General features: G+C 34.4%; 5 protein-coding genes and 1 non-coding gene across 6 annotated transcripts in view; 2 read left to right on the top strand and 4 right to left on the bottom strand.

Annotated features, from left to right (window-relative positions):
• The first annotated feature begins 2,179 nt into the window (after positions 1-2,179).
• On the top strand, positions 2,180-9,520 carry LOC121245766 (probable methyltransferase TCM_000336). Its single transcript, XM_041143622.1, has 4 exons — positions 2,180-2,326; positions 2,431-2,841; positions 2,958-3,230; positions 9,079-9,520. The coding sequence occupies exons 1-4, from the start codon at positions 2,225-2,227 to the stop codon at positions 9,442-9,444; spliced, it is 1,152 nt and encodes a 383-aa protein (XP_040999556.1). The 5' UTR covers positions 2,180-2,224; the 3' UTR covers positions 9,445-9,520.
• Positions 9,521-14,451: 4,931 nt separating this feature from the next.
• On the bottom strand, positions 14,452-15,237 carry LOC121246538. Its single transcript, XM_041144714.1, has one exon. It carries the CDS (start codon positions 15,235-15,237, stop codon positions 14,452-14,454), a length of 786 nt encoding a protein of 261 aa, XP_041000648.1.
• A 13,924-nt stretch (positions 15,238-29,161) lies between these two features.
• On the bottom strand, positions 29,162-44,523 carry LOC121246091 (RNA-binding protein 42). The gene is made up of 7 exons (XM_041144087.1): positions 44,233-44,523; positions 43,811-44,039; positions 42,601-42,778; positions 41,571-41,668; positions 39,282-39,378; positions 29,573-29,658; positions 29,162-29,468 (listed from the first exon to the last, which is right to left on the bottom strand). The coding sequence occupies exons 2-7, from the start codon at positions 44,027-44,029 to the stop codon at positions 29,415-29,417; spliced, it is 732 nt and encodes a 243-aa protein (XP_041000021.1). The 5' UTR covers positions 44,030-44,039; positions 44,233-44,523; the 3' UTR covers positions 29,162-29,414.
• Positions 31,606-31,707, bottom strand: LOC121247944. Its single transcript, XR_005937345.1, has one exon. It is a non-coding gene; the product is annotated as a U6 spliceosomal RNA (small nuclear RNA).
• Positions 44,524-51,699: 7,176 nt separating the features above from the next.
• Positions 51,700-57,124, top strand: LOC121246090 (lipid phosphate phosphatase epsilon 1, chloroplastic). The gene is made up of 4 exons (XM_041144086.1): positions 51,700-52,241; positions 54,275-54,500; positions 55,259-55,332; positions 56,528-57,124. Exons 1-4 carry the CDS (start codon positions 51,906-51,908, stop codon positions 56,756-56,758), a joined length of 867 nt encoding a protein of 288 aa, XP_041000020.1. The 5' UTR covers positions 51,700-51,905; the 3' UTR covers positions 56,759-57,124.
• A 1,608-nt stretch (positions 57,125-58,732) lies between these two features.
• Positions 58,733-60,948, bottom strand: part of LOC121246089 (GTPase ERA-like, chloroplastic) — a 6,557-nt gene continuing 4,341 nt past the window's right edge. The window contains exons 6-9 of the mRNA XM_041144085.1: positions 60,013-60,111; positions 59,739-59,840; positions 59,180-59,260; positions 58,733-59,016 (exon numbers count right to left, since the gene is read on the bottom strand). Of these exons, the coding sequence (XP_041000019.1) occupies positions 58,930-59,016; positions 59,180-59,260; positions 59,739-59,840; positions 60,013-60,111 (369 nt within the window). The 3' untranslated portion in view covers positions 58,733-58,929. The remainder of the gene's footprint in view (positions 59,017-59,179; positions 59,261-59,738; positions 59,841-60,012; positions 60,112-60,948) is intronic.

Genomic DNA, 60,948 nt, shown 5'->3' with positions numbered 1-60,948 from the left:
CCAATCGACCGGTTTCGGCCGGTTTTTTCCTCTCATGACAGACGTCGGTTTGGCATCAAAACTGCGTCGATCCCATCGGTTTTTAGCCCTATGTTGGTCTATTAAGCTATATGAAAAAAATTAACAGTTTGGACTTGTTAATGCCTAAATTTTCATAACAGACCAAAACGAATGAAAGAATTATTCCCGGCCTATGATGGTGATTCGAGTTTCGATACGGTGCTCTTCACATTCATCCATAAAATAATAATAAATAAGCAAATAGAAATAAATAAATACTACCATAAATTTGATTTTTAGGAATGAAATTTATTTGGGATGAAATTTTTTTATTCCTAAAAGTGTTTTTCAGAGACGAAATTCAAATTTTGTCCAAAAAACAATCCAAGTTGTAAAAACTATTTGAACCATAATTTATTATTCGAATGATAACATTTAGGGATGAAATCAGTCGTCCCTAAAAGTGATTGTCTATTCGAACGGTTTATTATATCTATTCGAACAATGTCAATTCCGTTCAAATGGTATTAAACCCGTTTGAATGGTAACAAATTTGTTTGAAGAGTGACAAATGTGTTCGAACAATTACAAATACATTCGAACTATCTTAAATCCATCTAAACGGTATATATCCATTCCAACACAAATTTCAATCAAATATAATCCGGGAAGTAGTACAAGCCATTTTTTTTTTCAAATCACAAACTTCGTTCAAACAAGGATAGTTTTTGTTTGAATGCATTTACAATCTGTTCGAACCCATTAAGAAACTATTTCCCTCTTCTCCTTTTCTCCTCAAGTCCCCCCCTCCCCCCCCCAAAAAAAAAAACCCTAAAATAAATGTTTCCCTCTTCTCCTCCGGCGCCCCCGTCCCCCCCCCCCCCCCCACTTCTTTTTTTTCTAGATGCAACCCCAATTAAACAAGGTTACAAAGTATAAACCTTTTGGTAGTTTGATTATGCAAATTGTCAATTTTAATTGATTTGGTTGCAAAGTGTGTGTTTAAATATTTGAATATGCATGGATTATTAATTTAAGAGGCCAGATGGAGACAAATAAAGACGGATTATTCATAAAAAAAAAAAGGAGTATTACTTCAAAATATATTTACTATCTGTAGACCTTAGATTCGCCGGCAATGCTAATACCCCATAAAATTAAGATTCGTGCATTACGACTGATATGTATTGCATCAAGATATATAATTAATTATATACTCACATAATATTGGTATTTAATTTTAGGTAAATATATATTAAATTGGGAATTAATTAAGTGCGCATGCATGCACATATGACTTTTAGGTCATGATCTGAAAATGACATCTACTAAACAACATATATTGGACTCTTAAATCCAAATCCAAACATTAATTAACCAACCACCTGTCCTTAACACACATTAACTCTTACCCGTGCACTTAAACAGTAATCTTGGAATTAAGATAGCAGCATTAATAATATTGGCAGCTATATATATATATATATATATATATATATGCATGTATAGTGAAAATGGCCATTTCGATCGTGGCACCCACTAGGGCCAGGTCCTTCAACTGTCCGTCGAGCAGGCAACACGTGTCCTGCACCAGTGTCATTTTTATTTTTTGTTTTTGCTGGAAAGACGATATATAGATAAGAATCTCATGTGTCCGGCCAACTAAAGTAAAATTAACTGATTGGCCCAAAGAATAAGATGCCAATCATGAGATCAATATCGGAGTACCCTAAGCCCAAACATACCTAATTAATTAAGCTAGCTAGCTATTTCCATAATTAATGTCTATGACGTCCTGCTAGCTAGCTAGTGCAAGCAGCGCGCATCATAGACTATATATATATGAAAATGATAGTTGTGATCGTAAGTTCGTAAATAAGGTATAATTATTTTAAAAAAATAATAATAAATATAAAACTTAATTAAATGATATTAATTTATCATGGACGATATATATATATATATGTGTATAGATATTTATCAGTTTTAATCTTAGAATGGCATACCCTATTCTCAGCATTAATGCATAACAAGTAATTACGTTCAATCCCATAATCATTGATTACACATTAGATGCGCTTTCAACTACCGTGCGTGACAACTGAGATATATATATATATATATTTTTTAAGAACAGTAGAAGCCAAAAAGGTAAAGAGCTACATCATTAGAACTGCCTTTAAAATGAGACCAACCATAGAAAAAAGCACCATGTTCAAGGGCAATGGAAAAGCAAGAGCTTCAACCAAACATGGATCCGGAGAAAGTGTTCCACATGACTGGAGGGGTTGGTGTCACCAGCTATGCCAGAAATTCCTCACTTCAGGTCTACCCACATGATCTGATCATCATCTCTTGAAACTCTTAAATTTTCCAAGTTTCATGACTGTTTCCTTTCATTTCATTTGTCAATTTTGAATATGGTTACAGAAGAAGGCCTCTGATATGGTGAGACACATCACGACAGATACTATCCAAGAACTTTTCATCAAAACAACTCCAAAGAGCATAGGAGTAGCTGATTTGGGTTGCTCTTCTGGACCCAATACCTTAACCATCATTAAAGATATTGTCGAAGCTGTTGAAGGAAGTAGCCATAAAATATTGCATCCACCACCAGAATTTCGTGTTTACCTTAATGATCTTCCAACAAATGACTTCAACTCAATCTTCAAAGCCTTGCCAGAATTCTACAAGGAGCTTAGACAAGAAAAAAGCGGTGGATCATGTATTCCCTCTATTTTCATAGGAGGCTATGCTGGCTCCTTTTATGGAAGACTTTTCCCCAACAATTGCTTGCACTTTGTCTATTCATCCTACAGTTTGCACTGGCTCTCCAGGGTACTGAGACTACTGATCTTTTGATCTCTAGCTAGCTAGCTCTGTCCCTTTTTTTCAATCTTTGATCTCAAGTTTAATTTACCTAGTGCATGCTTATCATTCATTGGTTGATGCAGGTTCCTCCGGCTCTTTACGATGAGAAGGGTGGGTCAATAAACAAAGGCCACGTTTACATTTCTGAATCCAGCCCTCCACAGGTTTCTCAAGCGTACTACAAGCAATTCCAGGAGGACTTCACGTTGTTTCTCCGGTCACGGTCCGAGGAGCTCATTGTTGGAGGAAGAATGGTGCTAATATTCCTTGGAAGGAAAGGTCCAGATCATGTTGATAGAGGCAACTGTTTCTTCTGGGAACTTCTCTCACAGTCCTTTGCCGAATTGATCGCTAAGGTATACCGTACTACTCATGCGTGTGTTAGAGTAATCCAGAATATGATCAAAAGTCGCAGTAGCAGTTGAAGATACTATCACTTTAAATATATATATATATATATATATATATATATATATATTATTTTCAATAAATAAACGAAAAACAAAAATAAACAAAAATAAAAAATGTCGGGGTAGGGCAAGTACGTACGTGCTTTCAATTAGAAAGAACTAGGGTGTTTTCTTTTTCTTGATTAATTTAGGGTTTTCTCACTAACTTTAGGACCACTTTTTATACTTTTTCAGACGTTTTAGCGCAAGTAAAAAACTCTAGGATTTGATTTTGAGATTACCTTTATGATAGGATTGGATTTGTTTCCTCTTTAAAGCTTCTGCTTTATTTCTTTTCTGGAATTTTAATTATAAGTAGCATTCATAGAATTAGGGTTGTAGCCTTGTACGTACGTACGTCAAAGGTGCATGCGTATAAGGTTGTCGTACGTGGTGATTCTAATCATCTCATCATGGGATAATTGAAATTTTGGAGTACTGACGTTCGAATTAATGAAATTTTGGGTTTAGACAAACATTTAATTATCAGGTCCGTGACGATCGATAATTAATAATATTGTTTACCAAGTTTTGATGTTTATGGTATATATATATATATATATATATATATATATAGATCTTGATCATATATATAGATCAATTTGAGAGGTTGTTCATTGAATTGAATATATAATATCATGAGGATCCTGACTAATCCAAAAGTGAGTGTGATTGGACTATTATTATTATTATTATTTCTAATTAATGAATAGGGTACCCAAGACGTGATTGGATTAATATATGTAAATTAAATGGTAATTAGCTCTGCTGGTGAAGATAAATGCAAATATGAAAGACACGATATAAAAAGAAGATACAAGTGAGATGATCATGGATAAAGATGAAGCTAGCGTACATTAAAATCATGATATTCATCCATAGGTTGAGGATTATATATGAGTAGTACTGATCAGTATTGTACCAAAACGTCATCCTATTAATCATTATCCTTTCGTCATGAGTACTGCTACGTATTTAAGTACGTACGTACGTAGCATACATCTTAAAAATTCAGTTTTAATTTATATATAAATATATATATATATATATATATATATATATTCAGGGCGATAAATGCATATATAGAATGGAATCCATCATCGGTTGATCATCATGAAGACAATGATCCTGAAGATGATGAATTCATTAAAAAGATCAAGTTCATAGATTAGGAAAAACATCAACTCAAATTCTTGTCCTAACTTGAGATCAATCTCAAGTAGATCGAAGAGAGACATATGAAGTGGACCTATATATGCCTACAGCTAGCTAGCATACATTAATAAGCAATAAGTGTGGTAGAGCTCATGATTTCATGCATATATCATTAACATATCTCTTATGATATCCCACTTAAAAGGGATCACCTTACTTTGAGTAGGAAAAATGAGCAGGAATGCTTTTGTACGTTTTTGGTTTACCTAATAATTTTCAATCTCTCTCTCTCTCTCTCTCTTTTTTGTACAAAATAATAATTATCTTGGATTTGTTTTCCCGGCCAGTAGGATAGGTATTATATATATCTTCATCGTGTACTTTTTAGAGTTTTCTAGTAACTTTAATTTAGGAATATTACTTCTTCCTTTTTTTTTTTCCAATTATAATCTGCAATCTTAGCTAGGGTTATGGTATATATAAAGCCTAATCTGCACAAAATGGACATTGAATGTTAATCTGTAAAATTAAGGAATAATATTCATGAGACAGACTTATTATTCAGTTTCTGTATATATATATATATATATATACACATTATATCCTTGCTAGCTAGCTCTCTCTCTCTCTCTCTCTCTCTCTCTCTATCTATATATATATATATATATATATATTAGATGCATGCATGGTTAATTAAATCATTAATTAGATAATTCACTTCGATCTTCCCATTTGCTGATCATGTTTTCTGGATGGATATTGGTTTCTGATATAACAATATGCAGCATGCTGTAAATCTAACGAGGATTCGAGCCAAACAACTTGACATGTAGCATCAATATATGTGTGTATAAATATATATATGCTATAAATCATGTATTCAGATTATAAGCCTTCTGAATACATACATATATAATATATATATATATATATATATTTAATCATATAGCGCGCGATCCAACTCGATCAATTCAAGGTAAAAAAAACCTAGCTAGCTACCAAGTTTGCTTGAATTTCTTTCTTGTTAGCAAATTCCATTAATTAACTTCATTGTGCATGCCCTGCAATTAGTGAATTTCTTTGTTGCTGTATGATAAGGTTTCTTATACGGTTAAGTAGTCTTAAAACAGGGCTAGCTGATCACAGAATAGAAAATATCAAGGGTTATTGTAGTACTTGTAACATCCGGCTTTTCTCTTTAACTCTAATTAAGGTTAATCTTTCGTCCAGTTGCAGTTACTGTTCTATTGGCAAGACTAATTTTTTCCGGTAATTTGTGCGCAAACTCTCGATATTGTCATCTTGTGATCAGTTATATATTTAGGGTATCCGATGATCTATTGGATGGTCATGTAGCTAGCTGATCATGGGTATTTATGGTATCATTTGAAATTGAACATTGTGATATATATATATATATATATATGCATATATATTGATAACAGCAATTAAATCCATTCCTCCATTGAATTTCACTAAAATGGTACTAATAATCGAGATTTGAACAAGTTCTTCCGATCGATTCTGACCTTTTTCTTCCAAACTGATCAAGCTAGCTTACACCTTGAGTTTTCGGGGATATGTGTTAACATATATTAGTCTAGTCTTGTCTCACATCAGATATAAACCCTAGAACCCAACAATCCACCAACAGCACTTGCTAATTACAACATGATCATATATAAACCGCAATATATATATATATATATATAGATTATTTGATGAACACAACGTAGTAAATTAAGATCATGTAGCTAATTGATCTAGGCTTAATTTCTACTATATTATATGGTGAACATGATAAGCCTCTAGGATCAAACCGCTTATAAATTAAATTATTGTCCTGATCTCCTCATGAGTTTCTCTCCTCTCTTAATGTTTTCATATTTTATTATTTCTTCGATATTCTAAAGATCGAACTGGTTCTACTGATATTCTTTTTCAAAATTCACATTATTGTTGATCTAGACTTAACCACATTAGGAGTTTTATCTCTCGGGCATTATTTAGATTCATGCATGACTAGACTAGCTAGCCTTTTTCCCCCTCCAAATGAAACAAGTTAGGGATCAACTAGAGATACAGGATTTGTATTTGCTATTTTTTCACCCTAGGCTATATTTGTTGAGGTTATCTTAAATTATCTGTGAATAGTAATGAAAAAGTAATAAATAGTACTAAAAAAATAGTAAATAGTAGTGAGGTAGTCTGAGGTGATCTACCTCATGCACTAACCAAACATAGCTTAATCCTCTTCCTCTACAACTGTCATATTCTTTTAATTAGTTTCCTTATCGATCCTTATATTTATATATATATATATATATCAACGTTACTTATGGTCGATGCCCCTGATGATCTTTTTCCTTGTTCTACTGTGGAAGCTTCTTCTCATGTGAGATCGATGTAGATCGAGTTTAGATATTTGCAATGGTATCTAATTCATGCATATATAGCTCTTTAATTACTCCATTAATTGTATATCTTAGCACATCTTTGAAATGAAAATATGAAACAATTTCACTTCCATTGATTTCGTTTGAGCCTTGAAACCCTTCTTGGATAAATAAAGTAGTACTACTTTATTTAGTTATTTATTTATTTATTTTTTATCACTTGGTGGATTATCCTGGGGTAGGAGCATCTCTCTCAAATTCTTTTTTTACTCATCCAATTTATTTTTGTTTATGTCCATAATATCATGTAGATTCAGGACCGTTTGGATACTTAGAATATCTTAGTATATTTGTGAATAGTAATGAAATGGTTTGAGTAAATTATATGTTTTATTGGATTTTGGGAAAGGAAAAGAAAAAAATTGAATAAAAATATTATAAAGTTAAAAAATTATTTGAATATAATTTTTCATATAATTTTTGTTTTGAAATTTGAAAAGTAGTATTTTTTGTGTTTTGTTTAGGAGTTTGTGAAAAGAGGGCTGCTATACAGCAGCCTCTACACCACACTCTTGGTTTTTTTTTTTCCTTCTACCATTTCCCCATACACATCTCTCTCTCCTCGAAAGCTATCCACTTTTTGAATCTCTCTCTCTCTCCTCGATCTCTCTCACCGAACCCTCTCTCTCTCCTCGAGCCCTCTCTCTCTCTCTCATTGTGAATTATTTGCTGCTTTGAAATCAAGTTTTGGGTTGGTTCACTTTGACTAATTAATTTACTTTTTTTCATCAAGTTTTTTATATGTAAAGAGATAGGAACACGTGAACGAGAGGAGAGGAATTGGGGCCGGTTTGAGTATTTTTATATTTAATTCATGAACCCGGTTTGCCATGTTAGGTGTGTGGTGTAAAATATGTGATCCTGCTGATGAGAAGATTGTTGTGAAAATTATAATAATTAGATAAAAAAGTTAAAAATTTGAAATTGAAAAATATTTTGTATTTGAGTGATATTTAGAAAAGAAATATCTTAAAATAGTTGAGAACATTTGTGTTGTCAAATAGACCCTTAGTGACTGCATCATCATGTTGTGGTTTTTGGAAACCATCTTAGTTTTCGATCATGTCCTAGCTAGCTAGATCGATCATCAATTCTTTTCCTATCATTAGTAATAATTAATATCGATTTATACCGAGGATTGAAACCTAATCTGGGAAATACACACACACACAATATATATATATATATATATATATATATATATATATATATTAATGCAACTAGTAAGACCGATATTGTGCTATATATCCTAGATTTTGAGGTTGTGATAATATTTAAGCCTCGGATTAGATGGAAGGATTAATTGTGATGGTGTTAGCATTTACAAAGTTAATGTTAACTCGGTGAAATTGGACTATATATATAAATGATTTTAGAAAATTGCAGTTATACAAAATTATAATTTATCGTTTTGGACATATATAGTACTGCGCGCAGATGTGATTTGCACTTTGTGTACTACAACAAATTATATATTAGTGCCACACTTAGTGTTTACATAAGGTGAAGATCATATGGTTTTAACTTTTAAGGAGCATGATATATAGGTCATCAAAGTATGCAGGCAGACAATTAATATGTTTTTTTTTTTTCCCCAAACCTAGCTTCCTATATATAAGTTTTTTTTAGTGAAAAAATGGTAAGAGGAGAGAGATCACAACCAGAGGTGGCTTCCTTATCTGGGTGTGACCATAGTAGCACCCTACCTCGCAGACGAGAATTAGTCGCAAACGCTCCATTTAGTTAGATTTGAGCCATAGCTTAAAACTTCAATCCCACTAATAAATTCAATTAATCTTTAGGCAACTAATATTAATAGTTTAAGCTGAATTCATATTTAGATTCGAACTCAGGGCCTAGCTAAGTAGCTAGTACATACCAAACTACTTGGAAGTAATCCATGCAATGACCATCAAGCCATCACCCACCTTAGTGGTCTTCCTTTATATATGCGTTACTAATTATTAAGGGAAGATACTCTTTTTTAAACAAGCGAGAAAGAACTTATAAGAAACATGACAACATATTTATCATTTTTTTTTGGAACTCGTGCACATAGAGAAATTATATTTTTATACATAAATAATATTTTAATAATAGATCGATGTTTGTTTTTGTGTTATTTGTGTCTTCTGATGTAAAAGGGGGAAGTTGAGGAAGAGAAGCTCGACTCTTATGATGTGCATTTCTATGCACCATCGAAGAATGAAATAGAAGATGGAGTGAGAAAGGAAGGTTCTTTTGGGTTGGACCGTCTGGAGATGTTTCAAATAGAGAGCAATAATAATGAAGATCAAAAGGATGATCATGATCATGCAGGTAAGAACATCAGCTATGGAGCAGAAGTTGCAAGGACAGTGAGGGCTATCCAAGAATCCATGATTTGCCACCACTTTGGAGAGGGGATTTTAGACCATTTGTTTGAGCACTATGGAAGATTGGTGGATGAAGAAATGGGTATAGAAAAAATTGAGCCAATCACCTTTGTTATTGTTCTAAGAAAGTTATGAACCGAATTAAGCCATGCATGCATGCACGAACGTCATATCATGATCATTAATATTGGAATTATTAGGAACTGCATGGCTTAAAGGAAAATATTGGTAGAAACTACACTAGTTCTACTACTATCTGATCATCACTATTAATATCTTATTCTGCTAATTAATGTGATAATGCCTAGTTTTTCAAAGATCAATCATTAATATTACAAAATTGCTACTCTCACCGAAAATTGGGTCCCGACATTTTTTTTTTTTTTTTACTTAGTAATTAAGGAAGTGTTTTTTAATGATGTTGTGAATTTTTTTTATTAAATATTTAAGTGTGTAAAAAAAAATGAATGAAAAACAAAATTTGCACTTTCGGGACCCATGCAGTACATACAGCACTGCTCTTAATATTATATAAAGAAAATTATACAAACTGCATAAATTAGATTATCAAACAGTACTGTTATATTATGATGAGATCGTGGGATAATTTCTACTAAAATGAAAAACACACGGACATCTCTATATAGGGCATATTGCAAACGTCTGGCCTAGCCTGCATATAATTTGTATGTATCATGGCTCTAATTTCTAATCTTACTCTTTCCCAACTGGTAAATGTGTCTAATTTTCATTATAGTGGCAAACACAAAACCAAAATAAAATTAGGTTTTGGCTTCCCACAGAGGGTATGCACGTAAGACCATCGGTTTATTTGATGTTGGAAAGATATAGACAACTCATTATAAGAAAACTGTTTATTTGGTGTCAATTAGTTCTTATGAAAATGACTATTTTCTATCAAAATGAGTCTATTGTCATAAATAGTCATTTTCGTTACAAATAACTTGTCATAAATTCTCATTTTTTTGTAGTACTGGCCCCAATACTATATTTAATATTGGAATCCACGCTACACCTACGGTCAATATTTAGGTGTTGTTTAAATAGCGAGTTGAGATGAGATGAGTTGAGATAAAAGTTGAATAAAATATTGTTTGAATATTATTTTTTAATATTATTATTGTTTTGAGATTTGAAACAGTTAAATTTTTTATTATATTTTATGTAAAAATTTGATAAAGTTATAATGATGAGATGAGCTAGATGAGATGAAATATTTCTTATATCCAAACTGGGCATTAATTATGTACATGGAGGCTACAACTACAAAGTCTAGACTATGTTAATTTAGATTAAAAATTATCAAAGATCTCAATCCAAGTAATTAGCCGTTATACATATTGTTTGTATACAGGGACGAAGCTAGAAATCTAATTTAGGGAGCCAAGGCACAAGTAAAAACTTGTGTAAAAAATGACATAAGTCCATATATATATATATATATATATATATAATTTGAATGTTCTCTAAGTACAAATTTGAATGCATAAAAAAAGTAAAATATAATCAATTATGCTAATTGAACTCGTCACTCTTTCATTAAAGAAAATTCATCAATTATGGCATCCGTGCTAAATTTTTCAGAAACTCCCTTCTCAATATAGACTACTTAATAATCTCTAAGAAAATCATCCTTCATTTTGTTTCGAAGTCTTATCTTAATGATGTTCATAGTCGAGAAAATTAGCTTAGTAGTTGTCGTTGAAATTGGAAGTGTTAAAACAAGTCGAATCAATTTGTCAACTAGATATTAATCCTTGCCCTTTCCAGTAATCTTCAATACTCGACATAAATTAAAAATTGTGGAAATAAGTCTTGTAGATCTGGATGTAAGGCACATCATGCTTGTAATGTTATAACTAAAGTTTTAGTTGATTTTCTTCTTTTTTTTAGAAAACTATTTTGGATAGAACTTCTATACGAGACCACATATAATATTGTCAATGTTAAATAATTGATAAGTATTCTAGGATACTGAGAAGAACTAAGCCCAAACCGCAAAATACCATATGTATCCTTTTCAATCAAAGTGTAGGATAACAACATGATCATCAGCATTATCTCCTTAATTATATATTCGAATTGGAAAACGACATCAAATTAGCCTACTTGGAAAAGATCGATGTTGTGCATCACTATAAGAAAATTATTTATTTGTGGTTAGTTATTTTTTATTAAAATGATTATTTTTTTATCAAAATAAATATATTCTCATCATAAATAATCACTTTTATCGCAAATAATTTTTCATAAATAATATATTTTTGTAGTGCGCATTCGGTGCTTATAATTGAACTATTAATTTGCAATATAACAAGTTATCAGCCCTGATCTGTTCATATTATAATGCTCCTCGTTTTTCAGTCTGAAATGCTCACGTGATCACAGCTTGAAATTAAGTAGAGATATTTTTGTGAAATATAATATATATTTCTATATGCATGGCTCATATTACAGCATAAAGTTTCTTATAATTGATTTAATGTTTCCAGAAAATAGGTCCACCCTGAAAGTGGTCACATCTGACACAAATTCTGATAAAATATTTTGAGATTGGGAACACAATTTAGTTCTATTTTGTCTCTGTGATTTTTTGTTTTTTGAAATGATCGGAGGAGAGGGCCGGGTGGTCCTATCCATTGGGGCAAAAAAATATGGTAGGTGATTTAAATTATCACGATTTAGAAATGGTTGTTACAGTTATGAATACGTAAATATTATGTAAATATTTAAAAAAATAATAATAAATACATAATTTACATAAAAAAAATTAAATTTATAATAATAAATATTTTTTTTCAAAACAATTATACGGATCATAACATTTCTCTTCATTTTGTCATGTCTTTTTTTCATCCCAAAATCTCTGCCATCCAAACGAACTGTTAAAAAGGGAAAAGATGCCCCACTTTGGGGGCCTTTATTGTTCTGAAAAGCTGAAACATGGAGAACCACATATATACTAATCTATCAATTTATATATGTGTATATATATATATATATATATATATATATATATTTTCATGCGCTGGTGGATCAAGCTTTTAAAGTTCTTGCATATATAAGTTTCTTGGTCCTGCCATGCACATATAATGAGACATGCAATTTGTTTTATCAATCTGCAGTTCATAGAAGGAGTTGACATATATATGTATGTAGAGAGAGGGAGAGAGAGAGATCATCAATGTCCCCAGTGGGACCTTAGAAATAAAACAGGCATATTAAAATTAATTAGGAGTTGAAGGAGGATCATAGGAATAAGATGCTCAAGTCCTAGTCAAGATAGGTTCTCATTCCAACTTCCATTGGTATATGATCATTCCAACTTCCACAGTCTGTCTTCTTCAAATTCTCAGGCAGTACCCTTTAATCATCTTTTGTCAATTTGTTCTAATTCTAAGCTGTAAATCAAAGGGTTCCGATTCCTAATTAAAGAACCATGTATGTGAAGAAACATGCTGACCCAGTCCTATAAACATGCCAGGATCTTCCACGTACACAAGCTTATGCTGCTTAAGATATAAATCATTTAATGTACATGTGGTGATTTCACAATACTCCCTCCTCTAAATTTGAGTTCATGCATCAAAATCCAAGGTAAGATGAGAGAGAGAGAGAGTAATGCTTATGCAACAAATTGAAAAGTTGATGGATAATGATTAATGACACATCAACACAGTTAGATAGGGTAATAGAGAGACAATGATATAGCATATAATACTTTTTTATTTATTTATTTATAAACAATTATGATTACAAATTCTCTATATTTTTAAATAAATAGCTTGAAAGAAATAAAACAAATAATCAATGAAGAGAATGGCCTCTCATTAATTACTCAAATAGAAAAAGGCAGGAAGGTCTCACTTTTGGCAGAATAATTGAGGAATTAATGAATGAATGTATAGCCTATACCTTATATAATGTATACATTCCCTCACAGAAAGGCATCGTCTGTTGGCATCCACCACTAAGCACTCCATTACAAACATGCTCAAACATCTTCCCCTGATCTTCCAATTCAAACAATCTAAGAAGAATAAATTAATTGGCTCTAATCTCTTGTTTGGTACAAATAAAACAATAAATAAATGACGACTGAGGAAAAAAACATAAAAAACCAACATAAAAGAAATTAATTAGGAAAAGAAGACAAAGTGCATGGCATGTTCCTTGGGAGATCAGCATTAAGGAAAGCTAAAAGGAGTATTATTTGAATCCCATAAGGTATAAAGAATGCAACCAGACCAATATACAGTCATTTATTGTGGAGATAATCATTACTAATCCACCCAAATAGAAGAATAAAATATTAGATAATTAAAATATTAAAAATAATAAATCAAGGGAAAATAATTTATATAATTTTCGAGTCCGCACTCTCTTTAAAAAATAATGAATAAACATATAGTATATACTTAAAAATATAAATAAATGTAGAATACGTAAAATTTTAAATATTTTAATATCCAGCATTACTCAAAATAAGGGAAATTTAGGCGAATCGGACTGAAAGTAGAGTACAATTTGAAAATAATTCTGTGATGATCGGTACCAATCTCCACTAGAGAATAGCATTGCTTCAGCAAAAGCATAACTCAATACAAATTAAAGCTGCATTTAGACGTTGAGTTTGAGATGAATTAAATTTTTTATAAATGGTAACGAGTTAAGATGATAAAATAAATTTTATGAGATATATTTAAAATAAATTTAGATATGTTTAAATATGAAAATGAATTTAGATATATTTATAAGAATTTAAAAAAAGTTGTAAGTCTTGCATGTAAAAAAATATTGAATTAAAAAATATTATGAATCGTATATGTAAAGAAATTTTGAATTGAAATGAATTTAATAATTTGAGAGTTAGATTTAGACGTTAGGTTCAACTTAATATTAGATTAAACTGAATTGATTTCTATATACTCAACAACCAAACGAGACCAACTGTGTTCGTGATCGGAGATGTCAAAATTCGAGTGCATGAACACCATTTTCCGACCAGAAATTACCGTACAAGAAAAATCCGCGGCCGGAAATTAACTTTGCACCTAAATTTTTGATAAAACCGTAAAGCATTATCTTTATAGATTTTGTAGATCTATTAACACTTGTCCGCTAATTGCCTACGGGGACGCCGATCTGGTTGTGAACAACGATGGGAAGTGACTCTTGGCGACGGAACTTCCACTGCTTAGCAATAAAGGCCTCTATGGTGCGCTGGAAGTCCTCGTTGCTCATCTCATCCTCCGGGCATGGATTCTCCGGCCTATTCTCTTCGGAGTTCACATCTGTCAGGCACTTCTCCGTCTCCGTTCGCCGGAGCTTTCCTGTATACTTCTCCGAATCCTCTCCATTGAGCTTCTCCGACTGAGTCCTCCGGCACGCTTTCGGATGCATTAGATCCATGCCCGTTTCAGAGTACGTTTGAGAGTCATCTTCACTAGCAGTTCTGTTCACCTCACAGATAATCTGCTTGTCATGGAACTCGATTACCTCCGGCGCGTGAGCCGGGGGATCGGTTTCGGACTCCGGCTTCGTAGAATCATCGCTGTTTTTTATGAATTTTTCGTAGAGTTCGGTGTCTGCATTGTCGCCGGTCTGGTTATGGCCGGGGAACCGGCCGGACTTGGTGATAAGAATGACAATGATGACATTGCATAGCATGAAAACGAAGAGAGGGCTGGCGACGAAGCCCGAGAGCTTCCAGAAGTACTCACCGGAGATTTTGACAGCGAGAGGGACCCGAGGGAAGCTCCACGAGACGAAAACCAGAGCCAGAAAAAGCTCCACGTAGCGGAAGAGCTTAGCGATGCGAAACATGGCGCTAGCTTCTTGATTGGAGGGGTAAGTTTGACAGGACGCTTGCTCGGCCAAGTGGTTGTCAAAATCGAAGAAATCCATCACACATGCACACAAATTAGAAAGAGGAGCGAAGGGAGGGCGGAAGTTGAAAGAGTTCTAGGGCATTGGAAATGATTTTCCGAGAAAGTTGAAAGGAAAAAAAAGGTCGGGACAGTAAGGTAGAGTTAGAGAGCATGGAGACACAGCTCGATTGAAGGGCGGATAGCAATTTACAGTGAGGAGTCGGTGTCTGGTCTGTGGACTCTGGCGGCTGGCCAGTTTTTAACAACAAAAATTCTAACGCTTTGGAGAACTGAACTCCCTTTATTTTGCGTGAAATGGACCGATCACGGAGCTTTGCTCCCTTTTATAGATAGACGGAGTCATCGAGATTACATGGGTATCGTAGAGGGAAGAAGACAAAATTAAATACTTACACATGGGTATTTCAAAAAAACAAAGCTATACCCTACACTTTTCACTTTTGAAAGTTTTTGAAATCACTACTATTATGGACGTGTTTCACAACACCTTTCACGCAATCACCTACAACTAAAGAGAGAGGTCTTGGGATTCGTGAGAATGCTTCCGATGTCTACGTTAATATATCAATAGAGATTTCCTTAGTGTGTGAAAAGATATCTTAGTGATCATATATGGGCAATATCAATAGAGCTCCTGATATCTTCTGTTTGATGTGATAATCGCTTGATCATTCATTTAAAATTCAAGTTACGAGATATACAAGTTTCACCTGCTAAAGATATAACAAATTAATAACCTCTCTACCGAGATTTCTGGGATAGTTATCATTTTTGTTGGTCGATAAGCCTAGATTCAAGACTTATGAGGCTAGGCTATTGTCCAGGTCCATGACATGGCGTAATTGGCTGAGAGGAAGGAAAAGGGTTAAAGCCCTTCCAAATACTGTTTATTAATAGGAAAAATCTAATTGTAAGCGATTATGCGCACTAATACGTGCACTCATTCAATATGATTGGTCAGAAAGTATATTTTATTGAAAACAGTGCTAATTTGAATTTAGAATATGAAAACAACATTATTAGTACGCAGATTGGTACGCAAACTTGTTTGTACATAACAAAACTCTTATTAATAACCTTCTCTATAACAAGGAGTGCATACATGAGGGACTAGCCTCCTTATCAACAATCTCATCACATATATGTAATGCATTTTTTTGTTAAGGTATGAGCTACTTCATTTGCCTCTATTCTAACATGATGAACGCACCAAAGATCAAAACTAAGAAGTTTTTGTTTTACATCATTGATAATTATTCATGTACTAGTCCAAAGAGTCATGAGTTTGTAATGGTTTGGATCACTTGAAGAGCATCTCCTTTTAGTATGATTTTCCTTAATCCCAATTTAACACCAAAAATTGTTGCTTGGAGAGCACCAACGGTTTCTGCTAAAAAGGGTTCAAGAAAACAATTTCGATTCATCCTCATTACAGCCAATACTCTTCCCTTCCAGACACACATAATTAGTCCAATACCAATTTTGCAATGGATTCTGTTAACTTATGTGTCCCAGTTAATATTGATGGTATCCTTAGGAGGAGCTTCCCATCTCTATTGTTGATCTCTTTTTGAACCTGATTTGCTAAATTTTCTAAGTTGAATGCCATTTAATTGCACCAAATATGATTTTGATTGTTGCACCACAATGTTTGGATGAATAAAATCTGCTTTGAAGACAAAACTATTTCTTTTCTACCATAACCTTCTTGCAATTACTGCTATTTCTTTCAGTTGTTCATTTGTATACTTGTCACACATAAATTCGAGTAGTTTCATAAATGTCTCCCTGATATTAATCCTGCTTTTCTGTATTTGCTTTGAGTATTGGCCCCATATATCTTATGTTGCAATACAACCCTGGAGAGCATGTTCTAATGATTCTCTCTCCTCTAAACAGAGGAGACAATTTGGATTTTTCACTACCTTTTTCTTATAGAGATTCCGACTTGTTGGAAGAGCTTCAATGCATGCTCTCCATAAGAGAACTTTGTCTGCATTTGTATGTTTAGCTTTCAAATTCTAAACCAGACTTCCTTCTTTCTACTGCTGGTTTAAGGCTACCCTTTAGTACGATCTTGCATTTCTTTTTGCAGCACTCCTTATCGATAATTTTCCATAAGCACTCTCTTCATATTAATCTGTTTGTGCTATTGCATAAGCTAATAGGGATTTTCTTTATAGCTTCAACTTCATTCCTTTAGAAAAATCTCTTCAATGAGGGAATATTTTCACTATTTAGTAACTGAATCAATAAGAGCTTGCACTTTTTCATATCCATCCAACATTCTAACTACATCGTGAATTTTGTAAGATGTGGGTTGGGGTATCCACTTATCCTTCCATATCTGAACCTGTTTTCCATTACCAATCTTCCACATTGTACCTTCCTCTAATAAATATCTTGCTACAAGTATACTCCACCAAATAAAGGAAGGTCTACAACCAAGTCTTGCTTAAAAGAATGAAACCGCTGAAAAATATTTCAAAAAGTCCAAATATTTTGCCCAAGAAATGTGGTAGTGTCTTCTAACTAGGAATGTCAAATCGTGTTAACGGGTCGTGCTCGTGTCGTGTCAAAACATATATATTATACTATATAAGTCAACCCTAACCCGACCGATTAAGCTTATCGTGTCAAAATCTCAAACCCTAACACGACCCATTAACATAACGGGTCGTGTCGTGTCAACCCGTTTTGGTCCATTTATATAAATGGGTTGAACAAACCCAAATTTAACCCGTTTGATCTAGTTAAGTTTAGCTTATTTTTATATAAATGTTAAAATTATAATATCTATAAAAAATATAAAACTAACTATAAGTCCAAAATTACAATCCAAACAATAAAAATATCGAAATTAAAATCTCAACAATTTTATTTTTTAGGTATAAGGGTATAATTGTAACTTTAACTTTCTTAACGGGTCAAAACGAGTTTTGACCAGTTATCAACCTGTTAAGCTATCGTGTCTTAACAGGTCAACCCGTTTTGACCCGAACTCATTAAGGTTAAACTCTAACCTACTTTTATTGTATCATATTCGTATTGGGTTAACGGATCGTGTTATATATTGTCACCCTTACTTCTAACTCATACATCAAAGCTAACCCATGCAGACTCATGGACACAAGGAACGCATATTCTTTTGAACAGACTTTTCATCCTAATTGAGTTGGAGAAAGTTTGTTTTATTAAATTAACATGTGTTGGTAAAAGATATGAAAATCACATACTTTTTCAACAACCCAATTAACCAAACCACGCCTTAACATCAAAACGGAGTCTCAGCTTGCGATTGATCGCTCTATCGAATCTTGGTTGAGAGAAATGCACCAAGTTTGGTAAGTTATTTTTAAAATAAATACACAAATACGTTAAAAACATTTTACCCATATCCATATAGGGTAACTCTTAAAATCAAAATTCATATTCAACTTTCAAGTAGTACATTACTAAGAGAAATTCTACTCATCATCTCTACGTCATACATCACACATGATTTTTTTTTCCTGATTAACAAGTATGTGGTGTAAGAATGATGAGTATAAAAACTCAATTAGTTTAACAAAAATAAAATAAAGAAATAAATATGATGTGTAGTATTTAGAATGATGAGTAGGGATGTCAAATCGTGTTAACGGGTCATGTTCGTGTCGTGTCTAAACATGTATATTATACTATATGGGTCAATCCGAACACGACTCGTTAAAATTATCGTGTCAAAATCTCAAACCCTAACACGATTTATTAACATAACGGGCCATGTCGTGTCAACCCGTTTTAACCCATTAGTGAATGCTACAAAATAGGTTAACACAACCCGACCCGACATGTTTCAACCCGTTTATGTAAATGGATTGAAAAAATCCGAAATTAACCTGTTTGATCTAATTAAATTTAACATAATTTTATATAAATGTTAAAATCACAATACTTATAAAAAATATAAAACTAACTACAAGTCTAAAATTACAATCCCAACAATAAAAATATTGAAATTAAAATTTTATCAATTTTACTTTTAAGTATAAGAGTATAATTATAATTTTAACTTTCGTATTGGATCATAATGGGTCAAAATATCAACCCGTTAAACAATTGTATTTTAACGGGTCAATCTATTTTAATCTAAATCTATTAAAATTTAACTCAAAATCTATTATCATCATATTGTATTCATATTGAATTAATGAATCGTGTCATATATTACCATTTTTAATAATGAGAATCAAAACTTTATTATTATTTGTCATTTACGATGATCGTTTAAAAAAAAAAAAATTGTCATTTACGATGGGCATGCAGGAGGTACGGAGAAACAGTGAATCGTAGCCAACTATCTTTGACAGGTCACGTACGTGCTCCTTAAAATCATAAGTACGGCGAGTTTTTTACGACTCAAAAATAGTACAGGTTCGGTTGTTAAGAAGTTTTAAAAGTTCTTAATCCTTAATAAATTTTCTGAAAACTGAGTAACAGAGACCGGTGCTACGGAAAAGAAGAGCGATACAGTACTTTACATACGCGATTTTTATTTTTATTTTTTGTGATGGAATTTAATTTAATTTATATTAAGTAAAATATAAAATAAAATAAAATAAATAAGTACCTCTTTTGACGCGAAGGATGATATTATCCTTTTTGAATGAATACTCTGTGGTCAATAACTTCACTGCAGAGATTTTTTGATCCATTGAGACAGACATCGATTTCAGCACTAAAGATTTTTTATGATTTAGTTTAGTTTGAGATCGGAGAGACTGAACAATGGCAGACTTATAATTATTTATTTTTATTTTTACATAATTATGTTACAAATAATTTCTCATTTTATTTAAATATTTTCATTTTTAAATATAATTGTATAAAAAATAAATTGTGATTTATTCATGGCAAGTATTCGATTTTATATTTATGATTTGTGATTATATTGACCGAATTTGATATATTTTAATATGAAAAAAAAAATCTATTTATTCATGTGAAAGGAGATAAAAATAAAATTAAAAAGCTAAAATTTATTTATTGACACATCATTGGTGTAAAATTATTAATAACATTATAATGTAACAATTTTACTACAATATAAAATAAAATATAAATTGTTAACAATATTAAGAGTGTAAAATATTATATTTTGAGTAATATTATATACAGTCGTGGAGTACACAAGTTCCGTACAATCATTTTAAAAAATAGTATGATTTACTATTAAAAAATTATTATTTTTTATATAAATATTATATTTATTTATTTATTTTAAATGATTTGTTACGATCCCACATCGACTAAATATGGAATTGGTTGATAGTTTATAAGCCCCTAGGCATCCTTATCTGGTAAGCTAGTTTTCAAGGGTGAGTTCTACCTAGTGGGTTCATAACAAATGGTATCAGAGCCACCCCATGTCTAAGGCCATGTTGCGACAGTTGCAATCGTGTAGCACGGGAAGTGATGCCGGCATGGCAGTGTTCGTTCGGAATTAGGAAAAGATCTAACGCACAACCAATCCTTGTAAGTGTCGGGACTGTCATGGATGTCGACTGCAGATCATGGTAGTTGTTACGATTCCACATCGACTAAGTATGGAATTGATTGATAATTTATAAGCCCATAAACATCATTTCCTTGTAAACTAATTTTTAAATATGAATTCTATCTATTAGATTCATAACATGATTACACCATACTTAATTACATATTACAAATAATATTTCTCTTATATTTTTTGTCCCGTTCAAAGTGGAAAGGGACAGATTTTAAAAGGTAGGGTGCGTTACAGCAACTTGCACATTGAATGGGTTCACTTCAGCCTGATGCAGTAAAGGAGAGAAACAGTCAAAAGAGGGTTTTGGTGGGTAAACAAGAAATGGTGTTGCCCGTGAACTTCTTCTACATTTGTAAGACTGCAGCTGCTGTGTTTCCTCTCTTTTGCTTTTATAAGCTTTGTTAGATTGAGTTGACAGGATGATGGACTCCTCCGTTCTGACACCATATATCATCTCCTTTTCCTGCCCAATATTTTCACTTCCACTGCTTCTCACCCTTTTTCATCGTAATAGATAATACTTATTTTACTATTTACAACTTCTAATAAATTATATATGCATTAAATAAAAGTTTTATATATATTTATACAAGAAAATGATAGACGAAACCGCCTAGTGCAACCTAAGGCCAGCTCAATTGTAAGGTCATTTAGACCTTGTCTAAGGCCCTCACCTATGAAAGGCTTCTAAAAATAAAAGTGAGGTAATTTATTTTTAATTATTTTAGAAAAAAAAATTATTTCATTAAATAAAATTTTAAATAATTTTTATAGTTTTCAATGTGTGCAAGGCTCCATAATACTAAATTTAATATTTAATACAATGTATTTTTAAAAGTAATATAATGAATTATTTATATTTTAAATAAATTTTTAAAGATTTTGCTAAATAGAGGCACAAAATCTGCCTGGATGCCTCATTTTAAGTTGTTGTAAATATAAATTCACAAAAATTATATTAAGATTTTAAATAAAATCTCATTTTATTGTAAAGTTTGAAAATATTTTATATAATAACTTATATTTTATTGTATTATAATTACGAATGACTTACTTAAATCTTGTCTTAGGCCTCAATTTGTATTGAGCCGCCCCTGGACTGCAACTGGTGCGCAACCGGCTTGTCATGTCACCCCTGTTTTATTTTCTCCTTCCTCTCCCTCTCCATTTCATTTTCCCTCATTCCCTCCCTCCATCTCCATCTCTGTCAAACCTCTCCCTCTCCCTTGAAGACGCTAATCATTTCGTTACTAAACTCTGGAGATGTGTCTTTTGCACGAATGGAAACACAAATACCATGGCCCCTTGCCTCTGCCTCTGCCTCTGCTTTTGCTGCATGCTCAAATACCATGGCCCTTGTTCTGAAATTGTTTGGTTGTATCAAGGAAGAAACAGTGTAAATGCAGTAGAGCTACTGCGATAGGGGTTAAGAATGCATACAAAGTGTTTTATAAATTGTTGAAGAGAAAATCACTAACTGGTTTGGCCATGGGAGACTCACAGAGAACACTTTCTCCTTCAACCTTTGTCTACATAGCCTAGGCTACTTTCTCTTCTTCATGTGTCTTTCGTCCATTTTATTTTTTTTTTAATCATCTGATGTAGCAATTGTACACCGTGGTTGGAAACCGCAGTTGTACATAGCAGTTCTTGTATATATAAGAAGAGGGATAGGTGTTTATTATATATATAAATATATATATATATATCATTACAATAATTATTATAATGTTAAGATAGAAATGAAGTGATCATAGGGGTTTTGGTTAAATCGCTTAGTTTCGGCGTTAGGATGTCTCTAAATCTATATAAAATGTTTGTAATATGTGATTTGCTATATTTTTTGGCCTTTGTGTGCGAATTAGTATGCAGGTAGCTAGGATTTGATTAATATTGTTAGTTTATTAATTTCTGTTAGAGGGCACAACAGAATACCTCAAGTACAATTTTTCCAGTTGCTCCACGAGTTGATCCAGTCTAGTCAAGATTCCAACAAGCCTCAATTCACTCCTCTTGATAGTGAAGCGTACTACATAAAATGAACTAGAGTAACACTAAAAACATCCACAACCTAAATCCTTACTCAAGAGAGAATGAAAAACAGAGAGAGATTGTTGGGTGTATCAAGAATGGTGTTTTGAAACCGATTGAGGAGGGACTATATATAATCCTCCCAGTGCACCACTCACGGCTAGCCTTAAAAGTCAGCCTTTAAGCCTAATGAAGTGGCTGTTAGCAACTTCAATTTTTAGGCATAATGTATGGTCATTAAGGCCATGCATCATGTAATGCATGCTGCACAGGAGAGGCTTGTTCAAGCGGGTGCCCCTCCAGTTCACATCTCCCACTCGCACACAGTAGGAATGGCCTCAGGCCTACATCTCTCAATTGTTCTCAATTTTATTCGTACAAGCATGCAATAGGCTATGCGACCACTGAGCACACCTCCAAAAGAAAGATTGGAGTACTATAACAAATCTATCGTCATGCCTAAAGTGTCTCATCATGGCCCCAAAGAAGACCAGCATAACAACATCTCTAAATTCTCTTGCCATGCCCTTGACTCATTCGATCGCATCAAATCAAATACTTTCAAACCCCTTTGAGTTTCAAAAAAACTCAGAACACTGCTTCACTGCCTCCAAATCATTTTGATGTGTTCATAAACTTTATTGCTACCAATGTGTAGCACCATAGTTTGACGTTAGCAAGCAGTACCATCGAAGATAAGATTTCGAATAGTCTTCCCTTTACCCTCATGTCATTCAACTTTGGTCGAACTACTTTCCCAGCAATGCCTGTTTAGACTGTATAAATCATGACTATAAACAACATACTAAAGTAGCAGACATCACAACTACCATCTTATGACATAGTCAAAGGTAAACAAGTGGCACTTAATAAAATATGAGACTCACACAGTGAGAAAGAAAGGAACCATTTACTCACTTCCTCATTTGGTTGAATAAAAACATGTAGCATAAAATACATGTTACGATAGATTTCTCTTTCTCAAAGAGCATATGTTTATATCAACACCATATAGATCTTAGGCCAGTTGATCCTTAAGCTTCTAATCTAAGTTACTCAATTTGCTCGCCTCCAAGGCATAAATAAGGATCTCGCATCTAGCTAACTACATGCTACATGGATTGTGGGGTGTCCATGCATGGTCATCTCAATACAATAGACCTCATCTTAGCTCCCAGAGATGTGACATATCTTTGTATCAACCAAATTATCCTCTTGAACAAGTACTTAAGAACACAATGTCTCATTTTCGCTTACTACTTGAGCGCTAGAATCGATCGCTCATGTGAGTGAACCAATCTAAGCCTGTTGACATACCTTATATATGTATCTGGAAAACCAATATTATAAAGATAAAAATTGAATAAAAATCATATTACATTAACATCACAAAGGAAAATTCACAATCTAAGCAATCCTAAATGTCCTAACATGAGTAATGAAAGCATCTCTTGTTATAGGTTTTGTCAGGGGATCAACAACTATACGACTCGTAGAAATGTGTTTTAGGACCACTTCATTTTGCGCTACCATGTCTCTGATGTAGTAATATATGATATCTATACATTTAATTCTTCCATAATACTTTGAATCATTACCATATACAAGAGCTGTTATATTGTTGCAGAATATCGTCACCGGATTTAAAATATTCACCCCAATAGTGGCTGCTCAAACAGGAGCATAAAATGGTTGCAAAATAAAATTTTGGTAAAGAAAAAACAAAGTAGAACGCAACGCTATAAACTCATAAGCTCTTGACATCATACTTTTCCGAAACATGGTGTAGCACTTTAGAGTGAATCCACGTGTAAATGAATTAAAGTTGACTGACAATTGAGAGGCCATAAAAGTTTGTAATTAAAATTAGTAAAATATGGCAATGAGTTATAGTTTTCAGCTACTTACATGTTATGGTTGACAAAGGTAATTGTATTTTGTTCATTTCAGTGTAGTGTTTCGTCTTTCGGGTTGGTAGTTGATATTTCCAGCAAAGCTCTGAGTTTGTCTGAACACCAAGACAAGCATACGATACAACAACACAGCGGGAAATCTAAAGGAACTGCTAATTAGTACGTAAGGTCTGACCAATTTGGGAAAAAGCAAACCTTTCATATCTTTTTTATATGGATTATTTTCCTCTGCAAACGATAAAATTATACGTCGTCCAAGGCCCAATCGTGTGGTAACACATACTTCCAGTTGCGCTCATATTACTGTAATTAATATGTTTGCGATAAATGTCTAATTTTTAAAACTTAAATCAACTGGATTGGATTTGTTAGCTGTGATGTTTTTTTTTTTCCTATATAAATGAGTTTTTTCGTACATTGTAAGATGATCTACTTTTGATAAGTTGAGTAATCTATATTGTTGTTTATGTTGGAAAATATAGATATAAATAATTTGTGTAATATGCATTGTAAATTAGAAAATAACAGGAATAATTTAAAAAGAAAAAATTCGGTGTTGAGTCATCTTATAATGGATGTTTTCCTTATAATAGAATTATGCTACTTCTTGTCTTTTCTCATTATTATTATTATTATTTTGTATTCTCGAACTTATTATAAAATAGTCAAAACTCAAAGAAAAAAATGGTAGAATTGTTTCTCTATATTTTTGAAAAGTACAGAATGATTAAATTCATGGGTGGGGTTTCTTATTTATAGAATATGAAGTGAAAAATCATTACTTTACAATTTTAAGGAACATATTTAAAACATTTTTAATATGAGAAAAGCTTAGAATCGGTCGGTATTATACCTATTTTTACACCGAACTCAACACATGAGATTTATTTATCTTACATGGATCTACCTTATTGAATGAGCTCCATTCATTTCCCTCTCCTCTCCTCTCCTCTCTAGACTTGTAGTCACCGTCCATTTCCAATCTGATTGTTTTGGTTTTTTTCTCCCTAAGAGTTTGGGATTGAAGGAAGGATAGGTAAAGATAAGTGTGTGAGAGAGAGGCGGTATAAGAAGAAGAGAAATCCACACACAGAACAGAACTTTAACAGGCGAAAAGAAGTTCAACCCGTAAAACCCATAACAACAAGAGCCTCTCACAATGCAAGCAAAAGTAATTTCAAATACTCTAGACTTATATATATATATATATATATAGAGAGAGAGAGAGAGAGAGAAGCATCTAGTATATCTTTTGTTTTGGTATTTTTTTTTTCTATTACCCCGAGGTAAATCTGATATATCACGAAGTCTATTTGATTCTCTTGCATGATTTTATCTCATTGTAAATATACTTACTCTTCGTCATTTGGCTTGTTTGTAACAGAATCCCTTCTATGTGCGTGGAGCAGCAAATCCTTTAATTTGTTGGGTAGTTTGAGAAAGATCTTATTCGGTTTCTTCGTTGTAGTCCAGATTCTTGAGGTTGGAGACAATTTTCTTCAACTTGCAATCTTATTTTTTTGTTTTTTGTTTTTTTGTTTTTTTGTTTTTTTGTTTTTTTTTTTTTTTTGTTTTCACTAGGAGTCTAGGATTGAAGGAATAGAGGCGGGGAGGATGTCGACGGGAGTGGGCCGATAGTATTTCCAAGGGACTATTTTTTCACAGAGAGAGAGCGAGAGAGACGGGGGAGGGGAGAGAGATCGATCTCGAGCACCCGAGAATACAAAAAGAAAAACGTGATCTACTGTATGTGAGTCTATTTTCTTTGATGCTGAAATCTATACGTGGCAGGTGTTCATTCAATGGTGTAAAAATGGGTATGACACCCGATCAGTTCCAAGCGTCTCCCTTTTAATATATCAAAGGACATTACAATACTTTGTATTCTTACCTAGCGGTTAAGTCTCTTTTCCACTAGTGGTATATTTACCCTTATTTTTGAAGAGTATATAATGATTAAATTCACAGGTGGAGTCTCTTATTTATAGAAAATAAAGTGACACTTGTAAAAAGTCAAAACTTTACTTTACAATAAAGTAAATAATAATAATGAGAGTATTTGAGAATACTTGAGGTACTCTTGGCTGCCAGACCCATCCTAAGACCTAACCTAAAAGTTTGCTAGTGGTTTCACGTACTTCTTCTTTTTCTTTCTTCCTCCTCTTGATGTTGTGCTATGTTGAGAATCACTACGATAGTGAACTTCGAATAGGATTAGCCACATGAAGAAACTCTCAACGTTGCAAGAGTTTCTATCATCTAATGTTACATCATAAGATAATAAAAATTAAGACGATGAATAGCATTACTCTAAAAATATATATATTTTTATCCTTTAGTATATTAAAAAGGCTTTAAATGTGTTATTTGCAAATTGTAAAGTTATAACTTTTTACAAGTGTAATTTTATTTTCTATATTTAGGAGAGCCCACCTACCAATTTAATCATTACGAGTATGTTTAGATGTTAAAGTGAGTTGAGTTGAATTGAATTGAGATGATAAAATATTATTAGAATATTATTTTTTAATATTATTATTATTATTTTGAGATTTGAAAAAGTTAAATTATTTATTATATTTTGTATTAAAATTTAAAAAAATTATAATAATTAGTTAAGATAAGTTGAGAGTAATTAAAGATACAGACAAAGCCGTACATCTCTTCAAAAATAGGCGTGAAGAATGAAGATATCACGTCTTTAGGGAAAAGAGACTGGAACTAATTTGTGAAAGAGAGAGAAAGTATTATAGGATGCAAGTTGACTGGATATACGGCGTTACTTCTCCAGTACGTCATGTCGGTGTAATTATCCTTCGTAATTGAGTAAGATCACACGTGGTGATTACATTACAGGGTTCGTGGTTCTAGGTCATGCTTCGGGCTTTCCAAAGGTCTTGGGTTCTCAGTCCTATTCTAACCTCTGTACTCCAACCTCTAAAGATCCAAAACCAACTCTCAATCTTCTTCTTACTAGTCCCGAATAACATTAATTCCAATTTACGTATAATACATGTTTATCAATCAAGGAAACCAATCACACAATGTAATATTCTAATTATTATTGAAAAATAAACAGGGCTTACACAAAGTGTGAGAACAAAGCAGTCATTGCCTAGTAGACTACTTCAACCTCTATTGATCCCTACTCTAATCAATTGATATTTATCCAAAATAATAATATATTATTTGTCTATATATATTATTAATACATATACCTAATATGATAGTATATACTATTTCATATATAGTTCCCACATACTAGTACATGAAAGTATTAAATTTTATTCACTAATTATTATACAAATTATAAAATATATATATATGAAGTATATTCACTATATAGACATAAGTAATAAGATTACATATTATATATTTAATTATAAAAACGGTATGCTTATATTATTACCTAATACATATATATATATAAGTGTATGTATATATTTATCAATATATAAATGAGTCTTAATTGAGTCGACTCGAGCATAAATAAGCTGACCTTAACGAGCCTTAACCGAGTTGAGTCGAATTTTGTGGAGTATATGTCATTTACAAATTGAGAGGGTATCTGCTTTCACCATCGAAATTTTTTTTTTTCACAAGTCGAATTTGATTCAAATTTAACCGAACGAGCTATCGAACAAACTAATTCATTTTTAGCTCTACTTAGTAACTTACCAAAGAGCGTGCTGGTAGAACTAAGGTTCTGGATGAAATGTTGACAGGGAGTCAGAGGCCGGAAGTTTTCACTTTGTGCTGGTGGGTGGAGTTAGAAACATAGTATTAGACATGGGCTTGGCCGAAGAGAATTGGCCAGCGCGATTTGTTGAGAACAGGCAAGGGGGTGACGGGCTGGGCCGAGATGTGGAGGCATCTGGGTCCATTATCACAAGTTATCCCTTTATTTTGCGTTTTTCTTTGTTGTTATACATGGTTGTCTCTCTCTTTTGTTCCCTTTGTTTCTGATTGGCCACGAGGCCCACGAATGTAGGGAATTTGGTACTGCAGTTACAGTAGGCAGATGAGTATTTTACATGCAAGTTCTGCAAGGATTTTATGCAAAATCCAAATACAGAAAACAATCCCTGTTTTCTTGCTAGCTTTTCCATTATTTCCCTTAAAAGCTTGGGCGTGTGACTATTATCGTCCATGGCTTTTTCTGTGTTTATGCCATTCGTGTTGGCATGCCCCATTGACGTTTCCATTAAGGTATCAAATTAAAACCTACCAGAGTGAGTTTTTTGTAAAACGGTTAAACATGGATACGAACGTTTTTTATATTTAGGTCGTCTATCATATTTTCGTCCGAATCTCAGTGGAGAATACCTACGTGCCATGGCATCGGGGAAGTGATGAATACATGCAGGCCGAATTGATGAAAGAATATGTAAAAATAAACATTAAAAAAAAAAATTCAGAGAGCAAGGAAAATACAAGGAGAAATAACATATAATAAAAGATAAGAACCTTTGATCAAAACGGAAACAAGGTACGGATCCATCTTAATCCTTAATTTCCATTACATCTCTTGTAATTTCTTCCATCAATAGTTTCTTTTACGTTATTTTGTTAGAAATATATTATATCACAAGGTAATAATAGCTTTACCACGAATCCATCCGTGCAGTTGACCTGAAGACATTCATTCCATCGAAAGCTACTTTCCATTTAATTCTTCCTCCTGAGTGCCATTCGAGTTCACTTGTGCAATACACTCTTCTTCGAAAGCTTTGGTTTCTTTTGATTTAGGTTCTGTCACGAAAATTCCACATAAGTTAGAACCACACATTTGAGCAATTAAGCAAATAAAGAAACTTTCAACCACGCAAAGCAAACCATGAGAAAAATTGCTTTACTTTTTGTCTTTCTGCTGCCTCTGTGTCTATCCTTTCCCTCCAGTTGCTCTTGCGTAGTTTGATTGGCCGATTTCCAACATATTTACCTGAAATCCAAGTAATCAATTAACATTAAGAGAGCAACTCAATAAATAATCCAACCGATCAAGGGTGACTTCTTGTGGGGAACAGAACAGAGTCCTATCCAACTTCCACAACTCATTAAAACACGTTAATTTCATATAAAATCATATAACCTGCTTCTATACTACCAGGACCATCCATAACGTATGAGTATTTCGTTGTGCTAAACAAAAAATGAATACCTCCTAAAATAAGCAATTCCAAATCCTATAGCTCCCAAGGGTACATTTCAGGCACCGATGTGGATTGCAAAGTTTATCCAAATATTCCCATTTGCATCTCCATAATGCAAAACTAGGTCATGCAAAACATGGTGTAGATATTTTGATTATTCCAAGAGTTAATTGCAAAATCAGTCTAACAGATGTGAAAGCTCTCCTTTCTAATTTTAGCAATTAACTCCTTGAATTTACAATCTGTTGCAATTAATTCCCTCTGTCCGTCTTCAATCCAATTCACTATCGGCATGGTTGCCAACTTGTAACCAATCAGAATTTGATACATGGCATATAAATGCAACATCAGCCACTTTATTATAAAAATCATTAAAAACATAAATAGTTTTAAAATTCAAACATTAAAAAAAGTAAGAAAAATATTTTTAAATATATATAAATACTTTTTTTGTGACAAGTACAAGATCTTTTATTAGGACTGAAATAGGCAAAGCCCAAATACACAAGAAATATACAAGAGAGTACACCTAGCTACGAACAGCATCAAAATCTATGGCAAAGGCCCACAAAAACAAAGCCTTTAAGAAAAAATTCTTTTCCAGAGAGCGCTCCTGATCCTCAAAGTTCAAGTCATTCTTTTCCCTCTAAATACACCATAGTAAACACATGGTAACCATCTTCCACACAGCTACAATTTGGGGGATACCCTCAAGTCCCTGACCAACTAGCTAGCAATCAACCACCTCCAGGGCATGCTAATCCCACTCTACTGAAAAAATCATACCAAAGGGCCATGGCACACTCACAATGTAGAAGTAAATGACAAACTGTTTCACCACCCTTTTTATATACTGCACCAATTAATAAGGATAAACCCACGTTTTTTTAGGTTGTCTATGATCAGAATCTTCTCTAATGATGTTGTCCAAACAAAAAGGCAGCCTTGTGGGTGCCTTACTCCAAATACTCTTCCACAGGAAGTGATTGCTATCCTGAGTAGTGAGGGCGCCTCATGGTATGAGCGTACTGAAAACTTCCCTTTACTAGAAGGAATCCAAATAATCTAATCCACCTGTGTGTTACCAGTACAAAAAGGAGCAAAGCAAATTAAAAAATTCAGTGAAAACAGCAATCTCCCAATAGTGAGCCTCCCAAATGAAGCTGACATTCCACTGCTGAGTCACTAGAGAACACCCTTAACTCAGCTACCGAAGCCTCCTGCTCCTGTAAAATCCTGAAAATCCTTCAAAGCTATATCCCCAACCCATACATCATGCCAAAAACTAACATTGTGACAATCTCCCACCGCCAATCTAGTGAGTCTAGAAAAAGACCCCCAACCTTTCTGAATATATTTCCACGGACACACTCCGTATGTCCCCCGTAATTCATTAGAACACCAACCCCTCTAGCACCCCCCATGCTTAACTCTCTATCACCACTTTCCACAATGCTTCCCTCTCGGTTATATCGCCACAACCATTTCCAATGAAAGGCCCAAGCCACATGGTTTATACTCCAAAAGGACTAGTCAATGATACAATTGAAGCTCCATTGAAACTTTATAAAGAGCAAGAATTTCTCCTTCTCAAGCAATGTAGGATCTCATACACTACCTACCCTTATCTTTATCATATGAGGTATCACAATCTACCCCCCTTAAATTCCCGATGTCCTCGTCAAGCCAGTCCAACGTAGGTGGCACGGCTCACGTCCCACATTTCTAGTTGGGATAGGCTGTAATATCATTTCTCGATTTGTGCGTGTCATCCTTGCACAAGGGGCCATGCTAATCTTCTTTGTATCGTTCCAATTTTATCAGATGTCCCCAAGAGCGCGGTGTTACGACATTGTTGAAGACCCTCAAATTGCAAATCTCCAGCCCACCACCCCTCACCGAAGAACACATCTTGTCCCAAACAACTAAATTGAAACTCCTCACCTAATCCACTAAAAAATCTCGATGAAGCTTCTCAATCTGGGAAGCAACACCAACTGGACGTGTAACATCCAAACCCCAAAAGTGTGATTTTTATTATTATTATTACTACTATTTTATTGTTATTTTTATTGTTATTATTTTATTAGATGTGTTTTGAGGTAGTAATTTTTTTTTTTAATAGGATTTCTCTACTGTTAAACTATACACCTCTTTTATTTTTCTGTTTCGTTTCCCAGATTGAGTAGTTTTTTGAGTTGAAACTAACAATGCGTTTGGATGTTAAGCTAAGTTAAGTTGAGTTGAATTTTTTATGAATAGTAGTGAGTTGAGATGGCTGAATGAGTTTTGCAGGGTCCACTTAAGATGAGTTTAGGTGTGTTTGGATATTAAGATAAGTTTGGATATATTTATAGGAAGTTGTAAAAATGAATGGGTCCCACCATTGAAATCAACTGTTCACCTGACATTCATTCTCACTGCCGGTGCAAAAGACAAACATTTTGTACAAACTGCACTGCGCCAGAATGCAAAAATAATAAACTACAGCCTAAAGTAATAAACAAGTATGCAGCAGTATGACAGTATGGCGCTAGCAATGTGGGCCCCATGAGAGAGATGGAAAACTGTGTCAGATGCAATTAATATTTGTCAGTTACTAGGCCCCACAATGAACTCAATTTTGAAATGGATTCAAACGGTATAAACTGTGTTTGGATACTAAGAGCAAGCCCAGAGTGAGAGAAATCTCTCCTACACAATGAAAGAAACCCACTCTCACAGCAAGCCCCTCGTCGCAAACAACACCACCAAGCCTTTCTCTTCATACCAGCCAACCCAAACCACTTACCTCGCCGGAAACACCACAAAAAAAATGCCGGCCAGCCAAGTTCCAACAAACCCACAGATTTATGTGGTGTCGCCAACCACTCCCAGCCACCCCAGAGTCACCGTCGAACTCGACCCAAATCCACATCGCAGTGGGTCTCCTTCCTCTCTCGGTGAGTTGCCTTTCCATCGCACGATTCTCCTCTTCAGTAGTTGTTTTCTTCCCTTTCATTTGCTTTGTTTGTCTTTTCCAAGATACCCATGCCCATTAAGATTATGCCCTTGAAACCCCTTGTTTTGTAGACTTTTGTAAATCCTCCTAAAGGAACTTTTGGAGAAGTTACTTCTTTACCCTCGAGTAACTATGCTGACTTTATGTTTTAAACCTGATCATGTACGTGGGCTAATTTCCTTGTGGTCTGGGCTTGAGGTTAATTAGACATGTATCATTGAGATGGACTTGTGTTTTAAATCGGGCTTTATTTTATTATATTTCAGCAACTGTTTTAGTGATTTTTATTGGGCTGGTTATATTTTCAGAAACACATTACTTTTACATGGGCTTTATCTACTTAAATAAATATATTAGTCAGACTTATTTTTATAGAAAGTATTTAAGGGATTTTAAAGGATAATTTTAAGGTATATTTTTAAAGTATCCTTTTTAAACTATTTTTGAGCCTATTATTTAGTTAATATTCCAATTGACTTTTTAACTAGATTTTTATAAAATTATTAAGTAATATTTTAAAATAGAAGTTAAGGAAGATGTTATGAGTTTCGAATAATATTATTATGTATTAATCTTAGTGTAATTAAATTATCTCTATATATGATTTTAAGTATTAAGAATGCTACGACACGTCTTTCTAGAAGAGTTAGTGACGATTAGTGCCTCGTATAGGTCACGAGCTACGATGTAAGATTGTGGAAGCAACACTAAAAGGTAATTAGTATGTGATGATATAATTGCATGTGTACTGTAAATGTTCTAATTGTACATGAAAATGGGATATTTGTTTACGCTACGCTACGAGCTATGTCAAGGTTAGATCCCTTTCATGATCTTCGATGAATTATAATGATATGCATGTAAGTGAGCTTATGTATGTTATGCTATTATGGATTGCGATTTGATGGATGACATGTCATGAAAATCACATGTATGCCATGCAATGTAATCTCATGAAGTATTTAGATCATATAGGTCATGTAATGTTCATGTAGTTCTCAGATCATGTATGCCATGGAATGTTTATGTTCAGATTATGTCATGTCATGTTATGTTATGATATGTACAAGTATATGCCATGCTAGAAAATTTCATGAAGTCCAACAAACTTCTCGTGCATTAAGAAAGATAAGATGATATGGGTGACACGGACCTAAACGTGTTCACCACAAGTTATGATAAGCGGTGTCACGGACCAAAGCGTGGTTCACCATATGTTAAGTGAAATACAGACCTAAGCGTGTTTCACTCCATGATGTGTTAAAGGGTGACACGGACCTAAGCGTGTTCACCATAAGTTATGATAAGCGGTGCCACGGACCCAAGCGTGGTTCACCATATGTTAGGTGAAACACGAACTCGAGCGTGTTTCACTCCATGTTATGACAAGTTATGCGGTGTCACAGACTCAAGTGTGGGTCACCATATGATAAGTGAAAGACAAGATAAACAAGTCATGTATGATTGTTAGAAAAAGCATGAAGTCAGTCATTTATGCATTCACATTACATGCTTGCCACTCATGTTAATGATGAATAGATATGTTATGTGAATCTGTGACGATATATGTATGTATGTAAAGTTTTTCATAAATTAAGCCTATGTTAAATTAAGTTATGTTTACGGTATGATTGTGAATCTGTGATGATGTATGTATGTTATGAAGAGTCTTTCAAAAATTAAGTCTATGCTAAGCTAAGTTATATTTTACAGTATGATGTGCTATTTGCTGAGTATTTGACTCATTTTTGTTTTCTTCAATGTTTATTTGTCACAAATGGAGATTGTGATGGTGTAGAGCTAGATGGCCAGGATGTAGATCTCAAAGGTAGAAAGGAATAAGTGTTATTACATAAGGATTAGTTTCCTTTTATGTTGTTTGAATAAAAGTCACACATAGGACCACTATATGTTTTTACTTTACGTTTTCATTTTCACGTTTCAAAAACAGTTATGTTCAGTTTAGTTGATGTTTCAATAAATAAGATATTCAGGATATGAATCTCTTTACCAGGCACTATGCTATGAATGTTAGTAATATCTCTATCCTATGGGAAGAGGGTGTTATAGGAAGAGGAAATAATAATAGGTAATATGCGGGAAGATTTGAAGTGTACTCTTTATTAAGGCAATCCTACCCTTTTTGACATACATCCTTTTCCAACCAACCAGCCAGCGCTCAATCTTCTCCAACACCTCATCCTAAATAGTCTTAATTTTGAAGGATGCTCCCAAATGAAGGTCAAGGTACTTCATAAGCAAAGAAGATACCTTACAACCCAATTAACGGGCCCGACCTCCTTCATTGCAAACAGCCACCGGCTCAGATTTTGGAAGGCTTACTTTCAAACCAGAGACAGCTTCAAAGCAAAGGATACCCCTCAACGATTGGATGTGGCCTTGGTTTGCCTAACAGAATAACAACGTATCATCCTCAAACAAAAGATGATAAATGTTGTACCACGGTTAGTACCCCCCCCCCCCCCTTTCCTCTCCCACAACCAAAAAACCTGGAAAGAAATCCACCCTTAACTAAAACCGACAACATTCTGCTAAGAGCCTCCATGAAGATGACAAATAGAAGAGGTGATATTGGATCGTTGTGTCTCAATCCCTGAGTACTGTTGAAAAAACCCACGGGATCACCATTCACCAAAATTGAGAATCATCCATAGACACACAATACATAACCCACGACCTCCATCTCTCCCTAAATCCACATATCCCCAGCAAATAATGTAGGAAGTCCCAATTAGCATGATTATAAGCCTTCTCCAAATCTAGTTTGCCCAAATACCAAGTACTCTTGACTTGATCTTGCCATCCAAACATTCATTAGCAATAAGGACCGAATCCAATATTTGTCTACCTTTTATGAATGTATTGAGACCTAAAAATGATTATTTCCATAACCGAGCTCATTCTATCAGCAAGGACTTTTAAAAGTATCATATACATCCCATTCACAAGGCTAGAAGGACAAAAGTCCTTCACTTACATAGCACCTTCTTTTTTGGGAATCAAAGTGATGAAAGTAGCATTAAGATTCTTCTCAAACTTCCCAAAAGAGAAAGCTCATGCAAAACTTTCATAATGTCTTCCTTCATCACCTCCCAACAAGTATGAAAAAATGCCAAAGTAAAACCACCAAGGCCTGCAGCATTATCACTATCCATTCTTCTAACTACTTGATGAACCTCGTCTTCTTCAAATGGTCTCACTAACAAAGGGCTTGCAGCATTATCACTATCCATTCTTCTAACTACTTGATGATCCTCGTCTTCTTCAAATGGTCTCTCTAACAAAGCAATACTTGACTGATCAATTGTCTCAAATGATAGACCATCAAGTTTGAGCCTCCTTGCAAATTGTTCTGAGAGCAAATCTTCAAAGTTTCTAGCAACATGATCCCTAATCACCGAGTGGTCTAGGAAAGCAAGACCATCAATGTTGAGTGTCTCAATGGCATCGTACCTCCTATGCGAATGTAATGCCCCAATAGAAGGCCCAAATCATATGGTCTATACTCCAAAAGGACTAGTTAATGATACAATTGGAGTTCCATTAGAACCTTATAAAAAGCAAAAAATTTTTCTTCCCAAGCAATGTGGGATCTCATACGCCACCTACCCTTATCATTATCTTATCTTTATCATATAGGGTATCACAATCTCCCCCTCTTAAATTCCCGACGTCCTTGTTGAGCCAGTCCATCGTAGGCACAGCTCAAGTCCCACATTTCTGGTTGGGATAGGCTCTGATACCATTTGTAATGCCCCAATAAAAGGCCCAACTATATGGCCTACACTCCAAAAAGACTAGTCAATGATACAATTGGAGCAACATTGGAACCTTATACAGAGCAATAACTTCTCATTCTCAAGCAATGTGAGATCTCATACACCACATACTCTTATCCTTATCTTATCCTTATCATATAGGGTATCACAGCAAATTAGCTATCTAATGAAAGAATTCTATGCACTCACCCCCTACCTAAGCCACAAGGCCCTTGACTTTCGCCACCAAGAAATCTCCTCTATCAAAGTCACCCTCTCAAGTTCATAAACAACTTGGCTTTTTAGGAGCTTTGCTCCCCCGAGAGTACTCTTCCTTCTTCTCTCCAAACCTTGTAACTTTTGCAATGATGCCCTCTTCTATATTCCACATTACCAATGACCTGCTTGCTCCAAGTCTTCAGATCATTCTTCAAAGCTTTCAACTTACCTGCCAAAATAAAGCTCAGAGTGCCTCGAATCTAGTAAGACCACCACCACTGTCTAATCATCTCCACAAAGCCATAATCCTTTTTTTTTTTTTTTAATAAGTCACAAAGCCATAATCTTTTAACCACATGTTCTCAAATTTAAATTACGTTCGGCCCTTTTGAATACCTCCACAATCTAATAAGATAGGAAAGTGGTCCAAACATATCCGTGTGATTCTTTTTTGGCATACCTCTGGAGAATGCATCTCCCAATTAGGATTTAAGAAATCTATCCAATCTAGACCAAGCATGATTGTTAGGCCCAGTAAAAGTTCCCCCAATAAGAGGGATATACATAAGATCTAGCTCATATGAAATCAGCAAATTCTACAATTGCTTGGCTTTGGTGACCCTCACCAAATCTCACACAGGTACCTAGTCACATTAAAGTCCACACCAATACGCCATGAAACATCCTGGCAACTACTCAAGCCTATAAGCTCTTCCCACAAGAATCTCCTACTGCTATCCAAATTTGGTCCATAGACCCCAGCAAATGCCCTCAAAAAATTATCATCAAAGTTTTTAAAGTAACACGCCACCATGTATTCCCCCATAAACCCATCAAGATTCTCCACCCCTCTTTTATCCCATATTACTAAAACTCCACCCAAAGCTCCATTAGAAGCTATATATGACCATCCCACATGCTAACAACCCGAAATACTCCGAACAATACTTCTTGTAATGGAGCTTCTGGTGGACATTGATTTTTTGTTTTAAACTACAATTTCTTTGTTGTTTTAATACTTTTTGTCGAATTAGTTAATCCATTGCGAGGTGGGCCACCCCTCCACCTCGCAATGGATAACAAGAAGGTCGGGGAGCCACCTTGCAGATCCTGTTCCCACCTTCCTATGGGTGCTGCTACCCAATAGGAGGGGATTCCTCCTCACTCGAATCCTTTTTCTTTTTCTTTTTCTTTTTTGAATATTATTTATTAACACTTTTTAAGTTTCATTTTTAATACTTGTGACTTCTTTTATACAAAAAAAAATTGTAAAGTGACATTGTCGAATTAATTAATGAATTTTGTTGTTTTAATAATGTTTTTATTTATTTTAAATATATTTTGTTGTATTAGTTTATAATTTTTATGATTTCAGTTTTTTTGGATTAATATATTGTATTATTTCCAAATTTTTTTCTTAATTTTTTTAACACTTCTAAAATAATTTTTGAGTTTTTAAAATTATAATTATGTTCTGATTGGTTCCCACCAGATGGTTGCTGTAGTTAGTTAGACAGAATATGGACAAAGGAGTTAATTACAAACAACTGAAGCTCAATGAAGTAATTGCTAAAATTAGAAACCCAGGTAGTTTTTTTTGTAAATCTGTAACAACCTGGGACTAATTTTGCAACCAACCCTTATTCCAATTTGCACTAACATAATAAGAATTCAATCGTGCAAAAATTCAGTCAGCTACCAACATCCATTTCGAAGTTCATCCTATTTTTCATTCCACTGTAAACTATTTTTTGAAAACTCATCCATGCCTAACATCAACATCCTGTTAGAAACCTTCCGGCACAAGTATTTAAGCCATTTTGATTTTATGGTTTGTACAACAAACTATAAACAAGGATATTGACCAGGAAAGACTAAAGAGGGTAAATGATTCTACCACCTCTACCTCACAAATGATTATAATCTGAAACCCGTCAACCATATTACATATAAAACTATATTTAAATCCAGGAAGGAAACAGGCTCATGAACATTATGCTATGATACTTTTTATTGTTTTGACCTCATTTTACGATTTCTTTTTTTTCCTAATTAAATATCCTGGAGAGAGTCATATAAACTGGACGTTGTAGGTTCAAAACTTCGCATTCCCACCCTTGGGGTATTGGACTTGGAGATTTCCCTTTTGAATTGCACAATGCCCACTTGCAGTAAATTTCTTGAAGAGGGCCTGCGCACCCCGGGATTAGTTGGGACTTTGATCCCTTATACCCGGTGGCAACCAAAAAAAAAAGTTATACTACAACTCACCCTCTCAAAGAAGACCATTGTGCTACCACTGTTTCAAGGGTTTGGCCTATTAAGCATGGCTTAGGCCTAGAAAAAATAAAAGCATATTTTAAGGCAAAGACATCAACTATCAAGTGTGCATTCTTTGTTAAAGGAACAATACCATTCATTTCTTTGAGGGCAGCAGCAAGGTCAGCGGGGTTGGCAAAGCTAACAAATCCATAGCCCTTGGTCTTGCCTGTCCTCTTATCTCTAACAACCTGGAGATTTGAAATACATTACTAGTTTGCATGAGTAAAAAAATAATAACACACTTCAGAAAGCAGATGAAAGGAAAAGAGGATAACAGACAACAAAAAGCCACAAACATGATAAGAAATTTGCTGCACAGGAACATAAAAAGACAAGAAGCAATGCGCAGCCCGAACAATCAAAGCCTAATGCCACCATTCACAAGCAATATGAAATAAACCATCTCTACCAAAAAAAAAAAAAAACACGGTCAAAAGTATTATAGTGTCTTGCTCAGTCCCATATCACAAGCACCTGAGTCAAGATTAAAATGCCCTTTTAAGAGAAAGTTCTTAGTCTTAAACCACCCTTCGCGTGTTTTAACCATTAAATTCTTCTTTTGATTTTTCATTACCTTTCTTAGCAAACTCTACTTCAACACAAAAACATCAGTGGCACTAAACACGATTCCACTCCAGTCCCAAGGACGAATTTACATGGGTCATTACCAGCCAGCAAATTAAGCAGCCCAACTATTATTGGAGTTTTCATGCAGGATAACCACAATTTTGAAAAAAAATTGGAAACACTAAGAAGAAGAGAAGACGAGAAGAGAAGGCAAAGAAGAAACTAAGGAGAAGCAAACGAGAACAAGAGAAGCAGTAGCAACAGAGAAGAGAGAAGACTATAACCTTGGTCAGAACGTGCAAGATTGGAAGGTGAATGCTATTAGTGAAGTATTGAGACACGTTATGGGAGGAGGTGTTACAAGTTGCATTATTTTTCCTTCAACATCGCTCACGGATCACACGTGTAATTCCTCTGCTCATTGAGTTTCCAAACTCACCCATGGTCCTTCCCCATTTTTCATTCATCAAGGAGCATGTCAAGGATAAAGTTTAGGAAGTACATGGGTGACACTAGAGGAGCGAAAGTAAAACATACTGTATATAGATTTAGAATATTGTTCTTAGGTTTAGCTTATTTTGTTGTAGAATAGAGATTGTTCTACAATCAAGACCCATATTTATGTTAACTTTAAAATCTGTTACCTTCACATTGAGAGTCAGTTCACCCCTAACCAGTTTCTGGTTAAAGCATGACAGAGGGTGTAAAATATAAGGCTATAAAACCAATTTTGTTTACCAATCAAAAAAGAAACCTAAGGCGCCTGCTACTGTAACGCCCCAATGGAAACAAGAAAGTCATGCAAATTTAGGCCATTAAAGTCTACAGCTATAGCCCAAAGGAATAAAGTACGGAAAAATAAAGATCAAAGCTCCTCTAAAGACCGCTCCTTATCTTCAAATGTCCTCTCATTACGTTCTCGCCATATGCACCACATAAAGCAAATGGGGACCATCTTCCAAGACGCTTTAATTTGTGGAGCACCATCCAGAATTGTCCAACTGACCAATAACTTAACCAATGTAACAGGCATCACCCAGTTTAATTCTATTCGGCTGAACACTTCACTCCACACGGCTCTAGCTGTCTCACAATGTAGCAAGAGATGATCCACTATTCGCCAGCTTTCTTGCACATGCAACACCAATCTAGAATAATTATCCAGCACTTCCGCAGATTATCGGTTGTCAAAATCTTACCCAAGGCCACTGTCCAAGCGATGGGGGTCCTATACACCACCTACCCTTATCTTTATCATATGGGGTATCACAATCCCACAACCCCCCCCCCCCCCAAGTTCCCGATGTGAGGTCGTTGAGCCAGTCCATTGTAGGTGGCATGGCTCAAGTCCCATATTTCTAATTGGGATAGACTCTAATACCATTTGTAATTCCCCAATGGAACACCTAAGCCACATGGCCTATACTCCAAAATGACTAGTCAATGATACAATTGGAGCCCCATTGGAACCATTATGAAGAGCAAGAACTTCTTCCCTATCCTTATCCTTATTATATGGGTATCACACTCGACAAGAAATTCAAGAACAAATACCAACACCTTAAGTTCAGCTAAAACAAAAACAATGAACAATCAATAAAATAAACTACTGCATTCAATTTGCAACTTGCAAAGCTACAAAGAGGTTAAATGTTTAACCCAATGTTGAATCATAGACAAGACCTACCTAGCAAACATATGACAAAAACTACTGTGACCACTTCAAAGAAAAATCTGAGGAGAAAATGCAAGAAGTTCCCACAACAAAAATTGCTGAAAATAATTGCAGTAATAGAATGAAATAGAAACTTACTTTAGCCATGTTAAAGGAAGGGAACCGTGAAAATGCTTTTGAAAGAACATCATCATTCACCTCGTTACCAAGATCTCCACAAAAGAGGCGATAATCATCTGCAAAATAGCAACACAATTAAAAGATGTAAGAGATGTAATCTGGCTACAAGAATAAGAACATATATACTAACATAAAAATCTTGCAAGTAAATGCAAGCAGCGTAAAATACTCATCCAAATAAAGAACAAATGAACATTACATTCTTCAATGGGAGAGAGGGCGGGGCAGGGAGGAGAGGAAGAATTTTCTCCACGAAGAAGAAACCCTCCTACCCAAAATCTCTATAACAGTAACAAAAAATTAAAAAGATAAAGTAAAAAGATAATTAAATACTTAGAAAAGAAATTTCAAGCACCAAAATTTAAGATGGGGAGAGCTATCATCATTCAAGAACACATGAACGGTCAGACTCATCACAAGCTTTTAGATTTTGGGAACGCAAATTTAGCATGCTGACTAGGAGTTATTTTTTAGACAGTATATTGAAGTACCTCCAGTTTTGCAAGATGTGTTTTAAAAGTAAATTAGATTCATTGCTATGGTATAACATTAGCTATTGTCCAGGACTTTTTCTTTCATCCGGAGGCCCTTTTTGGTTAATTTCCACTTCTTTGCTCGAATTTTCATGTTGATTATATCAACACAAGTTATTTCCGGGTAGAGGTATGACAAGTCAGCTTAGTATCATATTTAACTGGTTGGATTACTTTTTCCATAAAAAAAAAATCAATACATAATTTGAAATGGTTTAAATCATTAGTTTAAATAATTAAAACTGAATTAATCCATCCTTCATGTATAGCCACCTTTACTTATAAAAACATGCAGTTAGACACTATTCCATGCAATAACAGAGCACTCGTTACAAAACAACGCAACCAAATAAATATTACTCAGCTCATGCCAATTTTATACACTGGGATGCTGATAGATAAATTGATTAACTAAACAAGGCAATTGAACAAGAGAATGGAGAAATAATTAATACTTTCTGGCCACTCTGCAAGTGTTGGGTCCTCCCATGTTTGGCCAGCAGCTTTACGAGGAACTGCTTTCTTCTTGGTCTCTGCTTTGTGCTCAATCTCACTGCTTGCAAGAGCAGCCTTTACACTTTCAAGTGCCTCTGGTGTAATAGTCTGTGCATCCCTTTGAAACAATTGTTGGGCCTGTTCAAAAATGCAAAAAGAAATTATAAGCATGCAAACTTTACTTAATAGAGAAAAACAAAGATCGGAATCCTGCATACTAGAAATTTATCATATCCCAAACAAATGTTTTCGTTTTTAGGCTCGGTTTGGATAATTAGAATATCCCAATATATATGTGAATAGTAGTGAAATAGTTTGAGTTAAGATGTTTTAATGGGGTTTGGGAAAAGTGAGAAAAAAAAATTGAATAAAAATATTATAAAATTAAAAAATTGTTTGAATATAAATTTTTTATATTATTTTTGTTTTGAAATTTAAAAAAGTTGTAATGTTTTTTGTATTTTATTTGGAAGTTTGAGAAAGTTCTAATAATTAGGTAATAATTAAATAAAAAAGTTGAAAATTTGAAATTGAAAGTGTTTATGTTTGAGTGATATTTGGGAAGGAAATATCTGAAAAAATCTAAAAATACTTGAGAATACTTGTGTTGCCAAACAGGCCTTAATCTTTTCATTTTCTTTATGTTACAAACAAATTGCAAAGCACCATCTTCAATAAGTACTTTCACGTTATGTCTCTCAGACAAAATGGTGACTTTATTTTCTAGTTTTTTTTTTTTTTTTTGAGAAACTAGCATTCTTTACAACCATAAAATTGCTTCCAGTAAATTTCTTGCGTGTTTAGGAGCCTTTACAGTACGTACTTCAGGCTGAATCTTCGAAACAAACAAGCTAACCCAATAACCCTAACTTTTCCACTCAACCCCAAAATAAAACTCGCCATATTTCTGAATCTTCGATAACAATATTAATCAAATCCTAGCAACCCGCATAAAAATTCGCATACAAAAGCCAAAAAAACACAGCAAATCACATATTACAAATATTTTATATAGATTTAAAGATACCCTAACGCCGAAACTAAGCAAATTAACCAAAACCCCTATCACAAAAAGGAAACGTAGAAGGTTCAAACATTAAACAGGACACATAGACGTTCACAACATTCATGTCTGAGAGAGAGAGAGAGAGAGAGAGAGAGAGGGGCAACCTGATGGTACTGAGGGAGGGTGTAAACTGCGGGGGAGGGGCCGGAGCCGGGCGGCAGGATAGACAGGGCCACTACGGGGAGTGCGGGGCCCATGTTGGGAGTGGAGTACTGAGGCAGCGCCGTTGCGGCTGATTGCTGGAGGTGAAAGGGCATAGGGAAATAGGAGCCCGTGGTGCTGCTGCTCGTTGCGTTCGAGTAGTTAAATTGGGACGACGACATGTTTTGGAAGCTAGATGGCGTCAGAGAAAAGATTTTGTCAGCAGAGTCGGATTAGAGAAGTAATCTCAGGAATTAACAAGGGGCTCTATGTGGGTTCTTGATAAATTACAAAACCATAATAGCATGCACATCAATCTCAGATTCTCAATACACACAGCAAAAGGGGATCTCCATCCATAAAGTTACTGTTAATAATCTAATACCTGCGGTGTGGAGTGGGCGGTGTTAGTGTAGAGAGATGGACCGTAGACGTCGACTTGCGGCGGAGCAGATCGCTCAACACGAGCAAACCGAATTTCGACGGAGCAACAGTAGCTGCGACGGTGTGGAGGTCGCGTCGGCGCCGGTTGTTGGAGTGTGGAGACAGAGTCACAGAGAGCAAAATATTTTTAGAGATCTAGGGTTTTGAAAACCGTTCGCAGGGAAGGTGAAAGTAGAAAGAAACGGGCTGAAGCTAAAAATGACTGGAATTACGAGAACGTTTTCAATATTGTTTCGATGGTTTCGACCGAGGCAGTCAAACGAGATAATTTATACCATTTTAAATATTATTTTTTAATAGCCTATATATAAAATTATATTTTAAAATAATAGTCTATATATATGATAAATTATATATATAATAAATTATATATATAAATTATAAATAATTTGATTTGAATTGGAGATCTAAAAATAACCTGCAGTTTAAAGAAATGGAAAAAATAAAAAATAAAAAGCTGGAATATGTATATTGGCTGAAATTGGAAATATTGGCCAGTACCGACTGATACAACCGAAATTTTGACCGGTACGAACTATATCTTTTTCTATACTGGCTATCCGGCCAATACAACATATTTCGCTGTACCAGCCAGTACGAATCGAAATTCAAAACTTTACTTGAATGCCAATTTTTTTCGTATATTTTTTTATATTCTTTATTATGTTAAAATAAAATCCACAACATCATTAAAAAATATTTTCTTAATCATTAAGTAAAAAAAAAAATATCGGGACCCAACTCTCAGTAACTCTATCATTTTGACCTACACACAGAAACGTCCGAAATTCTATTCGAGACAGAATACTCATACACCGTGCCCGTTACTATTCCCACTGTTCTAGCCAAAACAGAACGAATTTTAAAACCTTATGAGGGACAACTAGAGGAGAAGGAAATGACAGGTCCAAGAGTGAGTGAGGTTGGGGGAGTTTCTCCAAGAATAGACGGCAAGGACTGTAGAGGGAAGACAGCATAGTGGGAGAAGAGAGAAAGAGAGGCGACTAGAGTGTTGTGTTTGTGAGGCATTGAGACTTGAGAGACTCAATGAGTGTGAGTGTGAGGGACGGTAGTGGAGGGACAACAGCACGGTGGGAGAAGAGAGAGAGAAGTGATGGGGGTGCTGACTGTTGATACTCGAGAATTTGAGAGACTTGAGTGTGAATTTTGGTAAAATCCTTCTTGGGAATACAACTTTGATAAGGGCCTTTAGATAATTTAAAACCTTAAAACAATTTATATTCTTTTATACTCTTTGTTTGCTTTCCTCTATATTTAATAATTTAAATGCCAAGATTCGAAAAATTCACAATCAAGTTACAAACAAATTTACTTATAATTAGATCGTCCGAATAATATTATTTTTTATGCTTGGGGATCGGACATGATACTGGTTAGAAATAATATTGGGAGAAGTCACTGTTTGGCTGCATCCATTGCACATATGATGTGGTATCATCCAAACTACACATCTTCCACACATCATCCAAACCAGACTGAGAGAGAGAGAGCTGATGGATGAGAGGTGGAGAGCGAGAGAGAGGTGGAGGGCGAGACAGAGAGACCGAGAGAGAGGTGGAAGGCTTGGCTGGCTCAGAGGTGCTCGGGAAGGAGTCGTGGTGGTCAGGGGAGCTGCTCGGTGGGGCTAGAATCGACACACGGCAGCGATAGGGCTGTCGGTTGCCCCGAGCTCACGTGAAATCCATTTTATGGGTAGTTTGCGTGTGTGCGACAGAGAGGGAGATGGGGGTTCGTGGTGGCTGGGTCTGTGAGAGGTGGTCGCCGGTGTGAGGTGGTGGAGGTGCGGTGGCCTGGGTGGCTGCGTACAGCGGCGCAAGTGGAGAGAAATTGGTGAAACCCATTTCGGTTGGGTTACCGTAGGGGAGAGAGAGAGTTACGTGTGGGGGAGATAGGTGGTGGCTAGCTTGGTCGCCAGCGCGAAGGGGACTCGCTGATGGTGGTAGTGAGGCTGGACGGCACACGGCAGCACCGGGCTGGACTGAAGGTGAATTGGGCATGGGAAAGAATCGAGCCAAATGAGAGAGAAAAAGAGAGAGAGTGATGAAAAAAAAACACCAGTAGTAACCATGTAGTGTGTGCAACACACACTACAGTGACTGCTTTGTAGCACTACTCTACTGGTTATAGTGATGGCAATGATGTCATTGGAAAGCTACTATACTATTTCAGGATGTTTGGGCCTTAATGGGCTTTGAAAAGGGCCCCACTAAAGACCAATAAGTACTGGATCATACTCACCATTCACTAGTAAGATTTGTGCAATGATTTATTCATAAAATAATAAATATAGATAGAAGCCACTGTTGGAAGCAACTATTTTGCACATATGATGTGGCATCATCTAGACCACACATCTCCTAAGTCTAAAATAAAGAAGTAGAGAACTAAAAGCAGCCATGTAGTGAGTGCAAAGTGTGCACTGCTACAGTAACTTCTCTTTAGCTTTTTTACTCTTCATAAAATAAAGAAATTGAAAAAGTTATTACTTGTATAGATATCTTTACAAATAAAGTTATGGTAGTTTTGTTTAATCTAATACGTCAATAATAAAACTCTTTTATTTAATTCATAATTCTATAAATATATAAAATTCCCCCCCAAAATTTATAACCCTTACGCTCTCTAAAGTTTTCTGAAATCTCAATATATCTAGAAATGTCTATCTTCACTTTTTCTCATAAAATCTCAAAATTTTGTATAATTTCTCTGTTGTCTATTTTCATGGACGTGATTTCACCAAAATTAAATTAAAACTAAGTTTAAGAAAAATAATAAATTTATTAATATGCATCCCAAAGTTTCTTGTTATACAATATTAGACTTCTTAACATGAAATTTAAAGTGAAAATACAAAAAAAAAATCATTTAAAATTGATGATCTATATGAAAAATAGTTGAGAGGTTTTATCCTCTAGACTTTATTAAGCGCGAAAAAAAAAAAAAAGTCTCAGTTATAGCATTATATATTTAATGTGACACTATAATATCTAGATTTTACATGAAACTTGATAAACTATCTTGCATACTAAAATGAAATATGACCTTCTAAAAAATCACTTGATATATAATTTCTATGAAGAAAATAAATTCTAAATATTTTCTTACAAAAAATATAATAATGGATTAATATTATTCTATGGAACATATATTAAGTTGTGTTTTATTTCTACATATTGTATGTAGTAAATTATCGAGATCTAATTTTATATATAGTTATATTTAATTTCTTTTTATTTTACATAAATGTGTCCGTGGTAGAAAAGTTGGTCCCCTAAAAAAAAAATTGCTGGTTCCACCATTGAATGTATCAAAATAAGCGACATTAGCATGTAAACTTTTGTATAAAATTTCTCTGTGTCTGTCTAGTATTTCTCTTGTAGATTTAGATGAGATTTTTAATGAAAACCTATACACGTGAACAATGTTGTTGCGAACAGTAAAAGACTTACATAGCTTCAAACGAATTATGGCATTTTTTTTATCATTTGCGATTTTAAAATTTTTTTGGATTAAGAAAAAAATTATGGCATGCTGGTAGGTTTTGTTTATTGAGTTTAATAAGTAGGCGTCATACTCACATATGCGGGGACGGGGTCATCCCTTCCCCACACTCTGCCCCCTCATATGCGGTGGTGGTATTAGACTTGTTTACAAGGTAATAAAAGAGTCTTACTTAAATAATGATGTATAATCTTGTGAATAAGTCTAACAAATTGTAATATATATTTATATATATATAATTTGTAATATATATATATATATATTTATATATAAAAATAATAAATATATATACGTATGCTGGCCTCCCCGCCCCATGCTCCCGCTAAGTGTCTTCCATGCGGGCGGGGCTCCCCGCTGCCCACCCCTGTTAATAAGTAGTAATTTTAGCATCTAAAAAAATTGTTTTATATATTAAAAAAAATATAAAATCACTTGTTACAAGTCTAAGAAGATACACCATCAAAGAGACGACAAAATTAGGTTTATAAAGTTTGAAAATGATGCTCATTTGGGAGAAGCAGGAGGCTAATTAAAGTCTTCGGGTAGTTGAATTGATAGTAAAAGGGGAGAGAAGATAAGGAGAGGCGAGAAAATGTTTTTTGTTGTGAAACACAAACCATATTCTTTCGTCGGTGATGTCTAACCTCAAAATTTACGTGACTTATACGGTCCACCAGGTTCAAGCATAACAAAGACTGGAACATGCTTCTCATGCATCGGACTGATAGTGCATTTTGTTTTTTAATATTAAAGAAAACACTATAAGAGGATTTATTGTTCAAATATCAAATTCCTTCCCTATAAGAGTACTGCAGTGAGCTAGTCATGGATAAAATCTAGTCAAAATTTGGCCGGCCGGCCAGCTCAAAACATACCATATATCAAACTCGTGAAATGAACAGTATTTTTTTTCGCTAGGTACTTCGATCGGCCAAATATGGCCAGTGAATCTGATGGCCATCTATTTGTTTGTCATTATTTTACGAGTAATGTTATATACCACACTCTCATCCTATTTTTATCATACTAAGTCACATCTTACTTAGTGAGATGAAAATAAGATGGTAATATAGTGTATAAAATTTTCCTTATTTTATTACAGACAAGACATTTTAGCGTAGTGGCTTGTTTACTTTTCGCGCTCTCTCTTTTTGTTCTTCCATTTGCCTATTGTTATGCAAGTTTCTACCATTTACTCTTCCATTTCTGTCTTATCATTTGCATCTACTGTTTTGCAAACTCAATAAAGTAGAGCCCCTTTTATTTATACTACGGAGACCCTAAACTATACAATCTTTCTACCATTGACCCAACCTCTACAAAATGTTTTCTTCTTCTTTGCCATAAGTGCTCTAAGAGGTATTTCGCATTTAGCACTGTTGATTTGAGGCATCATCCTTTCAGACTCCAGGTGACAAAATGCTCTACCCCTTTTTCCTTTTATTTTTTAACTTGGTTTCGTCAACCCAGTAGATTTGTGCAAAATGGCATATGATCATCTTCAATAATCATATTATGTAAAATTATACATGTCATCATCATAATATCGTTGAACGTGTTAATATGAAAAAATACACAGGTTCACGAACTATTACAAATCGTGCTTGAAACACATCAAAAACACGCTCTACATAAAAAAATATGGCCATTAAAAGAATACGTCCATAAGAAGAATATGACCATTGGATAATTGTACGTCTATTAAAAAAATATGACCGTTGAAATAATATGAACGTTAAAAAAATATATTTGCCAAAAATTATCGTGTTTTAATTTGTGTACTTCTTTTAATAGGAAATAAATATTCTAATTACGATAATTAAAAAGTAGAAATAAAGATTAAATATAAATATTTTAATGAAAGGAAGGTAGATTTAAAAAGTTTATTATTTAATATCTATAAAAAGTGGCTCTCTAAAGTGAGAAAAATAAATTCTATAAGATTTTAGTTAAATTTAAGCCACTTCACTAGCGATGCTACCCAAATAAAGAGGTAACTTTTTGTCAAAAGTTGAAGTCTTCTTGCCAAATTTTGGCCGAGTAAGATCCTATTTAGATGTTAAGTTGAGTTAAATTGAATTTTTTATGAATAATAATGAGTCGAAATGATGGAATGAGTTTTGTGGAGCTCCCTAATATGAGTTTAGATGTGTTTGAATATTAAGATGGGTTTAGATGTGTTTGAATATTAAGATGAGTTTAGATATGTTTAAATATTAAGATGAATTTAGATGTATTTATAAAAAATTAAAAAAAATTATGGATCCTGCATATAAAGATGTGTTTAGTTGAAAAAAATTATGAATTTCATGTGTAAAGAGATTTTGAGTTGAGATGAATTTAATAATTTGAGAGTTAGATATTTAAATGTTAGATTCAATTTAAAATTAGACTGAAGTTCCAAATCTAACCTAAATAGCCGGACTAGAGTGCTCTGGCTTCGTTTGGAAACACAACTCATCTCAACTCATTATTACAACTTTTTCAAATTCCAACACAAAATATAATAAACAATTCAACTTTTTCAAATCTTAAAATAATAATAATAATAATAAATAATATTCTAATAATATTTTATCAACTCAACTCAACTCACTTCAACATCCAAACGCACTCTTAGGGTACGTTTGAAATTTAAATTTCTCTCAATTCATCATTATAACTTTTTCAAATCTCAACACAAAATATAATAAACAATTTAACTTTTTTAAAATTTAAAATAATAATAATATTAAAAAATAATATTTTAATAATATTTTATTAACTTGACTTAACTCGACCTAACTCGACTTAATTTAACTTAATTCAGTTCAACTTCAGAACGCTGCCCAACACACGAATCAAGAACGAACATTTGACTTTTGGGTTCCTTGAGTACTTTGGAGCTACTTTGGAGCTCTATCCCCAGCGCCCCACAAGCCGAAAACCAAAGACGGCCACAGCCCGAGCACTTTATTCTTACCCAGGAACATAAAAAATTAACAGGTCAGTATGAGTATGCCCATTTTCTTTTAAAATTTTTCTTTTCTCCATCAATGTTAGCTTTATATTACCAAATCAATTTCAAACATGTATGGTATTTTATCCAAAAAAATTACATCATGTTCAAACTCTATAATGGATTATCGTACAAGCATTTTATTTTTATTTTAAATTTTGTTTATCATATTTATCCTAGATAGAAGAAAAAAAAGTACACAAAGTTACCAAAAATTTAGGACTCGTTTGTTTTTAGAGATGAGATGAGATTAAAGTTAAAAAGTTAAATAAAATATTGTTAGAATATATTGTTTAATATTATTTTTATTTTGAGATTTAAAAAAATTGAATTGTTTATTTTATTTTATGTAAAAATTTGAGAAAATTATAATAATGAGGTGAGATAAGATGTTTTCTGAAAACAAACGAGATCTAAATTATTACATTTTCAGCTTGGCTTGGCCACCAAAGTAAATTGCTGGTTTTGTAAATTAAAAGAATTATTTTTTCATATAAGTCTTAAATTTATCTATTTTTTTAAGGAAGTGCAAGATATTTATACATTCTATTACTGGTCAGAAAATAGTGATTCACACTGGATAATCCATATATGTCATGCTGGGAACGACAAGGCTCCATCGTTAATTGGATGGACGGTGCAAATTAAAAAAAAAGTATGTATAATAACTTGGGGATGCAAAATAAAATTACCCAAAAATCTACTTAAAATGTTCTCATCATAAAATCCAAATAATGTTATAAAAGATAATACTTTTTTTATAAGAAAAAATAAAAAATAAAAATAAAGAAATTATATAAATTTACACAAATATGCCATATGGAGCCCCAAGGACCAGAAAAAAGAAAAAAGAAAGGAAAAAAAAAGACATGTATTTTTTTTCAGGTTTGGATCATGGCCAGGTATTGAAGAACCCAAAATCGGAGTCGACTCAGATGCCTGTTTGGAATCTTCTCAACCAATCACCCTAACAGCCATTTGCCCCCACACGTTACTAACACAACCGTCTTCTTAAATGGCCGTTTACTTGTTCCATCCTCTCTTTGCCTCCGCCGAGTTCTCTTCCTCAGTCCACCTTTTCCCACTGTAGAGCAATGTCATCAACCGCCAATGTTTTGTACCGCCCACCCTTCCAAGATCTTCCCAGTTTTCGTACTAAGCTCAAGTCTATAAATTCTGCATTCGCCGTCGGTTTATCTGTGTCAAAATCGGGTTCCTTTGGTGGGTTTGTCTCGAGCAAACGTTTTTGTGATAGAAATAGATTCAAGGGTACGAACCCCATGACTGAATTGATTAAAGTTTCTGCTTTCAAAGGTGGTGACCATGATGAAGGTATTAGCGTGCTTTCTCAGGAAACTATAGTAGATGGGTCGTCTAGGTTTCCTCGGGAGTTTATGGCTGATGGGCTGGAACCTACTCTTAATCGAATGGTGGGTGTTTCTATACCATCTTAGTCATGGCGTTTTCTTTTTAATGTTGTTGTTGTTATTGTGTTTCTGTGTTGTGTCAATGATAAGAGTTCTGATTTCTATTGATTTGGTGGAAATATTTTCTGATAATTGAATGAAAAAAAAATGTTCTTGAATTTTGTTGGCCCTTTGAAGCTTAAAAGGTCTCTACTTTCACTTTTAGCTTTAGTTCAATTAACACTATTCTGCAAATGAATATGCGTATTCTGTGTTATTTTTGGCCTGAGATAGCTAGACTCGAGAAATATATTGGGTATGGTTGGAGCTAAATGCAAGGGAGAGAATTTCCTACTTCCTAGTGTCTATTATGATTCAGTTTGCAGAATTCTTGGTGATCATGACACCATATTACTCTTTTTCCTATAGGTAAGAAAAGTCTTATTGAGGACAAGTAAAAAGGCATAGCCCAAGTATACATGAAGTATACAAATGCAGAAACCTAGCTACAAGTCAGGAACTAGAAAAAGAAACAAGGAAATCATGGACACTCGTTCCATTAAATACAGTGGCCGAAGCCCAAAGAAATAAGGTGTTAAAGAAAAACCATCCAAATTCATCCATTGAGCGTTCCTTATCTTCAAAACACCAGCCATTCCGCTCGAGCCAAATGCACCACATTTAAGGGATCATGTTCAAGACGGTGGCAATTTGAAAGTTCCACCACCCTCCTAGGCATCATCCACGCCACTCCAATCCTATTAAAAATCTCGTACCATAATACTCTTGCCATCTCACAATGAAGCAACAAATGATCCACCGACTCACCACATTTGTTACACGTGGCACCAATCCATAACTTTTAATCTATGCTTCCTAAGATTGTCCAAGGTCAGAATTTTCCCTAGAGAAGCTGCCCAACCAAAGAAAGCAACCTTAGAAGGCACTTTACTCCTCCAAATAAACTTCCAAGGAAAAGAGTGTACCACACTCAGACTAGTCAGCAGCTTGTACATAGAGCTGGCTGAAAACTTATTGTTTCCAGTGTGAGTCCAGACCATCTTGTCCGTCTCAGTCTGGCCAATACTTGTATCATACAGCAAACTGAAAAGATCAGAAATTGCTTCCATTTCCCAATCATTTGCTGCTCTAGAAAAATGTACCTTCCATTGAGGGGAACCACTCGAACAATCCAAAATTTCTGCCACTGAAGCATCCTGATTCTGAGTGATACGGAAAAGCTCTACGAACTTCTTATACATTATTAATAGGTGGTTCCAAAGAAGATCTCATGCTATTTGCAGCCAAAATTACACAGGATTCGTCTCAGACAAGAAGGTTAATAGCTATACATCTTGGAGGTCACAGTTCTTACATCTGCTGCAAAATATTCTTGTAATTTGCAGCTTGACAGCAGTTAGCAAGTAGTCTTGCTTGATTTTGTGGGTAATTAAAAGATACTATGTGTAGTTGAAGGATAATTCCTGAGAATGTGCACCCTTATAGGCATTTGTGAATTATTTACCATCCCTTAGGAATTGTTATTTCGTTTTGGGCTCCTTTAAGCACCCTTCTTACTAGCACCTGGTTTAAGTATGTGGAATACTTAGATAGTTGGATGCTAAACAAATTTTTTATCGCATAAAGGCGATGGATTCTGTTACAGAAATCTTCTTCACATGATATTTTCTGGATATTGTTAACCTCTCATATCTTTAATCTCATCTAGCATTCTTTTTATTCCTTTTGGACTTTTCTGTAGTGTGAAATTTGTGCTCATTGATGACTTTATCTCACTCCATTGTTCCATGTCGTTGTCTCTACATGATTAAGAATAAAATTGATAAAAGGAAACTCCTTTAAAAATCCTTTTTAATAGCATGGGATTTAGCTGAAAAAAGAGATTAAACTTAGTTTTCCAGAAATCCAGGAATGTATGAGTAATATACTTCTACAGATTCTATGCTTTTCAGTCTTATAACTTTTAAGGTGAAGTAGGTGAGAAAGAGCAATTTTTCTTTTACCCGACTTAATATCTTAGGTTCTGTTGTTTACAGAGCAAGTGGCTTGTAGCTGCTCTTTTTGGTGGTGTCATTCTTTTGAGGCATGATTCAGAAGCTTTGTGGGCTACTATGGGGTCGGTTGTAAATTCTGCGTTTTCATTGGTACTCAAGCGGATTTTAAACCAAGAGCGGCCTGTTTCTACATTGAGATCTGACCCTGGGATGCCATCTTCACATGCACAATCCATCTTCTTCACTGTTGGGTTTTCTATTCTGTCAAGTAATTTCTCCCATTCTCTATTTACCTCATCATCTCTTATGAATGGAAATCTCTTTACAAATGGAAATCACATTTTTAAGTTATTATATATCCTCATGAACATTGTTTTGTATTGATAAATGCTTGGAAAATCTTTGATCTGATTTTATAATGCATGAGGGCTTGCAGTGCTTTCTAAAATGTATGCTGCATCCTCCTTAAATTGCAAAGACTAATATTATCAACCCATTCTACTGCTGGCAGGCTAACATACTGTGTAGAATATCCTCTTATTTTCTCCACGTAAGACTTTGAAATGTGAACTACATAATAGGTTCATGGTTTTTCTTGATGGGTTGTTATAGTAACTATCAAGTTGCCTGTGGAAGAATCCAACATCTGTGCATTCCCCGAATTAATGTTCTTTCTTTTTGTTTTTTGTTTTTTTTGTGTTCTCTCTCTTGCTCTTTAACCATCATTTCTGGTGATGCTCTATCATCTGCATGACCCCATTTTTTAAGCTGTTCCATCAACTAGTATTCAGAAGAAATTAAAATTGTTTTGTTTATTTGAAATGCTTAAACGCAATTTAGAGATTTAAAATCTCAATTTCTTGTTTCTGATTCTTGCATGTGCATTTAAAGAGAGAGAGAGAGAGAAGTGGTTACCTTGTGCTTTGAATTGATAAATGTATAGCTTCCTTGTTTTTATTACCAAAATATCAATGTGTTGGCTCTATTGTTGATATTTAATCGTTGTTTTTCTGCATTCTGTTGCAGTTGTGGAATGGCTTGGGATAAATGACTTTACAGTAATCATCAGCATTCTTGTCTTGGCTTTTGGTTCATATCTTGTAAGTATCCCTGTGTGGATCTTATGAGTCAAGTGCAGCATATAATACATGTGTTTAGCTTAGCTTTCATAGGTGAATCTTGATATTCCAGAAAATTAATAATAGGTCCAATGCTAATCTGGTACATTTCTTTCCACTCTTTTGTTTAATCTACTGAAAAATGCAGAAATTAGAGGCCAGCATAGTAATGATCATAAGTACAGTTATCCTAGCAAAGATTCTCTGGTTAATTCCATACTGATCCTCATAATTCCCCAAAATTTGGAACTATAAATCAGATCAGCTTTATTTCCCGAAATTTTGTGACTATGGGCTGTAAAGAAGAAAGAATGGAAGGAAGAATAAAACGGTATTGTACTTATAAAAAAAAAGAATAAAACGCTATTGTGTATCGCCGCATATTGTATATAATGTTCTAGTAGCCTGTAACTTATTGGTAAGTGTTGTCTACAACTTATTCCCTACACTTTCATGATGATTGGTGCTATATTCATTTGTGTGCCATGTGCTAGTAGGTTTATTCTTTCCAAATTAACTCTTGAGCGCTTTATCTTTTCTTGGTCAGAATCTCTCAAAGTCTATAATGCTTCAGGCGTTCAATTGAAAAAAATAGAGCATTTTAATTAATTTCTGTCTGGAACATATTATATAAATGCATGTAGAGAAATTTTGGGGCAGAAAGTAGGAGGGCAACAACTTTTCACATGATTATCACATCAATATATGGTATGAAGAAAACTAGTACCTTTGATTCATAGACTAATGAATAATTATGTTTTTGAAAAGAGGATTTCTTTTGTTTTCCAGCCGTAAGTCATGGATTAGAATTTAGAATAAATTTGCATCGTGACTTATCATAAGTGAGTAATTGAGCAAGTAAATATTGTTATAAGTATTGATTGGCATAAAATTATTGGAAACAAAATTTCTGCCGAGCACTTGTGGATCCAGGAAGGATTGAAGGGGAAGAAGAGAGAAAAGGAAGAAATTGTTGCTACTACCTTGTAGTCGATAAAATTGTAAACTTAAAGAAGTGAAGGATCTGTAGCATAAAAGACCTTCCTATTGCAAGTTTCATGGTTTGGTATATGACATTTTTCTTCTGACCCAGAATCAGTGATTGAATTTAGTAAGTCTATGTACTTGATATTGGATGTGAAAACTATGCTTATTTCTGTGTCATTGTTGTTTGCAGACATGGCTGCGGGTCTCGCAACAATTCCACACAGTTAGCCAAGTTGTTGTGGGTGCTGTCTTGGGATCCATCTTCTGTATTTTGTGGTTATGGTTTTGGGATGCTTTTGTCCTACAAGCATTTGATTCCAGTTTATGGGTTCGAATAGTTGTTGTTCTGGTAGCTGTTGGGTTTTGCCTAGGTTTTCTTGTACATGTAGTTCGTAATTGGTTTCGGGATGAAATTCTCTAATTAAAAAAAAAAAAAAATATTACTTGAAACCAAGATGCATTATTTTACCCTGGGGTTTCTTGTATACGCAGTTCATTATTTCGGTTTCAGGATGAACGATGCAAGCTCAAACAAATGTTGCACATCATACAATAAAGGCCTTTGCCTTTTATGTTACAAATCAGATAGTAGCAGCAGGAGTAATAACTCTGAGCTGCGAAGCCACACTTTTCATAAATCTTCAGATTGTACAGCAGGTTAGTTGTCTCATTCGTGGTTAAGAGAACTTGAGATTAGGCTGCTGTGAATGGTATTTTCCTTTTCTTGTAATTTCAATGAATTAGACATTATATAAATGTATGAGCAGATCAATTGTTTTGGATGTCAGTTATATAATTTGTTAACTTTAATTACAAAAGCACTCTGTAATCCAAGTTGTGGCTGCCCCAACTCCCCCATCTTTTACTTTTAATGACTTTTATGCTACTTTCCGTAGCGTGTAGTTTGTAACTAGGTTTTTTCTTATATACTTCCTGTGTACTTGGGCATTGTCTTTTTACGTGGATTAATAAAACTTCTTACTTATCAAAAAAAAAAACTGCCCATCTTTTCCAGTGATTCCATGGTAACCAAATCCATTACCCTCAGGTTGCTGGATCTCAGGAAAATAGTCAGTTATTTTTACTTAGAAATGGAACCTGAGTGTTAACTTTGTGGAGTAAAAAGCCCTTATAGTTATGGTGGGGGAAACCCCTCGAGGGCATAGGAGGAGGATGTTAAAAACGCCAAAATAAGGCACAATTCATAAGAAAAGCAATTGATTCAATGACAACAGAACGACCTGCACATGAGCGATGTACAAGAGAATAAGAAGTTAGCAGAAAGAAATTAAAAGATAACAATGTTCAAACACTGATCTTTCTTATTAACCTATTATTGAAAGAGAAAAGATATTTACAATCATGAATTGTGCAACTGCTGCGTAATCGTTTTAAAAAAAGTTAATAAAACATGGGATCTATATAAAAAAAATTAACTTTTTAATAATAGATCTTACTTTTTTTCAAAGTAATTACGCGGCGTTTACGCACTTCACTGTTGTATATAAAATTACTCAAAGAACTACAAGCTACAAACTCCTGGACCAAAAACATGGTTAAACCAATGACATTGAGCAGCATCTAATACCCTTCACATAATCCCACCGATCTAAGACCTCTTTTGAAGATCCCTTCGAGAACAGAACATGTTTCGTTTTGGATGATTCAAGGTCAGATTAGAATGGTCGTAGCTTTTAAGAATATGAGAGCTGCATATATTTGGATTACTTTTCAAAAAAATAATTTTCGAAGTTTTACTAAAATAACATTATACTATAAATGAAATAAAGGTAGCTTTCATTTTCAACTCTCGTGTTCAAGCATATTTTGGAAGGAAGAAAGAGGCAAAAATCAAACTCAGTATATAATTAAAAAAAAGCTATGAAAAAATATATATATTTCCCGACAATTATTTGGATTCAATCAAATTCCAACTAACTTGCCACAACAGATATAGTAAAGCATAAAGAATAGAATTGGTCCCATGATAAGTAGTATTTTACCCAGAACTAACATAACTCTTTTAAACTACTTCATATATCAACCATTTAAATAACAAAGAAGCTTCACATCAAAAAATATGAGCAGAGATGACAAAATTAAAGATGATAAACAACATTTTCCAAAAATTAATTAGTAAACATTGAATCTCCCTCTCCTTGTCATGTGACATGGGACGTATGGGCTGTTCACTGACTAAAAGACCAACCATACATGCACCCGAGGACTCCGAAACATACAGACGAACAAAAATGCCTTCAATGGCATCCAGGTCACTCGGCATGACCGGTCCATGAACCCTACGAAAACCCAGAGTCGCAGACTAACGCAACTGTTCACAATTACCAATAAATGACATTGCCCACATGGTCCAGAATTTTTGGCCTCGAGTAAATAAAGGAATTACAACATATTATGATTGCCAAAGAGTAACGCTAATCTCTACAAAAATGAAGATTACAACATCCCACTCTACCTATAATACATAAAAAGGGCTTGTATCATCATCGCACATTCGTTTTTCAATGATTTCAACCATCTTTACTTACATTGTTTGGTGGATATGGGATAAGGCCATGGTATCTCATGAACTCATAGTGCTCGAATTTTCCCTCCATATCCGTAGTATTTCAACAGCCCTTCATCTTGCCGCCAATTCTCCTTCACTTTCACTTCAACCTGTACAGACGCCTTAACATGAATAGTTTCCTAACAGAAACAACCATCAAAGTTGTTTAAAAAATAATGATGCGCACAAGTTCCCAGAATGGCATAAGATACATAAACCCCAGTTGAGAATTAATAGCATAAATTTAAAAAATAACATTTATGGTGGATGCACCTCAAGATAGACTTTCTTCTGTAAGAAATCTTCAATGTCAAGCCGAGCAGCTGTTGCGAGTAGTTTCAGTGCCTTCCCGTCCTGTAGTGATTGAGATACAAAATCAGATGACCATATCAAGTGCACTGCATTAACATCTGTACATCCAGTAGTTCAAACATTTATAAATTCATCTGAGAAAAAAACAAAACCAATGTCTCAAGCTTAAGAAATATATCACCACTCTCTTTGATGCTTCTGTCTCTGCAGTGAGCTGTGTAGTTCCAACATTTCAAAAACTCGTTGACATTAAAAGAAAATTCTCCCAAACAGACAACAAATATGGCAGAACCCCATTCATCATGTAACAAAGGAAAAACAAATCTTTGAAGTGTCAACGTTGATGGAAGATACGAAAAAACATAACATGTTATTTTCCTTCTCAATGCTAATGCTCCCATTGCTATCCTCCTCACCACCCTTACTTTTTGGCCGCTCTACTTGCTATACTAGCAAGGGCCACATGGAAAAAAAAAAAAGGAATCATCCAGTAAATTCGTTAATTAATTAACATACTCACTTTTCCAATGACGATGATCTTCTGTGTATTCTTTTCAACAACAATTTCTACTTGTATAAAATCTTTTGCAGTTGGCCTTGTTTTATAGCTCACCACATTCACCTGGAAGATTCAAAATTAAAAGCACCACAAAAAATCTGGACATAGCTGTACATGTGTGTGTGTGTGCGCGTGCGTGCGTGTGTGTGTGTGTGTGTGTGAGAGAGAGAGAGAGAGAGAGAGAACTTAAACCAATTCATTTTTTGGAATGTACACTATGTTTTCGATCATATACCTGACATGCATAGGGAACTTCGTCACGGTATTGCATAAAGATCTTCTCTCTTACAATTTCAGCAACAAAGAATCTTTCTGGATGCTCACTAACTATATCCTGATCATTCATAACCAACAAAGTAAGTGGTAATATACAAGAAAAGATTGACTTCACGATCTAAGAGGCTTGAATAATTGCAGAATCTGGTTTATAGAAAAACAAGTTGACAATTAGAAGCTTAGAAAAGAATGAATTGTTCAGCAACTAAGTGGAACCATCTCAAAATGTAGAAATCTTCGGGACACAATTTTACTTGGTGCAATATGCCCAAAGATTCCCATCTCACAACCAATTGTCATGCCAACTCAAATCCACCTCCCAGTCTTGTACAGGTTTTGTAAAAATCATTTCCACTACATTCTTCCATTTTGGAGCTGCATATGAACTGCCACCGATGTTGAATACTAATTCCAGATATGACATCTTCAAAGGTTGCTCCCCACACCACACATCGTGCCAAAAGCTAACTTGATTTCCATCGCCAATCACAAATCTAACATATTTGGAATAAGTATCCCATCCGTTCCTATAAATTTCCACACTCTACAGCAATATGGCTCCATTAACTCCTTAGACCACCAACCTCCCCTTGAACTAGCCTACTTGGTATCTATTCCCTATCTCCACAATGTCTCCCTCTCTATAACATAATGTCAGAACCATTTATCATATAATGCTCAATTAAACTAAAGCAGGTTTATAAGCCCCAAACCGCCTGATTTCATCAGAGTACAAATTCTCCACAGCTCACCAAATGAAATCTTAACTCATCACCAATCCTTTTTACAACCTCAATTAGGCCTTCTCCTTTCATATCAAAACCCTAAAAGCCCACATACTTTCTCTACCAAGTCGTCACTGAATAATTTATCAAACCAGCCTTATAATATAGCT

This window comes from Juglans microcarpa x Juglans regia, chromosome 1S, assembly GCF_004785595.1.
Source record: "Juglans microcarpa x Juglans regia isolate MS1-56 chromosome 1S, Jm3101_v1.0, whole genome shotgun sequence".
NCBI classification, from domain to species: domain Eukaryota; kingdom Viridiplantae; phylum Streptophyta; class Magnoliopsida; order Fagales; family Juglandaceae; genus Juglans; species Juglans microcarpa x Juglans regia.
Note: the sequence above shows the minus strand (reverse complement) of the source record. Positions and strands in the feature narration are given on the sequence as shown.

Excerpts from the sequence above, each read along its gene's own strand:
- LOC121245766 (XM_041143622.1), top strand. The coding sequence starts at position 2,225 with ATGGAAAAGCAAGAGCTTCAACCAAACATGGATCCGGAGAAAGTGTTC. Across the intron at positions 2,327-2,430 it reads CCAGAAATTCCTCACTTCAG|AAGAAGGCCTCTGATATGGT; the intron begins GTCTACCCACAT and ends ATATGGTTACAG. Across the intron at positions 3,231-9,078 it reads TTGCCGAATTGATCGCTAAG|GGGGAAGTTGAGGAAGAGAA; the intron begins GTATACCGTACT and ends CTGATGTAAAAG.
- LOC121246538 (XM_041144714.1), bottom strand. The coding sequence starts at position 15,237 with ATGGATTTCTTCGATTTTGACAACCACTTGGCCGAGCAAGCGTCCTGT.
- LOC121246091 (XM_041144087.1), bottom strand. The coding sequence starts at position 44,029 with ATGTCGTCGTCCCAATTTAACTACTCGAACGCAACGAGCAGCAGCACC. Across the intron at positions 39,379-41,570 it reads CTTCCTTTAACATGGCTAAA|GTTGTTAGAGATAAGAGGAC; the intron begins GTAAGTTTCTAT and ends TCAAATCTCCAG. Across the intron at positions 29,659-39,281 it reads TGCCCTCAAAGAAATGAATG|GTAAATATGTTGGAAATCGG; the intron begins GTATTGTTCCTT and ends CTTGGATTTCAG.
- LOC121246090 (XM_041144086.1), top strand. The coding sequence starts at position 51,906 with ATGTCATCAACCGCCAATGTTTTGTACCGCCCACCCTTCCAAGATCTT. Across the intron at positions 52,242-54,274 it reads AACCTACTCTTAATCGAATG|AGCAAGTGGCTTGTAGCTGC; the intron begins GTGGGTGTTTCT and ends TGTTGTTTACAG. Across the intron at positions 54,501-55,258 it reads TGGGTTTTCTATTCTGTCAA|TTGTGGAATGGCTTGGGATA; the intron begins GTAATTTCTCCC and ends ATTCTGTTGCAG.